Here is a 68788-nt window from a genome sequence, read left to right as displayed (position 1 = left end):
GTGGGCAGTGGGCTTCTTTTTAGTGACCGGATCATTACTGAAGCATTGAATAGTTACAAAAACACGATGGATAATCACAAAAACCAATACAAATACAATAGCTAAATCAAAGGTTCAAATCTAAACATGGAATGGTCCAGACTCCACAGTTCACTTTCTTTTTTTTTTTTGGTAAACAACAGAAGGGAAATAGCATTACACAACCAGTCTATTACAAAATAGCTCAGCTTTATCAAAAGCTAGCGCATTTTTCACCACAGGCGGTGGTTCATACAAAATTTGGAAGTCAGAAACTAACTCAGCTCCCATTTTAGCCATAATATCTGCACACCTATTGGCTTCCTGGAAAATATGGGTCACAGTGCAGTTAGGCATCAAGTTGATCAGGGTCCTGCAGTCATTAAGGAGGGGTTCAAGCATCAGATTCACAATGTTTGGGTTAGAAAGTAAATGAACAATAAATACAGCATCCAGCTCAATGTTAATATTCCCTAGATTAAGATGTTTAGCTAGTAAAAGACCATCTTTAAGAGCCCAAAGCTCCGCCATAGTACTGGAAACTGCACCAAGCTTCCTAGAAAAACCAGCAATCCAATTCCCTCTATTGCAGCGAAGCACCCCACCCCCACCAGCCTTACCGAGGGTTCCTCCAGTAGCCCCATCAGTATTAAGTTTCACCCACCCCGGATTAGGCTTGGTCCATTTGACTTGAATTTGAGTTCTGGGCGGCTTGTTTGAATTATCGGGAACAATAGCATAAAACTCAACACAAAGGTATCTAAGTAGAGCTCTCTATACATTAAATTTAGCCGACACAAAATTGCTGGGTTAGGGTGCATTTAGGGTGTGCTTTTAATAGCGAGTTGTTGGATATTGAGTGTGTGGTTGTCCTCTTCAGTTCTTTGGATACCATATGTGTTGGCACTGCAGAACTTTTGTGGGTTAGAATAAGAACAATAGGCAAGAATAAAACCATGTAAGACATATATATATATATATATATATATATATAGAAAAATGCTAATGAGTGTCCTTAAGGTACTGATTAAGAATTCAGTTAAACAAAGTTTTTATGGAAAAAGTAAAAAAAAAAAAAAAAATGTTTTGATAGTTTTTTTCATTTTCCATAAATGTGAAGTCAAAACTTTTCTAAAATGCTAATGAGTGTCCTTAAGGTACTGATTAAGAATTCAGTTAAACAAAGTTTTTATGGAAAAAGTAAAAAAAAAAAAAAAAATTAATGTTTTGATAGTTTTTTTCATTTTCCATAAATGTGATGTCAAAACTTTTCTAAAATGGATTGTTAACAGTTGCTCTCATTAGCATGACCCATATATATATATATGTGTGTGTGTGTGTGTGTGTGTGTGTGTGTGTGTTCTAATCCCTTCCACCGAATAGGTAACTTGTCATTCAATAGCGGCAACACTTATGAATCGGAGGTTGTTTTTTCTTGTTGGTATTTAGGATGTTTAAAAAAAAAAAATTATCTTAGATGTAGAGTACGTTAAGTTCTCTAATTAAATTCGAACATATAGACAGTTATAATGATAAATACAACATGTATAGTGTTAATTTTTTCAAGAACAATTAAATTCAATACAACTGTGTGTTTAAATTTAATTGAGAACTTAATCTATTGTATTTAAAGTACTATATGTTTATACCTAAGTTTTATTAGTATTATTATTATTATTATGATGATGATGATGATGGTGATTATTATTATTATTTTGTTTCATATATCCATATTTATTTATGACTCTTTTGGGTTCAAATTTTATTTTTTGGAGGAGGATCAGGTATTATAATATTATTCCTAAATTTTAAATTTTTTACATAGATCATGTGTACTGTAATAATTAATATATATATATATATATATCTCAATTATTTTTAAAATTTTCAAATTGGGGGATGGGACTATGGCCTCTCTTCCCCTGCTTGTTGAGAAAAGGGATTAGTCTAACTCCAAGTTAGGAACTCCAACATTAAGAAGAGTCTCTCCCAATTGCTTAGAAAAAATGAGAAAATATTTATATGTAGATATTAATATTATGGTTCTATTTATTAATTCATTAAAAATTTTGTTTTACTTTGATTGAGTTTTGTATGGAAATATTAATTTTTCAACGAATAATAGATATTATGTAATTTTATTGGATTGGAAAAGGCAATTATTAGGATTTTTTTTTCTATTAATGAGAAATAAACACACATAATGGGAAGGGAAAAAGACGTAAAGTTCTAACTCGAAAACAATGCGTGCACAGCACAATAATGTATCTGTATGTAGTATTGAACAAATTGTGAGGAATTTAGAACAACTGAATTTTCATTCTGTCTCATGACTAGACATACACTTGGATTATAAAAGAATTGTGTAGTATAGAACCGACAGAGTACTAAACGTGTTAAGATGTTGAGATGTGTCAAATGGATTCAATTCTTTTTCGTGTATAATATTACTTTTTGATTCAAATAAAAAGAAAAAAGAAAAAAATTCAATGGGAGTGGCACACCTGTATCTTTATCCTATTGATTACCCCCTCAGTTACGTCACAATGCACATGTTTTGTTATATGTATTGATATATTGATAATGCCCCCTTTGATATCTCCGTCTCTCATTTTCTTCTTCTTCTTTTTGGTTCGTTGGTTTGGAATATTGGGGTTGATTGATCTCTCTTTGTCATGTATGTGTCTTTTCATGAGGATCATGACATGGTTGATTTGTCCACTTTGTTTAAACCGATTGAATTAGTCTAATAATTAATATGCAACTTGTTTCTTAATTCTTATACCTGGAACTTTTGAACTCAAGAAAGGAACAAAAATATTTAGTCCCAATAAAACTAAAATTAAAGTGTGATGAAAATCGTACTAGCATTATAAATAATCATTCTATAAAGTTTTAGGCCATTCCCTATGGCTAGGACCCAAGAGTAACCTGAATTGATTCTCAACATTTTTTTTTGTTCAAACCAGAATCAATTCCAATTTGGCTGGTTCACACTCACTGGTTACGATATTATTATTATTATTTTTCAAATGCTAAGCCAACATCGTGGATAGAAAAACAAATTTCATTATAAATGCATATTCTACATACGATGTCCAAACCTAGGATGCACAAACATAGATATAGATACAAATAGACACACGTACAAGTACGATACAACGACATGATCAATTTTTTAAAAATTATAATATAATACAGGTATAACAAATAGGATATCGTTACGAAACGAATATGATACCCCAAATGAAGTGTTCGTATTCTAGGCCCAAACTTGCATATGCATCTAAACAATTGATTCTTTTCTCAACCATTTCATTTTAAAAGAAAGAACTTGCATGAATCTTGCAAAATATTGAATAAAAAATGTGTATAGTAATCTCATGCAATTATATACTTATTATCTATATTTAATAATTTATATTTCCTTTACTGTAATGAAATCCAAATTGTTTCAAAGGAGTATATATTAAAAGAATTAAAGTGGCGTCTATGTGATGCAAGTGTGTGTGAGAGCTGTGAAGAAAGAGAGAGATCAAACAAAGCCCATTTCTCCAGCTCAGGCAAATGGTTATAAAAAGATTTTTTAAGGTCATTGTGGATCGTTTGGACAGTCCAAAATCACATGCAGGGATGGCAGATCTGAAAATAATTGAGAAAAGCCATGCAAGGAAAACCGAAGCACGAGTGCACGACCAATATGATTTGTGACAGAGAGATTCAACGAGTCTATGTACGTATAGGGGTCTTATCCTAATACATTTTTAAACTTTATAATTTTAGATATGTTTTATAAACCTTAAACTTTCAAAAGATTCAATTAAATCTTAATAGTTTTAAAATATAATGATTTAAACCTCCTTTCACTATTCCTCTAACATTGTTTGAAGCACATGTGACAAAAAAAAAATTGTGCATTTTATTGAGCAGGTTTAAAAGATAATTATCTAAAACAATAAGGTTAATATAAAACTATTTGAGAACATGCAATTTAAATCAAACTTTTCATAAACTATATGAGGTTAACAATTTCACAATTTGTGATTATTTTAATTTTGTGATTCATGGGAAGTGTTCACTTAGGAGTTAGGACTTGTGTTTAGAGGGAATTAATTATTGTTTCACACTCCCTAATGCATACTTTGCACATACAATATACACACTTTTAGACAAAGACTGAAAGACCTACCAAAGTATTCATATTTTTTAACAAATGCTTACATTAAACACGTAATGTACACATGATTTATACAAAAAGCGTGTAAAAGAAGTGTGAACAATCAAAGTTTGAATTCAAATCTTTGGAAAGTCAAACTAATAGTAAACTATATATTAGAACTCTTATATTTATGCATGTCATATTATATTGTATGGAAAATTTTTAAGTATTCCTAGAGTAGAAATGTTACCCTATCCTCTTATATTCATGGTAGATCCCATCATGAATTTAATGAGTGGATCACACCATGAATGTGAAAAGAGAAAGTACCATTTTCTGTATTTTGGGAGTACTTAAGAATTATTCGTATTGTATTGCTGCAAAACAATTAGAATATATATATCTCAAATTGTTAAATTACTGATTGTACCAAAAGTTTAAGTTGTTAAAAAATTGTGAATTTAATCACTTAACCATAAGTTTAATACCCCTCTCACTTGTAGGCCTAAACTTCCCCTTAATAAGTGGGAGCCCAACAAGTGAGAATTTAACATTTTAAATGGGAGGTAGAGTAAAGTTAGGGATTGAATTCAGGATCTCCTACTTTGATACCATATTAAATTACCGATTATCCCAAAAGTTTAAGTTGTTAGAAAATGGTAAATTTAATCACTTATCCATAAGTCTAACATAGATATTTTTCTCATAACTCATAATCAATAATCAAGGTAGAAGTAGGTTGTTGTACTATATATTTTGACTTACCAAAGAGAAGTGTTGTCCAAGAGAAAAACAGAAAGAAAAAGAAAAAGTAACCTGTGTCAAATCTAAATTTAACTCCTTAGCTACTTAAGCCAGCAAAGCACAATGCCTTTAAAACGTAGTAAATTGTTCTGCAATTTGAAAGAATCATAACATTGACAAAAATCTAAATAATCCAACTACTTCAAACTTAAAATTGTCAGTCATCTTTATGGCCCCCTCCCCTAAAAAAGAAGAAGATAAATAGAGAAAGTCGCCAAGACCTAAACATTTATTTATTTCTAGGTAAGTAATAACATTAGGGAAAAATTTACGGATTTACTAAGAACATAAGTTTAGAAAATATTTTAAAAAAAAATTTATGAAGAAAGAAAAGAGTGAATGATTTTTTTGACTAACTTTTTATATTTCACATAAAAATAATATTAAAACTTTCTTTAAATAATTTAATAATAAATATCCTAAAGATATCAGTTAATTGGGCCCATAATATTATCTCCTTTAGGAAGGAAATGCCATTATCTATCTCCTTCAAAAAGTGCAAAATAAAGCATGGTATGGAAGAGACGAGATTCTTTGCTTTTGATTACAAGAAAATACCTAAATAATTAATAAGAGAATAGACAAAAGAGTTTGTGAGTCTCAAAATATGAGAAGCATTCTGGTAAGAAAAAGACCTTAGACATTTACTACTAAATATTAATTTTTGATAGTGGGACCAAATCATGAATAGGTATATTATAACTATACTACATTACTACAAGTTATTGCGGGGAGTAAAGAAAACAATCCATACTACTAAAGCCAACATGATTCTCTAGATCAACCACTAGGGGTGTCAAAGTTCAACCCAGCCCGCGAACACGACACGAACCCGACACGGGTTTTTTCGGGTTAGGGTTGTGCCTTAATGGGTTTGGGTCATAAACGGATCGACCCGAAAACGACACGATAAGAAACAGGTCATAAACGAGTCAACCCACGTAAGTCGCAATAGACACGTTTGACACGCCAATTTATTTGTGTCAACCCAAAATGACCCACTTAACACGACTCGTTTAACCCATATAACAAATAAATATTTATTTTATTTTAGATTTGTCAAATACCTTTTATATCCAACATATATTTTAAATTTAAAAAGAAAAGTGAGTAATTACAAAAATTTATAAGGGATATAATTGAAAATTGAAACTTTACAGACCCTAGAGCTATTAATACTTTTTTTTTTGGCATAGAACTTACACAAATAAAATTAGATGAGCTTGTGGAAGATGTTATGAATTTGGACATCAACAAAGAATCTATGGATAATAATCGTGGTCATAGTCAGGATTAGTTTACTGTTTGCTCAAATTATTTCAATATTGATACTTAGCATTTGACAAATTCCAAGAATATTATATTTTTGTTGAATTATGTTATTTTATTTTTGTGAAACTTTGTTATTTTAAATTTGAATTGAAGTGTATACACTTCTTTTGGGGTGTAAAGAACTTATTTCTAGATGAATGTTATATTTTTGTTGAACTATATTATTTTGAATGTGGGTTGAAGACTTGAAGTATATGCACTGCTTTTTGGGATGTAAAAAAAATTATTTCTAGATGGATGTTATATTTAATATTATGCAGGTTGAAATAGGTTGTGTTACATTTGTGTCAACCCAATACGACTCATTTATTAAGCATGTCAAATGAGTTGGGTTAGGTCAACCCGCTTTTTTGACAGGCCGGGTTAGGGTTAAAGGATCATGACACGATTATTAAATGGGTCGGGTTAAGATTGAGCCATTTAGTCAAATACCCCTACCTCAACACGACACGAACCCGACACGCTACCCGAATTGACACCCCTATCAACCACACCATAATCTTCTTTGCCTTATATATATTAATTTACTCCTACATTGTTTTCTACAATAATATTTATATTCTTTGCCGATCAAAAAAATATTTATCTTCTTTTTTAAATATATATATATATATATATATATATACTTCGTGTACTACTTTTCTTTTTATTGGGGCAAGCACATTTCTAAAAGCTTTTGTTCCTTAATCATCTAATGATGGTGTACTACTATATTTTAATGAAAAAAATAAATAATGAATTATGATATGAATTTCCTCCAAAGACCTGTATGACAATTTAATATGTATCCACTTTTTATCAATTTTTTTTTTATAAAATATATATTCACTTTTTATGGGCAAGACAGTCATGTCGCCACATTTGTTTTTGTCCAAAATATATTTGTTCCAAATTTATTGTTTTCATAATAAAATTATTATGCCTATTAGTATTACTGTATTAGGGTTGTCATTCACAAAGTCTGTACTCTCTGAAAGAAAACCGACATTTATACCCTTCACTGAGATACTTTTCTTCTACACAGAAAAGGGTTTAGTACAGGCCAGTATGGGCCTTTGATGTGGGCCCCTAATCCATATATATATATATATATATTTTATCTTAACTTTATTTTTTGTTTTAAATTTATTTATTTTGCTAAAGGTTTATTCTTTTTGATGAGAGCTAAAGGTTTATTCTTTTTGTAAACTAATGAAGTGATTTAATAGAATTATCCCCAGAGCCCTTAGCTCCTGACGATGTAAAAGCATAAAAGAATATTCTCAATCATACACAACTTACATGTATAACATGTCTCTCTAAAAATTTCCCACAAGTTAAATATTACTATTACTTTCCTTTTTGTTTTTACTTACCATTATTATTATTATTTTTACTATTACAGGAAAGCTGGCTTAAGGCAAATCTAAGCATAGCACCAAAAAAAGGTTCTTATTATGAGTTACCAACTTACCATGTCTAGCTCTGCTTTTTATTCCATGTTCTTTCATTCCAAGCGAGCTTGCTTACACTTGGAGTCAAGTCAACACACTCAAAACACCTGAAAAAAAAAAAAAAAAAAAAAACCCATATCTTGATTTTTCACAACATAATGAAAGTGTGTTTACTTATAGTCAACTCCTGTATACTCTCTCTACCAACGTGCTTGCTCAGCTTCAAGTAGCATATGTTCGTTTTACACTTTCTTTTTTAAAGAGAAATTTTTTTTTTTTTTTTTTAAGGAAAATAAACCTTAATGCCATTTTAAAGTACTAAAGTTAGATTCTATAAGCTGGAAATTATACACCAAAAATTAAGAGTAGTAAAAAATTTGGAGGGAGTTACTTGGGTGGCTGTGCTTTTGTTGTCTGGATTGCTTGACAAATACCCCACATGGTTTCGAAGGACTCTTACAGCTGCAGAAGATACCTTCCCTCATAATGTGGCTTTTCCCATGTTTAAGAGTGAGCGAGACTGGCTTTTGTGTTTGTGAGAGTACAATTACAATTACATAGAACTGAACAAAGCACTAACCTCCCAGGGCCCCTTCTCTTTCTTGGTTTTTTTCTTCTTTTTACTTTCTCACATTATGTGTGTGTGGAATTAATGCATGGTCTTTAAAGTGAGTTCCTTTTAGCCTTTCTTTGATATTCTTAGCTGTTTTCTCAAAATGGGTTTTGCTCATTTCTCAATTTTGAGATCTGGGTTCTGAAATTTTTTTTTCTTTGAAAGGTTCTTCATCTTTGTGTTACTTTTTCAGTTTGAGGTTCCAAATTCCAAACTTTAATGGCTCCAAGATTGGACTTTTCTAACTGGTGGGCAAAAGATACCCGCAAAGGAAACCCAGTGGTAGTCACAATGGAGAACCCAAATTTCTCAGTTGTGGAGATTGATGGTCCAGACTCTGCCTTCAGGCCTGTAGAGAAAAGTAGAGGCAAGAATGCAAAGCAAGTGACATGGGTTTTGCTTCTCAAGGCTAACCGTGCTGTCGGTTGTGTTGCTTGGCTAGCCACTGTGCTTTGGGCATTGCTTGGAGCTATCAAGAAGAGGCTGATCCATAGGCAAGGAGTAACCTTGGCAAGTGAGAAGTTGGGAAAGGGGAAATTGCTTTTTAGAGTGATTAGAGTGTTCCTAGTGACAGCCTTGGCAATGTTGGCCTTTGAGGTTGTTGCTTATTTGCAAGGCTGGCATTACTTCAACAATCCCAGTTTGCACATTCCCAAGACCTCTGATTTGGAAGGCGTGCTCCACATGGTCTATGTTGCTTGGTTGACATTCAGGGCTGATTACATTGCACCTCTAATTCAAGCACTCTCTAAATTCTGTGTTCTTCTATTCCTTATCCAATCAGCAGACCGTATGGTGCTTTGCCTAGGATGCTTGTGGATAAAATACAAGAAGATTAAGCCCAGGATTGTGGGGGATCCCTTCAAGTCTGATGATTTGGAAGGGTCAGGCTATGAATTTCCTATGGTTCTTGTTCAAATTCCAATGTGTAATGAGAAGGAGGTAAATAAAAAACTCAACTTTTTATCTCTCTCTTGCTTTCTTCTTACTTTTTTGTACAATATCTTTAGATTACTTAGCTTCTATCTAGTGGAAAATTCTGGATTTGGGAGTTTTTCTGCACTAGGCTCTAAGAGTTATATTGTTCTTCTTTTCTTTTCTTTTTTCTTTTCTTTTTTTGAAGAGGAGTTATGTTGTTTTGGGGAATGGAATAATGTGAAATTTAATAAATTGTTGAGGGGTTTGTAATAGTCCGGAGTATTTTGCATGGTTCAGGTATGATGAAAGTCAGAAAGTGTTAAAGATAAAAATAGAAATATGTGCCTTTGCCCAATAAAAAAAAAAAAATAAAACTATTGAGATATAATTCAGCAGTACTTAAAAAGGATTTGAGAATTGTGTCACGGTGCTCAGATCTGTTTTTTTAGTTAGTGGAATTGAGGAAGTTACCCTTATAGTTGATATGTCTGATGAGGACATCAAAAATTAGTTCAAATATGTATAAATAATTATTGGCTTTATTTTGGTAGATTTTTCTTGATGTTGATAACGTTTTTGATATTGACCTCAAGCAGGTTTATGAGCAGTCTATCTCTGCGGTATGCCAACTTGATTGGCCAAAGGACCGTATACTCATTCAAGTGCTTGACGATTCTGATGATGAGAGTATTCAATGGTTAATTAAGGCAGAGGTTACCAAATGGAGCCAAAGGGGCATCAACATAATCTATCGACATCGCTTGGTTAGAACCGGTTATAAAGCTGGGAATCTCAAGTCAGCGATGGGCTGTGATTATGTTAAGGGTTATGAGTTTGTTGCAATCTTTGATGCAGATTTCCAACCTAATCCTGATTTTCTTAAGCAAACTGTACCACATTTCAAGGTGGAAAAAGAATTATACACTTTTTAGTGAAATTCTTTGGTCAAAGTACTGCTCAGGAATTAATCTGTTTGTCTCTCTTACCTTGTATTGCAGGACAATCCTGAACTAGGTTTGGTTCAGGCTAGATGGTCTTTCGTGAACAAGGATGAGAACTTGTTGACTCGTCTCCAAAACATTAATTTGTGTTTCCACTTTGAGGTGGAACAGCAGGTTAATGGGGTGTTCCTTAATTTCTTTGGTTTCAATGGAACTGCTGGTGTTTGGAGAATTAAAGCCCTGGAGGAATCTGGAGGCTGGCTTGAAAGGACCACTGTTGAGGATATGGACATAGCTGTCCGAGCTCATCTCAATGGTTGGAAGTTTATCTTCCTGAATGATGTAAAGGTAATGTAACATATGAATACAGATGTAAGTGAAGAAGCACATGAATTGGACCTAATTTTTTTAAGCCTTTCCTTATAACCTGAAAATTTGTAGAACTGTTTCACTTTCAAGCCTTAATGTATGTACATTTTCAGGTCCTTTGTGAAGTTCCTGAGTCATATGAAGCTTACAGGAAGCAGCAACATCGCTGGCATTCTGGTCCAATGCAACTTTTTAGATTGTGTCTTCCAGCAATTATAACTTCTAAGGTACCTCAGATAGTCAACCTTGATCATTCCCACATACTGATTACTTATAACTGTAGTATACGGTCTTCATTTGCAACTATTGATTACTTAAATAAGAACTAAAAAGGCTTAACTCTTTGATATTGCAGATATCAGTATGTAAGAAAGCCAACATGATACTGCTATTCTTTCTTTTGAGGAAACTTATCCTTCCCTTTTATTCCTTCACATTGTTCTGCATAATTCTTCCTCTAACCATGTTTGTCCCAGAGGCTGAGCTTCCTGTGTGGGTTATTTGTTATGTGCCTGTTTTTATGTCCTTCCTCAACATTCTTCCAGCCCCAAAATCCTTCCCCTTCATTGTTCCTTATCTCCTATTTGAGAATACCATGTCTGTTACAAAATTCAATGCAATGATATCTGGATTGTTCCAGTTGGGTAGCTCTTATGAGTGGGTTGTCACCAAGAAAGCTGGCAGGTCATCAGAATCTGATTTACTGGCTGTTGCTGAAAAGGATTCAAAAACAATGAACCAACCACAGATCTACAGAGGAGCTTCTGAGAGTGACCTTTCTGAACTGAACCAAATTAAGGAACAGAAAGAAGCAGCTCAAGTTCCCGTTAAGAAAGTTAACAAGATATATAGGAAGGAGCTTGCGCTGGCATTCCTTTTGCTCACGGCTTCTGTCAGGAGCCTGTTATCTGCACAAGGAGTCCACTTCTACTTCCTGCTTTTCCAAGGGGTGACATTCCTTCTTGTGGGTCTTGATCTAATTGGAGAGCAGATGAGCTAATAATGAAGGGAAGCAATACAAAGGAGTAGAAAGACAAACCACCCTTCTGCTTAGATTCAGTCTGTGTGCATTTTAGCAGCAATGATGATCTGTGTGGGCAGTGCAAGCGAGGAAATCGGATCCTTTTTGCATGGGAAGATTGCAGTGAAGGGCTAGCCCTCCAATTCAATAAAAATAAATTTCTTGCATTCCTTATTTGATTTTAAGTGTCCCATAGGATTAATTCTGTGTTTACCTATCATCCTCCACACCATATTTACAATTTTTATTTTTAGTCATTTATTTCCCACATAGGGCATTGGTCATTGTAATCTTCGATAGGGATTGAATTATCTTTTGTTATAGGTAGGAATAGAATACTCTATTTTCTTTAGTATATTACAGTTGACATCAACTCTTGCTTGTGTGTAATCTGGCATCTCCTATTCAAGCCATACTGTGTATTTATATATTGTAGAATGCAAAGAGTAGAGTCTAAGAATGGGATTGCATAATGCTTTCTGGTTTATAGATTCTTTCTTTTTTAGTGAGTGGGACATGTAAGACATCTTTCTGTACATTTTTTTTTCTGGCTACTTCAAATAACAAACAATTATTCTACCTACCTCTCTCTCAAACATACATGAATGATGATACATGCACTACACACACATGTAGCTGAAACTCACCTCCCTTTTTTGCCATTCTATTACTATTTTGTTTCTTCTGCAGTGCACGTGTGCAAGTTTTGAGTTGAAATCTAGATGAATAGAAAGTGTCGGCAGGAGAAATGGGTGAAACCAAGCTTAGCTTTATATACTATAGGGGTGGCCGGCTGAGGATTTAGGTTCATAAACACACTTTATACTTTTGAATTATAGGGTTGGTTATACATACATAATTGAGAGGACCAATATCTTTTGTAGGGCAAAAGCTGATTCTGGCTTTTGTAGATATGGTGGTTTCTGGTTAGCAATAGGGCCAAGTACAAATTAACCCCATGTCCTTGACCATCCATCTATGGTCCACTCCATTAAAGGTTTGTCATGGACTGCCAATTAACAAAATCTTTGATTTGACAAGCCAATTGTTATGCCCCTAGTATCTCATTTTATTCACTTTGGAATATACCTAAAGCAGCTAAGCTGGCAAGTCGGTTAGGGAAGCTGGCAAGTCGGTTAGGGTAGGGTGACATTAATGCTAGGGGTATAAACTTTTTTGACAAAGGTGGTGTTGTAATAAATTGGAATTGAAATAACATCCGTTGACCATTAATATTGGTGATGCTCAAAAGTTATATTACTATTTTTAGAACCATCAAATACAAATTTATGATTATATTAGTGGAACCAAAATCAAATAATTTGGTTCTACAACCAAAAGTGACTATGCACGGTAGCTCATAGGTAAAAAAAAAGTATTATTAAATTGTATGTTTATACTACTTTATATTAAATATCTTATTTTATTTATGTGTTCACACTGTTTTGTAGTGAATATACTATTTTATTATAGTGAATGTATTATTTTATTGTGTTGAAAACTAAAATAAAACCACTGATATTGGGTGTTTTGTAAAGTGAGAAATTAAGATAGATAAAATAACTTTTTTTAGAGTCATATTGCTAAATTTATGGCTCCACCAATGTGGATGCTCTTATAAGTATATTATTTACATTATTTTTATTATTAACAACAATTACAACATATCACATGAACTATTGTAAAAAAAGATTATAAAAAATTTTGTTCACCTATAAGGTGATTTATTATTGCTGTAGTTGTGATTCAGTTTGACGGTCTTTGTTTATGGTATAGAGTCCTAACGGCTACATTATTATTATATGATGAAGTATGTTTACAAAGAACCCTAGTAGGGTATATATAGGAGTTACAATGTCTAAGATTAGCCCTAGACTGGCTTTACACTAGGGTGAACCTCTTGGGTCATTACACAACAACTACAATAATATTATCTCTAACATATTTCAAGTAGCACCTCTTGATATTTTTAAAAAAGGTGACTGTTCAAATTCTCCTATTCTCATTATAACTATTGAAATATATACATGTTATTTGTAACATGTTGCATACAATCTCTTCTTCTCACAACTGACTCTTCGTAACCTACTCTTAAAATGGATGGTCGAAATTAAATTTTTTTTTTTAAAAAAAATTTATTTTTTATAATCTGGTCGAAATTAAAGTTACCTTATAGTTGTACATATCCTTACATGTAAAAGAGTATGTAAGAAAATTTTCAATGATTTGACATATCCAGGGTCATTTTGTAATGCACTTGTTTTTTTGTTGGTAATTCACCCTTCAAACAATCATTTGTTATAATAGCATGTCTTTCATGGCATGCATGATGTTTAGGTTGGCTATATGTATTTTCAAGACATGATGTAAAAAACTAAAAAACTTTAAGAGGTATACAACATTTTACTTCTACCCACAAAAAAAAGAAAAAAAAGAAAAAAGAAAAAAGAAAAAAAAAAAAAGGCATTTACGTTATAAAAATGGACAATGAAATTGTGATAGAATCATAGAAGAGAGATTAGGTTTTTAACTTTCTATTTTCGTAAAAGGGATCATTTAATTTTCTTTTTGCATTTATTTTATATATTTTAAGTGAAGAGAAATATTCGAAATATGGATGTTTCTATTAAAAACATGACAATACTATTAAGTTAATAAGTTTCTTGATCACTAAATTTAAATAAAAAAAATGAAAGGATTATTATTATCGTAGGGACAAAGACTCAAAATCATGTAGTGGGCTTTGGGCTTCACCCGGGACAATTGGCGAATCCGAGGAGAGCCAAATGGTCACAAAAGGGACTCAAGGTTAAAGTCCCATAAACAGGAAATGCATGAGAGATGATCTGAGGAGGAATACCTCTTCGGATGTGATCGATGTAGCTTAAATGCGTAACTCTAGAAATTAGAGGGCCCCTCCGAAAGGCCCTGGTGATGGGAGTGCGCCATATAAACATACGGGGAAGAAGGAAACGCAAAATATTTAAAGAAAAGCTGCTACCACCGCATTAAATGCAATGCAGCTACTTTTCTGGCCACATTTATGTGGAGATGACCTCTAAACAGTGTTGCCTTGGCTACCACAACTCACAGAAAGTTGAAGGGAGGAGTTTGATAGGACAGGCACTCAAGTGAGAATTTGGATGATCAACAAGTGTAGGATCAAGATGGCTCTAAGAAGGTTATATAATGTGAGAAATCCCCATGGGGGAAGGGGAGAGAAAAGAGAGAGAGAACACTGTAGCAATCTAAACTGTCTTAGTATCCAACGGTGATCAATATACTATAATTTAGCCTCCTTGGACTGAAAGTCCATTGACATCAACATCTTTTATTTGTGCTTAATCATCGTTTAACTCAATACTAGCCGTTGTCCAATTCACTAGAACTTAGTTCTTTGACCCATTCTCTACAAATTCATTGTTTTGGGCATATTGGACCAAGACTCCATACATTTTGGGCTTGGGCCTCAAATCGTGACCCTACAATTATTATTATTATTAATTTTTTTTTTATGAAAATGAAAACCATTCAAAAAATTTGATGGGTGCCATCTTATCTTATGATTCTTATCTATGAAATTCGCGTTTTGGGTCTAAAAATCCTAAGATTTGCAACATTAAATAATTATTTCCACACACATAATAATCAAAACCGTATCCTCTTTCTTATCATAAATAAAATTTATTTTTTATTTTCTTAATTTTTTTTTTAGTTTGACAATAATTTAGTGTTAAATGTCGCTTTTATCATGTACGTTATTGGGATAGTTACATGTTTTTCACCACATAACTTATAATGGTTTTTATTATTATCAATTTTCTTGTAAGTTATGTGTATTTGTTTTTATTACTTTACATTCTTTTATTTATTGACTCATGCATCATATGAGCGGGTGGACATATACTCCTAATTTAATTCTCTCATTTTCCTCTACTTAGTATCCGTTTGGATATGGATGAAAACTCACGTGTCTGCGTTTTTGCCTTTTTTTTTTTTTTTTTTTTTACCAGTGCCTCTTGCACTGTTCATGGGACATGAATATGAACAGTGCATTAAGGCAAATGTACAGTGTTTAGGGGAGTGAACAGTAACTCAAAAATTATTTTTTTATTTTTTTCAGCAATAAGTTTTTAGTTTTCAGCAAAATAAACAGTATCAAAACATACCCTTAGTGTGTGTTTGGGACAAGCTGAAAATTTCAACTTATTAGCAATTTCAGCTTATTTTTGCTACTATTCATGGGTCCTATTGTACTATTCAGCTAACTTTTTACTTTTATTTACAGTATTTTTCAGCTAAATAAGCTGTTCCAAACGGACACTTAATATTTTAATATAAATTAATTAATACATACAATCATAATTTTATAATTGTGTTGATAAAGTAAGGGTTTAGTGCTGCTTAATTATATTTGGGAATCACCTCCAACTAGTTTGGATGCTTTCTCAAAAAAAAAAAAAAAAAAAAAAACTAGTTTGGATGGATAGATCATTTTTAGCTTAATTTTGGTTGTATTATTTGTCTATTTAGCTTAAACGTATGATTTATTTATTTATTTATGTATTAATGATTATTGATATTATTTTCGCTTCGGTGTTTAAAGCAAAGAAATTTAATTTTAATATCTACATGGACTGTAATCTTGTTAAAGTGGTGATTTCTATACGATGATTAAGGGATGTGAGGAGCTATTATTTTCTTACCAGCGTACAAGCTAACCCGAATCAAGCCCAAAATATGTAATTACAAGATGGGATCACCCCCAAATATTGGGTTGGACTTGGTCTCGAGAATAAAATGCTTGGGTTGGGCCTGGGTCGGACTCTAACCTGCTCCGGCCCATCTTAGTTAAGGTCTTATTCATTTCAATTTAAATTGCAATAATTGTTTATTCATTTTTAATTAATATCTTGAATGCCTTCCTGCCCTAACAAAATTGGAATCATTTACTGGTGGATAAAATAATCAGAAGTTCAGAACTAGAGTAATTAACAAAAAATGTAGACTTTCAGTTGACCTCATAGTTTTTTTTTTTTTTTTTTTTAAAATTTTAATTTAGATAATTTGATAATTACATTAATAAGGGAAATGGTGATTGTAACTTTGATTCTTTTAATTTAAGAGAGCAGACTATGCCACTGAGTTATAAGAGTGTTGACTAAATCATTGAGAATTTAATTCAATGCTTCACTTGTAAGCTCGCTTTTTTTTTTTTTTTTTTCTTTTTTTTAAGAATCAATAAAATAATAATCCCTGAATGAATAAAGCCTATTCCTCAACCTGAGAGAGAGAGAGAGAGAGAGAGAGAGAGAGAGAGAGAGAGTTTTGGAGAAGGCAAACATAAGATAACAAAGAAACTCAGTCTTGTTAAGTCTAGGAGAGAAGATGGAGTCAGGAGGAAAACTACTTGAAAACTTTTTTGTATTCAAGATAAACCAATTTATACTGAACCCTGTTGTCAAACAGTCCTTGTTCTATAGTTTGTGCAACAATGGTGATGGTTTTTCTCTTTTGAGCAATAAAAAATTTGTGTTGTCACTGTCAACTGGAATGTGCAAGTCATTTTCTTTGTAGTTCACAGTTGGGCTTATATGTTAGGAGTTTCAGTGTCCAAGATTGTAGAAATGCAAAGATTAGAAATGAACAACTCAATAAGTTGCAAGTTTTATGGCACACATTGAATCCTTCAGCTGTAAAATATGCTTAAACTATGGTAAGATATACTTTTAACAAGACATGCTAAATATAAGTACATGCTAAAGTATATATCATACATGTTTGATACAGCTTTTGGAAGGGCAATACCAATTTAGTATACAGTTTATGCAATCACACCTGAGTGTTAAACCTATCCTACCATATGAAGAATTTAATTTCCTTTTGATGATTTTTTGAAGCTTTGTTATCTTCTTCACCCTTGGCAATGATAACCATTGGCCCTCATATAATTTAATTTAACACAATTGAACTAGTCATCCTCTGGTTCCATTGAGAAGTCTGGCTCTTCAGGCTTTTGCAACTTAGGCAATCCAACATCCTTGATTTTCTGAGCTCCTCTCCTTGTGTTTGCAGCAAACCTTGAAGCCAATATTGTGACACCTAGGTTCTGCTTTGCTTGCAAACTAGTTGAAGATGATGTAGAATGCTCTTCCTTACCTTGTTCTGTTTCATTAGCTACTTGCTCATCAAGACTATATGAGAATGACTCTTTCATGCTAAGGCTCTTTGCAGTCATCCTCTTCTTGTGTCGACGCCAAGCAACCTGAATGAAGCAGGCAGCCCATGTCCTCCAGTGGTGAGAATAAAATCGGAAAGTATGCTGTAACTTCTTACTATGGAGACGTCTAAACTGATTGGCAACAAATTTGAGATCTTCTGCTCGCAGTGCAAAGGCTTCCACTTCAACAATGGCTCTAACTGTTCTTGTAGAAGAAGGCAAGTTGACAGTAGATTTTGGAAGCAACGCCCATGCAAGCAGCTCTTCCCCACAAAAATCACCTTGTCTCAAAGTAATTGAGTTGAAGAAACCTGTCCGGCCTCCATTTGTAGTGGAGCTCTCTAGCCTCCCTCGGATTATAAAAAGCATCTCTGTCACAGGGTCACCTTCACGAACAATGCAGGTGCCCTGAGTACTTAAGGATGACACCAACCGCTCACAAATAGCATCAAGTAGTTGATCATCCATCTGTGAGAAAAAGGGTACCTGCAATTGGAAAAACAGACAAGCTCAACTACACTATTGATGTAAGAAAAAAAAAAAAAAAGAAGATTACTGCTTCAATTTGTTGGATGGTTTTCAATGTTGGGAATAATAAGAATTTCTCTTTAAATCTGAATGAACTGGAAGTGGAAGAGTTTCTCTTTGAATTTCTCAAAGCATTGATAGGGTTTATAGGAATCAGGAACCAACATTGAACTGTTCAATCCAGTACCTACTTCGTAAGGAAAATAGAATTCTTAGTTTGTATTCTATAAAAGCTGATTTACATGGTGTATCTACAAGAGTACTACCAAAATACCGGGTTCTGTTCAAACGCAATGCACACTCGGGCACATTAATTATAGCAGCTTCTAGTATTCCCTCCTGAAGAAGTGGCCTTAATTAACAAATGGGATAGGCAATGAAGTTATAAGCTACATGATACCAGTGTTTACATTTATATCTACCAGCAGGATCATAAGGTTTGGGCATTGGCACAAAATTTTTACTAAGAAATAATCCTCACACAGTCACACCCAACACGCAAATGCTTGATTTTGGAGGGGAAAGATACACCAATAATTCAAGAGAATTATCAACATATCCAGCAGGAAAGAAGGTATGCATAACTAGACCAACTACTCATTTCTTTACTGCAGAGAATTGTAGAAAAGTCCACAGTATAAGGTAGTTTGTATTGCTTGTTTTGAATAATCAATCTTCTTAAAGATCTCAAAGTACACCCATCCATAGGATAAGAGCACATAATTAGTCGCAGCTACTGGGTTTAACAGCATAAATATGTGACATACATTATCAGAGGATGGAATCTGCCTTGACAAATCATGGACTGCTTGCAGATTTTAGCGTAAGTAAAATAATCTAGTACAAGGACTTACACGTAGAACAAGGTCCAAGCATAGGTGGCGTTGGATATCTCGACGGAGATCTGGAGGTAAGGCACATAAGATTGACTCTTCATCAACTCCTCGAGTTGCAAGCCACTTGTACTGCACAAATCGCCTGACACGTTCTTGCAGATCCTGAGGAAGTTGGCGATGTCTCATCCACTCCTCAGTGTCTCGTCGCTTGAGCCTCCACTCCTCAAGCCTCACAGTGATAGATTGCAGATAGGTCTACAACAAATTGAAATTCTGGAAAATGAGCTATAAAATATACTTTTCTCAGTGCTTGAGAAATAACATCTAAAGGGATTGATGTGAATCTATTGCAACACAAGAGACCTAAAACTAACTATAATTATAATAAGTGAGATGTTCAAGACTAGTAAGCAAATGGAATTCCAAGTTCCAAAACCATCACCCTAATGAATTCCAACATACCTCTATGAATATCCAGGACATCTCCAAGAATTACTTTGCACAGAAGTGCTGAAAAAAGTTTACACTACAGTGTACTTGTCAAGGACCATAAAAGAGCCTATCAAGTATAGAGATTATAAAGATATCTTTCCTTCTACATAATATCAAAGATAGCAAATGATTGGCTTTCTACTCTTCGGCTACTGATGAATGCAGAAGACATAAGAAAGCAAAGGTTCTCAGAATTTAGGAGTCAATCAGAATGAAAATTGAGGCCTTGGAAGAATAAAAATCTTATTCTTAAAGGTCCAATGAATCATTTACAAATATCAACCCAATAGAAAAAGAGAAATTAATTTTGTTATGGAAAATAATTGAATTTTGATTATGAACATAATGGTTACAGAGGATAATTGCAGTAAATAACAGTGTAAGAATACCTGCATATTTCCAATCAAATGGGCAAACAACACCAGTCCCATTATTGCAATGAGTATGGCAAAAGAAGTTTCCCCTATAAATGTGCTTGTCGATAAATTCTGGCCATAAGAACTGAAAATTATAGGAAGCAAAAGAGAGACATCAAAATTCTGAATGAACAAGCCATTTAAGGCACCTGTTTCTGTAAGCCACTCGAATAAAGTAGCGATTTTTTTTTTTTCACTAAATAAGCATTATAAGCTGGTTGTAAGTATTAGTTTATATCATTAAGTACCATACTATGCTGCCAATGCAGACTTTTTAAGTAATAGACAATCTAAAGCACAGATGAGATCCAGAAACAAAGCAAAAACCTACTATTTGTTCAAGATACTTCACATTTTTAGCAAAAAGTCCACTAGTCGTTCAAAAAATCCATGAGTTAGAAGATTTGATACAGCAGTTTTTCAGTTTGCCTGAGACTTGTGACAATGAGGTAAAGTATTAGTTTTAACATGTCATTTATTTTTCTCTATGCATTGGCTGGCGACTCTTCCCCGTTGGTATCAGGTGGCAACTCAATAAAAAAAGAGAAAAAGAAGAAGAAGAAGAAGAAGGAGAAGAAACATGCAATTAAAAGAGGGAGGAAAAAATGAAGTTGAAATTTCACGAATAGTATATATAATAAGATCAAATTGATTAGGCCCTCCTCTTAAGTATAAGGAGTTATAAATATCAACTTCAACTGTCAACACAGATGATTACAGAGACACTCATGTATCATAACATCCTTTAAATTGGAAATAAAAGTGGTGAATATGATTAGAATAGTATGTTCTTGAATTATACCTCAAGTTCTGTAAGCCCCACCACAGACAATAGAAATACTTCTCAACAAACACTGAGGAGACAACATTATTTGTCATGGCATTTGCAAATAGGCCATAATTGAAACTGGTAGAATTATTTGGATTGCAGTTATTAAACACAGCAGTGCTGTTTTCCCATTTGATGCGATCATTGTCATCCAAAGTATCACATGACAAGTAACGAGGGACACATTTTATAGGGCTATCTTCCATTCTGCGTTCAGATTTCCAGCAAGTTGCATACCGTTCAATGGACAGCAAATACCATGATGCCCCTAAGACCTACAAGAACAGAAGTCAAATCTTTGCAGAATACTTGAGAAGATATAGGATGTTGGGTTATCAAATATAAGCAGGGAAAAGTTACATACATGACTAGCTAACATGTAGAGTAGGAGATTATATGCAGCCCCAGCCCAAGCAGTTTTTGTGACGACACCAGTGGCTTTGATAATCTGAGAACTTAATGGGAAAATGAGATATAGTCTGGGAATATATTGGAGCAGAACAATCAGTACAAGGGTATTGTCAGTACTATGAGCTTGTGAGGATTTAATTGCCGGTAGAATGAACCATATCACAATCTGCAAAGCAAAAAGAAAGTTTCCAAGAATTAAGAATATACATGATTTCACATGGTTATTGTGTAAACTATAGTCCATTATAGGATTGCCATAGCAATCCAATTTATAATTTTTTTCGCAATGCATCTAACATATTCTACAGCAAACCTGAGCAGCGAACAAAATCGCTAGCAACAACCCCCCCCCTTTTTTCTTTCCTATCCAAAAGTTCTTTTATCCTAAAATAGGCTCCAATCAATTGTTGAGAAATAGTAGGAAAAGAAGAAAATTTGGAATGTTAAAAAGCCACTTCAATCCAAATTAGTTACATAATGTTTGAAATTTTGCATTCTGTTAGTAGAATCACTTGGCAATTACATAAAGAGATAAACATAATTTTCTTTTACAATCTGCTTAACTATAATTCAGTAACCAAATTCTAAATAAACCTCAATAAACGATAGATTTGTTTTGGTTTTTCTTTTTCCCTGTTTTGAACCCCTACAAAACCATAGAATCAGTTGCACATGAATCACAGTGAAACCAAATTGCAGTACCTGGGGAAGAGGCAGTGCAGCTATGAGATCTACCAAGAAATCCGATCTTAAATACCGCCTCAAAATCATCTTTGGATCCATGACAAGCTCACCCCTCCCAAACACTCTTGAACTTGGTGATACAAAAGCTGTCCGGGACTTTATGACTATATGTAACATGTAAAATATATCAGCAATTGTCCTAAAACACGTTATCACAATCCCCAGTCTCAAATCAGTTGTCATACACAAAGTACTGGCATTGTTCACTACCATTGGAACGTAGAAAAAAAGTGGATCAACAAAGAGTGCTACCAAACAAAAAAAGAGGAAAATCCTGTTCCATTGCAGGACAACGTCACTTCCAGGATCAAGAATTCGCCTATGCCATTGCTTATGATTCTCTGGGGAAACCTTAAGCTTTCCAAACGTGGAAGTTGTATTAATACTTTGGTTTTTAAAATCGCGAACACCAACACCACCACCTTCTGGTTTTAACAAAGCTGCAGAGACATTGTACACTGGCAAAGGCTTTTCTAACTGTTTCTGGGTGTCATTTTTTTCCCATGGAGATCGTAGATTTTGTTTTTCATCGTTGTAAAACCTGTGGAATTGAAAACCCATTAAGCAAATTACATTAAGAATGAAATGGGAATAAGAGAAACAGTCAAACAGAGGACATAGCAGAGAATTACCTCACTTTCTTTAGCTCCATGCTTGTATTTTGTTCGGTCACATACATGAACTAAAATACAATGAAGAGAAAAAAAACAAGGAGTGCATGAGTTCTACCAAAACAACATTTTTCTAAGTATCCCATTTTTTTCCTGGAACAAACTTTATGATGCTTCTCAATTCTCTTTCTATTATAAAAATATGGATCTTGATTAAAACTTCCAAGAAAAAGGCTCAACTGCACCCAAAATTTGAAAACTTTTGTATTGTACAAACTAAATTTAGAGTAGAATTTCAGACAGATAGAGAGAGAGAGAGAGAGAGAGAAGAGAAAAGAAGAGGAAGAGGCCTGATTGAAGGCTCAAACTTAGGTGAAACACTCTATGTATGGGTTTAAAATTTTAATGTCGTTGACTTTCGTTGAAGCCCAAGAAGAAAACCAACAGTAATAGCTAGGAAACACAGCTCAAATAGATTTTAGTCTTTTTTTTTCTTTCTTGATAGCTCAGATAGTTTTAGTCACCGTTTTTTTTTAGGTATATTCAATTAAAAAACGCATTGGACTAAGAGAGAGAGAGACGTGCGCGCCATGAATTTTTATGAAAGACTGGCAGTGTCCCTAGTGAAAGAGAAGAAGAAAAGGAACAGAAACCCATGTAATAAGAGACATTTTTTTATGGCAGATTTTTCTCTTTGATTTAGGATTTCATATTAGAAATTTAGAATCTCTTTCATAAAATATATTTCTTTTTTCGTTTTGGAGATTGGTTAAGGAGGCAAGCAAGATCTCATTTTGGCGCAGACTCCGGGTCAAACTTATGTAGGATCCACACCACAGCTGAGCAGACATGGTTCACAGCTTATAGTAGATCCAGAAATAAATTTAGGCTCACTGTCATGTCCAAAACAGTATGTTGCAACAATTTTGAGTATATATGATTCGTGTGTCAATGTTTTTCGACAAATTGACTTGCTACTTGCTAGATAATTGCTTCTTTTTTATTTTTATTTTTTGGTCACAAGCTTAGTCCCCTTGATTGGTTTATCTCTAATCTTTTCTTTTTTTTATAGGTAAGATGATATTTTATTAAAAATGCTCAAAGGAGGGCACAAACAACAAATGGGAACCTGTCTATCAACATCTTGACCAAAATGTCCAAAAAGAGATAGATGAAATGGGTTGAGGTCCCCAAATTGAACAAAAGGAAGCCCTATAGGTAAGAAAATGAGTCAAACCATTCGAAGATTTTGGTCAAAAATTAAATTTAAAACCAAAGAAACGGGAGAGCAAGAGCTGTATATTGGCAATGATGGCCCTGAGACCCTATAGAGGAGTAGAGCTGTATATCTCTAATTTCTATAGATAAATGATAGTTCCTCATTGATCAAAGTCTAAACCTTGGTCCTTGCCTTATTCATTTCCATGTAGGGCCAAAGCATTAATGCATATTATTGACAAATAGGTGTCACTAAATGATGATAATAATTGAAATAGATCGATTAACCAGTGTACACACAAAAATGACGTTTTGCATATGTTAGGAACTTAAGCTTACCTTCTATTTTAATATACATGAGAGAGAGAGAGGGAGATTTGTGTATGAATGCAAAGGGAAGAATAAAAAAAAAGAAAAAAAGAAAAAAAAGAAAAAGGAAAGAGAAGTATCTTAGGGCCAAGGATTCTCAATGGCATTACACAGGAAACAGTCACCTGCTTAAAGGGTTCTGAACACTATATTTAGATGAAGAAAAATGTTAACCAATGCCCTTAAAGAATTATTTTTAGAAATATTTTATTGGGAGAATGATAAAACAATAAATGTGTTATTGACAGCTTTTTATATTTCTCATGAAAGTGGTGTCAAAACTTTCCTCTTATAATTTATTAACAATTACTCTAAAGACATCTGTTAATATGATCCTTAAATAAAAAGCATGAGAAATTACAAATGAAATGACAGTCTCAGTTTTATTTTATTTTAAAATAATTATTATATTCTAAACCATAAATATAAAGTTAATTAACTAATAGAAGTTTGCCGACCGGTGAATTAAAAGCTTTAATAATAACTGACAAGTAACCAACAATCAACTATCAATGTGAAATAGAGAATCGGCAATGCCGTGCCCAGCTGATACCTTAATGGCCAAGGATTGCAGTATGACAAACTAATAATAACACATTGGCCAAGTTAAATCTTAAATGAAGTAAGAACTAATTAGTAAGACTATAATTTACGTTTCTAATAATGAGAGAAATACCATTTATTCCATAATAGTAATATATTCTACAGTTGTAGTAGGTTAAACCTTTAAACCTAGGACTGAGCCGGTGTAGTTTTAACACGTTTATTATTACACGGAAAAGAATATAGAGAATAGCATGCATTATTAAGGTTGTTTAGTTGTTTTGATGTCTCAAACGACAGCATTTATATGTTTTTTGCTGGAATCAAACGGCAGCATTTATTTCAATCAGAAAAAGGGTGTACATTTGGATATGTTTGGTGACACAGAGAGGAATTTCTTCCAATCATAATCCTGCTGATCCTACCCTTTCTATGGCTTCCAAAGTAAGCGTATGGGGCATCTTGGAAACACTTTATCTTGGAGTGTGAATATTTTCTTTTTCTACCTAATTCAGAATATGTAGTTACATTATAGGAGGAGATCTTAAGCATTATAATTTTATTAAGGACAGTTAAATGAGAGCGTTGCTAAAAACCTATGCTTTTGTTTTTGGTGTGTTGAGGTGTCATCTGGTTCTGCTTCATTGTTGATGTGCTTCTGCACTCCCCTGGATTTCGTTCTTCATTGCCCAGATCTGGGATCTTCAATTTTGAATGGTTGTTGGTCCCAGCCTGCTACTTCTGTAGACTGCTTCTTCTGTAGATGCTTCTATTTGATTGAATCTCTCCAGTTGTGATGCGCCTCCCTCTCTTGTGGCATTTCTTTTATTTAACTTGAAAGGATTGAGGAGCTGCGTCAAACACTTCTGGCAGGTATTTATATCTGTTCTACAGAAGTTGGGTCTTTGGGGTTCTTCTTTAACAAATGGGTTTATTTTCGTTCATGGTTTAATTTGGATTTTACTTAAAAAGATTTAGGTGTAAGGTCAATAGGAAGGCTTTTTATTTTTATTTTTGTTATTTGTTTAAAAAAGGTCTTGGACTTAAAATAAAATTTTAAATTTGCAAGGGATAATCTTGAATCTCGGACTTGTATTGGGTTGCGAATGGTTCTAAAAGTTCCATCTTAGTCTTGGCATTTAAATGAATCTTACTTTGCCTTTATGGGGTGGGAATGGATTTGACATTAGCCTTTTAAGTTTCTTAATATTACTCCATATGTGCATTCTTTAATTTCCTTCTCGTCTTTTACTTTTCTTTCTCCTTCATATCTTTTGGGTCATGGGTTTCTCGTGCTGTGGTTTTGTGACCTTGGCTAAAGTATGTGGTGACCTCAGCTATTTATATGGTGTTGGTAGAAGATCAGGAGCTCCTCCAATTGAAGAGGATCTGTGGCAGTTGGTGTTAGTGCTAAGCTCCCTAATTTTGCTTGGCCTTTAGTGCTAAAGCAGCTTCCTCTTTAGTGCTAAAGTGGCTCCCTTAGTTGGCTTTGTTTTTGCTGGACGATTATTCTTCCAAAATGCTCGGCAATCGAATGACTTGTGTAGTTTACTGCGTCATTAACAAGTTCTGGTCTAATGGGATAATTGGTCTACATACATGCATTACACCAATAAGCAGTGCAGCACCCATGATTTGGTTTGCCCTTTAGTGCTAAACTGGCTCCCTTAGTTGGTGTGGTTTTTGCTGGATGAATAATCTTCCAATATGTGCGGCACTTGAATGATTTTTGTAGTTCACTGCAATGTTATAACTAGTTGTGCTCAAATGGGATATAATTGCTCTACGTGCATTACATCAATAAACAGTGCAGAACTCATCCGTAGGAAAGGTATTGTTAAGCCCCCGATTGAAAGGAAAAATGATTTTCTTTTTCTTTTGACCTCGACAATGGAGATTTTTTTGGTTGTGGGATGTCACCTGCTGCAAGTAGGCTTCATTGTGGAGACTTCTTTGACGTCAACACTGGGTTACTTGGTTTGCATGAATCTGTTGATAGTGTTTTTTATTTCAATATTCTGCCATACGTTCATCTAGAGAAGGATTGGGGACTTTTCAACAATTCACTGCCTGTGCCAAATGTTACAGAGATATCATCTTAATTTGGTGAGGTAGTGATCTGAATCAAAGTCTTTTGTGATGTATATCTTAGTGTCATAAGACATGGATACAACACAAGCAGTCATGTTGAAAATGTATCTTGTGTGATCTTTTTATATAAATTCTAATATTGGCACGATAAAGGATGCCTAGCCTTTATAAAATTCCTGCTATTACCAAGTGTTCTGCGTATATCATTTTAATTTGTTAATGCATTCATTTGAATTCATGCAAATCTTTGATGATAAGTCAGTATTCCTTCCTAATAAGTTGTTGATTTGAGGACCCCCCCGTTGTTAGACCAAAAGTAAGTATAGCAATCTCATCATCAAACCAAATTTGTGTTGCTACAGTATCTAGCTTACCTTTGGCCAGAGAGATTTGCTTTTATATTTTTAAGGTAAACGGAATATGATCATTTATTGTTTCCAATGGCTGTAACGTGCAGTGTTTATGATAGTCAATAAATATATATATATATATATATATATATATTTATTTATTTATTTATTTATACTAAATAGAAATTCTACCTTAGGTTAATTTAGGTGTATATGTGTGTCTCCCTTCTAGAAACTTGAATTCCGGTTCTTACCCTTCACATCTCACAAATGTTTGTATTTATAAAGTGATTATCACACTAAGGGTGTGTGGTGGTTAGTCAATAATTAACGAGGAGGAAATCTTCCTCAGATTTTACCTAGATCAATTACATTCCAGATTACCTTTAATTTTGATCTGTGTTGTGGTTCATTAAAATCATTAAACTCTCTTGGTTTTTTCAATGAAGACTTTCAAAAGAATCTTATTAAATGAGTAATGTTCTTGTGTTGTCGAAGTAACCAGGGTACGTTGGGAAAAAACTTTTAAATATTTTTAGAGAAAAAGGGGGTGGGGGAGACGTAAAAGGAAGGCATGTTGAGGAAAGGTATGACATGCATTCAATATATGTTTCTTCCCTCTTCTTTTTACATGAGTTTCACACAGTCTACATGTATACATATAATATTGCGTGTTGGGCTGCTCATTGTAAGTGAGACGGGCCTTAGACGTCTTTTCTCTGCCTAATCGGGTATTCTCCACAGGTCCTAGAGATGGTTCCGGGCCTTTTTCCCCCTTCTTCCTAATTTATATTATCTTTAGTTACCCAAAAAATAAAAAAAGGATTTATACCTTGTGTGAGAGAGTGTACTATTTCAAGCTCTAGGATGGTATATGTACCTAAACAAGTCAATTCTGTGAGCATTTTTCAGTATATCGACTTTATGAACTTGGCTATTGCTGAGATCCTTCTGTAGGAAGGTATTGTCAGTTAAGTGAGTTTTCAAACTTCAATTTTCAATTTTTGGTAGAGTTGTTAAACAATTCATTTTCAATTTTTAAATAACATTATACACATTTTTACATACTTTTTCACCCACACGTATTTCAAAAAATTACAAATAACATTACTCAAACTTTAGTACCAAACGGACCCGATGTTTTAAACAAATCTTTTTATGCTTTGGTGGACAATGGGGGACGCTATTACAGCACCAAAAAATATCGGTTTGAAATAATGTTTGCCTATGAAATGTGGTGCAAAGAAAATGCGAGTAGCTATCTGGGCTCAGCGTCAGCACCCACTTTTTGTGGTAACAATAGAATTAACTCATCGCATCCTATGGCACTATGTAGAAATTGACATTAAGAGTATTTTCCATTCATATAAAAAGGTCACTTGTATAGGTGTACTAGTCTTATCATTATTTTCCACCATATTTCCTCCGTCGTAAATTGAACTCATTTGATTAGAATGTTTCATTCTATTTCCTTTTCTTCCCGGTGTTTCTGCATGTTTGTTTTGATTACAACATAATGTTTTTATTATCATTTTTTAACAATTTGTGGTGGTTCATGGTCGACCCAGTCAACAGTGGTGGGAATCAAGTGAAAATCCGATCTATTTTATTTTATTTTTTTGTCTTATTTCTTGGACCATGTTCTGTAGTTTCACTTTCACCGCATTTTCTGTGAGATCAACACTTAGGTTCAAATTCTATTCCCCCACCTATTATAATAATAAATAACAAAACTTTTTTTTAAGTTAAATTTTGTTTTTATTTTTGCATTTGGGTAAATATAAAAATAAAATTAGTGATGGCCAACATACCCTTAATTCGATCTTCTAAGGTGATGGCAAAGAACTTCCATAAAAGTATAAATTAGTGTAAATAGTGTGCATCAAATCCGACTAAACAAACCCAACCAATCCAATTTAGCATGATGTCTTGATTTGGTTATTTGTGTGTTGGACTTGTTTTTTTGAACCTTGTGTTAAATTTGGTTAGGATTTATAGTTTTTTTCTACATATTTAGCTCAATTAGACCTAACATATATATAAGTATATTATACCATTCGGATAAAGTTTTTTTCCCAAACTAGTTTTAAAGAATCCCCTTTAACCCAATACATGGTAATTTATAAGATAATTTATGTGTACCAATTAAACAAGTCACATCACTCTTTTAAAAAAGTTATTTGACTAAAACTAAGTGGACAATTCTTTCAAGTGCAGAATAATGAGTTAAAGGAAAATTCCACTAAGCATGTTTGAAGGTAAACTTTTTCCTTATTATCCTTATTTTAACTTTTTTTAGTTTGATTTACTTTGATATTTTCAGAATTAGTTTCAATAAACTTGAAAATTTGTTAGGATTATAGTAATAATTAAAAAGAAATGGGGCTTAAATAGTATATGAAAACTCAACTTTTTACAAAATATCCTTCTTAAAAAAAAAAAAAACAACTTTTTACAAGACATGAAACATTTAAGTACGATCATCAGCCAGACCTAATGGTTGAGTTAGATTTTATAGACGATGGATTGAATTGAAAATTTCTCAATACGACAAAGCTTCATTCAATTCAACCCAATATTCACACTCCAAGATAAAGTGTTTCCAAGATGCCCCATACGCTTACTTTGGAAGCCATAGAAAGGGTAGGATCAGCAGGATTATGATTGGAGTGTGAATATTGGGTTGAATTGAATGAAGCTTTGTCGTATTGAGAAATTTTCAATTCAATCCATCGTCTATAAAATCTAACTCAACCATTAGGTCTGGCTGATGATCGTACTTAAATGTTTCATGTCTTGTAAAAAGTTGTTTTTTTTTTTTTTAAGAAGGATATTTTGTAAAAAGTTGAGTTTTCATATACTATTTAAGCCCCATTTCTTTTTAATTATTACTATAATCCTAACAAATTTTCAAGTTTATTGAAACTAATTCTGAAAATATCAAAGTAAATCAAACTAAAAAAAGTTAAAATAAGGATAATAAGGAAAAAGTTTACCTTCAAACATGCTTAGTGGAATTTTCCTTTAACTCGTTATTCTGCACTTGAAAGAATTGTCCACTTACTTTTAGTCAAATAACTTTTTTAAAAGAGTGATGTGACTTGTTTAATTGGTACACATAAATTATCTTATAAATTACCATGTATTGGGTTAAAGGGGATTCTTTAAAACTAGTTTGGGAAAAAAACTTTATCCGAATGGTATAATATACTTATATATATGTTAGGTCTAATTGAGCTAAATATGTAGAAAAAAACTATAAATCCTAACCAAATTTAACACAAGGTTCAAAAAAACAAGTCCAACACACAAATAACCAAATCAAGACATCATGCTAAATTGGATTGGTTGGGTTTGTTTAGTCGGATTTGATGCACACTATTTACACTAATTTATACTTTTATGGAAGTTCTTTGCCATCACCTTAGAAGATCGAATTAAGGGTATGTTGGCCATCACTAATTTTATTTTTATATTTACCCAAATGCAAAAATAAAAACAAAATTTAACTTAAAAAAAAAGTTTTGTTATTTATTATTATTATTATTATTATAATAGGTGGGGGAATAGAATTTGAACCTAAGTGTTGATCTCACAGAAAATGCGGTGAAAGTGAAACTACAGAACATGGTCCAAGAAATAAGACAAAAAAATAAAATAAAATAGATCGGATTTTCACTTGATTCCCACCACTGTTGACTGGGTCGACCATGAACCACCACAAATTGTTAAAAAATGATAATAAAAACATTATGTTGTAATCAAAACAAACATGCAGAAACACCGGGAAGAAAAGGAAATAGAATGAAACATTCTAATCAAATGAGTTCAATTTACGACGGAGGAAATATGGTGGAAAATAATGATAAGACTAGTACACCTATACAAGTGACCTTTTTATATGAATGGAAAATACTCTTAATGTCAATTTCTACATAGTGCCATAGGATGCGATGAGTTAATTCTATTGTTACCACAAAAAGTGGGTGCTGACGCTGAGCCCAGATAGCTACTCGCATTTTCTTTGCACCACATTTCATAGGCAAACATTATTTCAAACCGATATTTTTTGGTGCTGTAATAGCGTCCCCCATTGTCCACCAAAGCATAAAAAGATTTGTTTAAAACATCGGGTCTGTTTGGTACTAAAGTTTGAGTAATGTTATTTGTAATTTTTTGAAATACGTGTGGGTGAAAAAGTATGTAAAAATGTGTATAATGTTGTTTAAAAATTGAAAATGAATTGTTTAACAACTCTACCAAAAATTGAAAATTGAAGTTTGAAAACTCACTTAACTGACAATACCTTCCTACAGAAGGATCTCAGCAATAGCCAAGTTCATAAAGTCGATATACTGAAAAATGCTCACAGAATTGACTTGTTTAGGTACATATACCATCCTAGAGCTTGAAATAGTACACTCTCTCACACAAGGTATAAATCCTTTTTTTATTTTTTGGGTAACTAAAGATAATATAAATTAGGAAGAAGGGGGAAAAAGGCCCGGAACCATCTCTAGGACCTGTGGAGAATACCCGATTAGGCAGAGAAAAGACGTCTAAGGCCCGTCTCACTTACAATGAGCAGCCCAACACGCAATATTATATGTATACATGTAGACTGTGTGAAACTCATGTAAAAAGAAGAGGGAAGAAACATATATTGAATGCATGTCATACCTTTCCTCAACATGCCTTCCTTTTACGTCTCCCCCACCCCCTTTTTCTCTAAAAATATTTAAAAGTTTTTTCCCAACGTACCCTGGTTACTTCGACAACACAAGAACATTACTCATTTAATAAGATTCTTTTGAAAGTCTTCATTGAAAAAACCAAGAGAGTTTAATGATTTTAATGAACCACAACACAGATCAAAATTAAAGGTAATCTGGAATGTAATTGATCTAGGTAAAATCTGAGGAAGATTTCCTCCTCGTTAATTATTGACTAACCACCACACACCCTTAGTGTGATAATCACTTTATAAATACAAACATTTGTGAGATGTGAAGGGTAAGAACCGGAATTCAAGTTTCTAGAAGGGAGACACACATATACACCTAAATTAACCTAAGGTAGAATTTCTATTTAGTATAAATAAATAAATAAATAAATATATATATATATATATATATATATATTTATTGACTATCATAAACACTGCACGTTACAGCCATTGGAAACAATAAATGATCATATTCCGTTTACCTTAAAAATATAAAAGCAAATCTCTCTGGCCAAAGGTAAGCTAGATACTGTAGCAACACAAATTTGGTTTGATGATGAGATTGCTATACTTACTTTTGGTCTAACAACGGGGGGGTCCTCAAATCAACAACTTATTAGGAAGGAATACTGACTTATCATCAAAGATTTGCATGAATTCAAATGAATGCATTAACAAATTAAAATGATATACGCAGAACACTTGGTAATAGCAGGAATTTTATAAAGGCTAGGCATCCTTTATCGTGCCAATATTAGAATTTATATAAAAAGATCACACAAGATACATTTTCAACATGACTGCTTGTGTTGTATCCATGTCTTATGACACTAAGATATACATCACAAAAGACTTTGATTCAGATCACTACCTCACCAAATTAAGATGATATCTCTGTAACATTTGGCACAGGCAGTGAATTGTTGAAAAGTCCCCAATCCTTCTCTAGATGAACGTATGGCAGAATATTGAAATAAAAAACACTATCAACAGATTCATGCAAACCAAGTAACCCAGTGTTGACGTCAAAGAAGTCTCCACAATGAAGCCTACTTGCAGCAGGTGACATCCCACAACCAAAAAAATCTCCATTGTCGAGGTCAAAAGAAAAAGAAAATCATTTTTCCTTTCAATCGGGGGCTTAACAATACCTTTCCTACGGATGAGTTCTGCACTGTTTATTGATGTAATGCACGTAGAGCAATTATATCCCATTTGAGCACAACTAGTTATAACATTGCAGTGAACTACAAAAATCATTCAAGTGCCGCACATATTGGAAGATTATTCATCCAGCAAAAACCACACCAACTAAGGGAGCCAGTTTAGCACTAAAGGGCAAACCAAATCATGGGTGCTGCACTGCTTATTGGTGTAATGCATGTATGTAGACCAATTATCCCATTAGACCAGAACTTGTTAATGACGCAGTAAACTACACAAGTCATTCGATTGCCGAGCATTTTGGAAGAATAATCGTCCAGCAAAAACAAAGCCAACTAAGGGAGCCACTTTAGCACTAAAGAGGAAGCTGCTTTAGCACTAAAGGCCAAGCAAAATTAGGGAGCTTAGCACTAACACCAACTGCCACAGATCCTCTTCAATTGGAGGAGCTCCTGATCTTCTACCAACACCATATAAATAGCTGAGGTCACCACATACTTTAGCCAAGGTCACAAAACCACAGCACGAGAAACCCATGACCCAAAAGATATGAAGGAGAAAGAAAAGTAAAAGACGAGAAGGAAATTAAAGAATGCACATATGGAGTAATATTAAGAAACTTAAAAGGCTAATGTCAAATCCATTCCCACCCCATAAAGGCAAAGTAAGATTCATTTAAATGCCAAGACTAAGATGGAACTTTTAGAACCATTCGCAACCCAATACAAGTCCGAGATTCAAGATTATCCCTTGCAAATTTAAAATTTTATTTTAAGTCCAAGACCTTTTTTAAACAAATAACAAAAATAAAAATAAAAAGCCTTCCTATTGACCTTACACCTAAATCTTTTTAAGTAAAATCCAAATTAAACCATGAACGAAAATAAACCCATTTGTTAAAGAAGAACCCCAAAGACCCAACTTCTGTAGAACAGATATAAATACCTGCCAGAAGTGTTTGACGCAGCTCCTCAATCCTTTCAAGTTAAATAAAAGAAATGCCACAAGAGAGGGAGGCGCATCACAACTGGAGAGATTCAATCAAATAGAAGCATCTACAGAAGAAGCAGTCTACAGAAGTAGCAGGCTGGGACCAACAACCATTCAAAATTGAAGATCCCAGATCTGGGCAATGAAGAACGAAATCCAGGGGAGTGCAGAAGCACATCAACAATGAAGCAGAACCAGATGACACCTCAACACACCAAAAACAAAAGCATAGGTTTTTAGCAACGCTCTCATTTAACTGTCCTTAATAAAATTATAATGCTTAAGATCTCCTCCTATAATGTAACTACATATTCTGAATTAGGTAGAAAAAGAAAATCCAACTCAATTAAAGAAAGAAAGGAACTTATCCAATTCAAGAGTAGAAGCTGAGGGCGTCGCCCGATTTAAACAGTACTGAAGTCCAAGCACACTAAACAATATTCAATCCCACAGTCCTCTTACAAAGCAAGTGACCAAGCCTGAAATGCTCAGCTTCGGCTTCGGCGTCGATCCCTCAGGCCATTTCTGCATAAAGTTACAGCAGATATGAAGATTAGTAAATTAATCACAAGTGAACTCTAAACTGACGTCTCATCAAAATGTGTCCGCATATGTGCACTTGTGTGTCCATGTGAAAGTAACCTCACCCATTAGCATATGGCAATTCCTCACGTGCACGGTATGGTGGTGGTGACCTGCTGTAACTACTACGCCCACGAGGTGTCAAACTGCGGCGTCTTGGGGAGGCCCGTCCGCGGGGACTGTAGCTCCTGGTACATAGTAAGTGTCAAAAGGCAGTAGACAATAGAGTACATTCAATTAAACATATATTTCAAAAGATCTTCATATCTACCATCTTGTAGTCCCACACAAGATGTCAACATCAATTTATTGAAACTGAATGAGGAAAATTAAATGACACTAGTTTAAAAAAGAATATTAGACACTATCTTACCTTCGACCATAACTTGGGCTCCTCCGGTACCGAGGGGGGCTGCGGCTACGACGTCTTCCTGAACCACCACGCAGACGGCATTCACGAGCAAAGTGACCAGCCTCACCACACTCATAGCACTTCAAATCAGAACCTCCAGATCGACCACGACCCCCTCCACGACCACCACCCCCACCTCTAGAGTTGTGAGAAAGCTCCACTCTCCAGCCATTCTTGCCTGTTCCAGAAACAGGAATAACTAGTTATGACAGAAGTTCTATAAATTAGGCATGGTGCTAGAGAAAAGATGCATCTCTGAAGAGTTAAAAAATTCTCTAAACAAACTACAGACAGTATCAACTACCTGAAGAGAAGGTGGCACCAAAAGCAAGTAGAAAAGCAAACTAAATTGAAGCACACTCAAGATCGAGTAGAGAAAAACATTGTTCAGAAGGGCATAGAACATTCCCTGCTGGTAAACACTTGCAGACTCTTGAACAATTCTTAGTTTACTGAACCAGAGAAGCTACCCAGAAATACATTATATATATAGAGAGAGAGAGAGTAAAAAGCAACAAAATACAGCCACTCCAAGAGGCATTGTAGAGAGAAAAGGTATTAGCATTGGAAAGCACTTCTAAAAATGCATCAATATATATATCTATATATATATATATGGCATGTTCATTCATGAAAATTAGCCATACAATGGTTAAAATGAATTGGTTTACAATTTTTCATTTCAGGTAAGTAAGATAATTTGGTTATAACACTCATATTTCTAAGGTTGCTGGATCATATTTCAGTCTACTAAGGCACAGATTAGTCCAAATGCTCCCACGTTGAACATAATTGCAAACATCTCGAAAGAGAAGACCCGGCATGCAAAAGATGTTCATCTCATCACCAACACCCTCTGATGCCATTGAATTCCACTGGTAAATACTTACTCTCTTTACCACCAAATTTTAATTGTCCAATAATTTAAGGAACAGTTAAAAGGCCCAGTGAAGCATGCCAGCTCAAACATAAAATTGATGCAGTAGAAGAAGAAAAGGACTATTGTCACACCCAGAGGCCTCCCATCACAGAGCTGAGGCAAACTAAAGACCAAAAAAGTCACTAACCAAAAAGGAATTGCTTGCAAACAAAAATTGTCCAAGAGGGACAATCTGTTAAGAAGAATAAAAACAGGCATAAAATACAAGAAAGATAATGTAAAAACTTGAGAACCCTTCACACATACCATCTATTTCACGGATTGCATCCTCTGCATCCCTACGATCCTCAAAGTCAATAAAAGCATAACCTGGTGGTCTGCGTGCAACCCAAACACTGCACAGAAAATTGATAATTTGAGAGTAAAATAGAAGAAACAATTAATTGCTATCATAGCAACTTCAAAACAACAATATACATAGAATGTATTCCTTTATTAGAACAGCTATCTTCTTTATTGATTCACTGTCACATGCTTTATCAAAGCAACAAGAAGAAACTAAAAATTTTAAAGATTGATAATCAGTGTTCTCATATGGAAGAAGTAATTTCATTATTAAAAGATAAAAAAAAGAGTTAATTTAACTTAAGAAGCAAAAGCATGGCTAACTACTGAACTGGGCCCAAACAAAGCACAGCTAAAGTAATCTAATAGAATGAGTTGCTTGAATCTATCTTACCAAATGATGTTGATTTATATGATATTCTATAGTCGAATACCATTTTAAACTCAAGGTAAAAAGCATGATGAAAGAAGGAATTAAAGAAGTATTCAATAAAACAAAGCTGCAGAGAAACTGCATTATTAACAAACAAACCTTCAGAGTAAACAGGAGTAAGTAGTAATTAGTAACATTACCAAAAATTTTGAGAGCAAATTATATAAAAGGTGAATGTTCGAAACCGTGATACCTTTCTATAACTCCAAAATCACGAAATGCATCTTCAAGATCCCTCTCGTTAACTCGTGGGTCCAAGTTTCCCACATATATGCGAGTCATTTTTCCAAAGAGAACTGTCAGTCACAAAGAAAGGGAGTTAATCAAATTAATTTACAGCTCACAAGTGCATTGTAATCCAAAACTAGATGTGTCAACAATTTCCGCCAGCTATAACCAAAAAAACCAGCACACTTTTTCCTTGTAAAAAGTATATTACCAACGTAGCAGTAAAATTTGACCGCATCAAACAAACTAGAAACTTAAAATGCAACCATATACACTACTCCACTGAAGAACAATAGCGCAAAAACCACAACCAACGTCAAGACTACAGTAAAATTAACACAAAAAAGCGAAGCCTAAAATGACAAAACAAATTTAATTCAAAGAAGATGGTTAAAATAACTTGGAAGGCCACATTCAAGTAACAACCAAATATTAAAATAGAGAACTAGAACACACACCCATCAATATAATATGGTTCATGATCAAACAGTTAGAACTCCATTCCCAACCAAAATTGTTCATACCCAGTATGATATAATACTCAATTTACAAGAAATTAAAGAAAACCCAATAACAGAAATCTGTTAACCTACCAGTTTATTCAGGTTACGTACAACTTTTCAGAGCTTTACTTTTTCTAGATACAGTTATACTTTTCCCCAACTTGATTTTTAAGACTCTCCAAAACCAACCCTAAAAGTTAATTTCATTAAGGTTCAGCAATAAAAAATTAGGGCTTATTTCCCTCAAATCGACGAGAGTACGATGCGAAAATCAAAAATAAATACTACACTGTTTGTCAAATGCAAAAATTTCCCAAAAAGCCCCTAGGTTTTGACGAAGAAAATTGTTTTTCCCCCAAAATATTGTTCTTGAAAAAATTTAGGTCTAAAAGAACGGAAAAGAAGAAGAAAAGAAGCAAGATGCATAAACAGAAACACAAACAGAGAGGGAGAGAGATTGGAACCTGAGGAAAATACGAAGGAGAAAGAGAAACCCTAGCAGCGAAAGTGATATTTCAGTTTTCTCGTCCCGTCTGCGCTTGGAATCGAGAGCTGTGATAGTATTTAGTAAAAAGAAACACCATCGCTAGGTTTTTTTGGATCTTTATAGATGGCGTAATTAGTAACCGGGTCCCCGTAAAGTTTTCAATTTACTGTTTGGTCCCCTCGGTACTTTCACTAATTTCGTTTATTAATTTGGTTAAAGTTATTACTTTGCTGCTCAATCCTTTTAAATGGAATACAATTTCTCTCCTAACCAGTACTATTCAAACTTTATATATATATAATTTTTTTTTTTTAATTTTGAAAATCTAACCGTTGCATTTCATATTCTTTATGTTTTTATCGTGCATATCAAATTTCATTCAAATCAGATATTATTTATTATTCGATTAATAAACTTATTTTTTATATATAATTTTAGATCACAAAAACTTGAAATTTTAACATTTGTTTGATGACATAGCAATTGATATTTGATTTTTTTAAAATTTTGCAAGCATGAAAAATAAAATAAGAATATGCAATCCAACGGTTAGATTTTCAAAATTCAACTCTCAATATAAAGATATATGAGTAGTTTGTAAAGTTTCACTTTATTCTTTTAAATGTGTCATTTTTATTATTATTTTAAATGTCATTTTAATCCTTAATATTGTGTTCTTAGGTGGTTAAAATGACACATATGAAAGGCTATGGAATATTTTGAAACATGAGGTAGAGGTTGAGAACCAGAGTGATAATTAAACCAAATGAATAATGAACAAGTGATAGTACTACGAAGAAAAATAGGAAATTGGAAGCTTTACGAGGTCTGGTTACTAATTAAGCCATCTATAAGATATTTTTTAACAAAAAATAAAATACAAAAGTAACAAAACCCTAGTGGTATCTTGTTAATATCTATAATATGTTTTTATGCCTAGCAATGAAAATTCTACCTTCCACAATATTTTGGAGCTAGTATTTCATGAATTTGTTAAACATGAAGGGCATTTAAAAGTTAAATTACTAACAAAAATGTATAATAGTGTTAATATGAAAAAAAAAAAAATATATATATATATAAGGTCAAAATACAAATTTTAAATCATAAGACCAAAATGATAACAAGTCTTAAACTTTAAGAGTCAAAAATGTATTTTAGTAATAAATAAATTGAAAAAAAAAGTCACATTCCCATGTGGTGTGGTGATAATATTTGATTACCATCATTCCATGGGGTAATCGTATTGTACTAAATCATGGTAATATGATAAACCAGCGAAGAAACTATGTTGAAACTAAAGGGCCATGGTCCCCTGATCTCTCATTTTTTTTAAGTAGTGTATATAATTATTTTATAGTAGAGAGTATATGTAAACATTCTATGCATATTATCACTTCCCAAAAAAAATTTGTTTACAACTAAGATCCCTACCCAAATCATAAATTTTGAGAATAGATAATATGGATTCCTAAAACAACTAGTCGTTAATCTGTGCAATGCACCAGATAGTTAACAAATTTTAAATATCGTCACCTTATTCAATGCTACAATGAGTTAAAAAACAAATAAAAATAAATTATTCTAGTTCAAAATAAAGGATTTTTTATTAGGTGAAACAAAGACACTACTTATGTTTCTATCATGCTATTTATTTCCATAAAAACGATTGACAAACATCCACAACATGTGGAAAGACATGACAAACAGACATGTTAGACATCAAATTTTAGAAGGAAACATGCATGATACACATCTACATACATTGGTGGCTCTAGAAATTTTTTTTAGGGTGGTCACTAAGAAATTTAAATTATACAAAATTTAATAGAGAGATAACTTGAATATATCAACATCACCAAAAAAAAAAAAAATATATACAAATACAAATACATGAAATATTACAATTTTTTGTACTAGTAAAGAAAAAAAAAGATTAATAAGAGATAAAGTGGAAATTGAAAATGCTAATATGAGAATAATAAAGTGACCACAACAATTTCATAACAAATCTTATGCAATAAGTTGTCATTGGTGGATAAAACATGTTAATATTGAGCCCAAATTAGAATTAGTAATAGCTTACCACATAAGATTTATTATGAAAATATTGTTGATGTAGCAATATTATTTTTTTGTTGAATTCAAATTCTTGTGATTATCAGGTCATGTTGTTTAACATTTTTATTAGGGTGGTCAAAATTAGTTAATATAGTATATAATATATATATATATATATATATATATATATATTTGTAAGTATATTGTAGGGTCGCGTTTTTCAGCCCAGGCCCAAGATGCATGGGACCTTAGACCAGTGAGCTCGGTACAATGAATTTGTAGAGAGTGAGTCAAAGAGCTAGGTTTTAGTGTATGGATAACGGTTAACACGGTGTTCTTCACGATCAAGCTGAGATGGACTGGGTTTACCAGAGAGGATTGGTCCTCGGCACAGTCGGAGGAGCTTTTTCTGGTGCCTCTAGTGTGTTGGGGGGGGGGGGGTTTAGCCCCCCTTTCCGTCTCCCTCCACTCATTTTTTATAGTAGTTTCCTTCCTCCTAAATGAGGTTCCTAGGGTAGTACTTGTTCCATCAGCCTTTCCCTCCAGTTGTTGGGAGTGGTTGTAAAAGCAGAAAAGTATGGTTATGTCAGGCACAAGGCACTGAATGCAATAATGACAGCTTTTCCCTCTGACATTTTCATTTTCTCCATTGTCCTTTTCTACTTTAGTACTTTTTTTGTTCCGTGAAATGATTTGAAGTGTCACTACCAGTAGTAGGTTGCCCCCTTAGTCCTTGGCTACATCCATGCCGAGGAGGGTTCTTACCATGGCCGAGGAGGGGTTTTTCCTTGGACTGAGTCCTTGGCCCAATGTAGACATTGACATGGACTTCTTGGTCTTTTACCTCCCACATTAGCCCCTTAAAATCTTGCTGTCTGGCTCCTCGGACGGAGAGGAGGGTTTTGGTGACATCAGGCCCTTGTCATGGCTTGCCAAATCTTATCCTCCATCAATGCCAGAGCCTCCTCGCTTGCTTGGGGCACGTTCCTGGTTATGAGACATTCTTTTAGTTTATCCAAGCCGCGTTCCTGCTGGTTCAGTACACGAGGCGCGCTTTCATTAAGGTCTCTTCACGAGGTGGCGCAAATCCAACGGCTGAAGACTACTTTGGAAATTGAGCGAGATTTATCTCACTTGTAATTCCTTCTTGGAGATTTGGGCGAATTGATTGCCACCAAGTTTTCCCCCTATATAAGACACATGGAGGGAGATCATTCTCCTTTATTCGCAGACCCTTGAGTTTTTTAGGCTTTTAACTCTCCAAATGTTCCCACAGTCCCCACTATGATAATGATTGAGATTTAGGGAGTGAAATGGTCAAGGATAAGGGTGAGGGTGAAGGAACCAAACCCTCTTCAGAAGCCATGGGTGTCTCCAAGATTTAGAATGACACAGTCAGGGCAATGGAGACAGAGGCCAAAGATATTCCTCCCCCTCGACTGGACAAGAAGGAAGTCTCTCTTCCTTCAGCCAAAATCCGAAGTAGGCGTAGGTCGCATCAAATTTTTGGTGCAACAAAACCTGGATTTTCATCGAGTGCCATATGTCACGCGTGTGCGGGTTTGGATTTCTCATTGCCGGTACCATCCATATTTGCTCGATTGCTGCTAGAGCAAGTATATGGATTTGGTGTTCCTGTTTCTTCTTCTCTTCCACCACCGACGCCATCCATACTTGCTCGATTGCTGCTGGAGCAAGATTGTGGGTCGGGCGTCTCTGCTGCTTCTTCTCTTCCACCGCCGATGCCATCCATACTTGCTCGATTGCTGCTGGAGCAAGATTGAGGATTTACCGTTCCCGTGTACTGCTTTTTGTAGTTAACTTCTAATATAGGCTTGTCTAAGCCCTTTTATGTACATTGTACTTCTTCTTTATCTAATAAAAAGACGGTTTTATTTCATTTTGCGTACTTTTTCTTTTCCGCAATAATTATTTTATGAATAGGTGTGTTGGTGTCTTTTCTTTTGAATAGTACTTAGAACTGATGTCATTGATGGTAAAGAGTTGTCACCCTGAACTTATCAAAACTGACGGGCAGAACAATGCCGACTTTATGTAAGTTAACTATATAAGACTAACTAGGAAAACAACCGCATGTTCTGCATTGCAAATAGGGTGACCGCCCAAGGACGTGTAACCTAAAGTAAACTGTTCGAGGGGATCGCCAGGTACTAGGGTTCTTTTCCACGTCTCCGATGATATTTATAGCTTTAACTTGCTTTAGGCGTCTGGTCTGAGGACTGAGGCATGATTGAACTTAGCTTAAATGCTTAGAAAGGTACCAACGCGTGTTAGTTTCAACAAAGGTGGAGGTCCGAGGACCATGCAAGACCTTTGTTCCGTCTAGGACTTAGGTTTTTCTTGAAATAGCTAGTTTCCCCATAGGTTTGAGTCCGAGTACCATGCAAGACTTAAGTTCTGTCTAGCACTAAGGTTCTTTTTTGAAGTAACTAGTTTCCCCATAGGTTTGAGTCTGAGGACCATGCAAGACTTTGGTTCTGTCTAGTACTTATATTTTTCTTGGAGTAGCTAGTTTCCCCATAGGTTTGAGTCCGAGAACCATGCAAGACCTTGGTTTTGTTTAGTACTTAGATTTTCTTAGAGTAGCTAGTTTTCCCATAGGTTTGAGTCCAAGGACCATGCAAGACCTTGGTTCTGTCTAGTACTTAGATTTTCTTAAAGTAGATAGTTTCGCCATAGGTTTGAGTCCGAGAACCATGCAAGACCTTGGTTCTGTCTACTACTTAGATTTTCTTGGAGTAGCTAGTTTCTCCATAAGTTTGAGTCTGAGGACCATGCAAGATTTTAGTTCTGTCTAGCACTTAGATTCTTCTTGGAGTAGTTAGTTTCCCCATAGGTTTGAGTCCGAGGACCATGCAAGACCTTGGTTCTGTCTAGTGCTTAGATTTTCTTGGAGTAGCTAGTTTCCCCATAGGTTTGAGTCTGATGACCATGCAAGACCTTGGTTCTGTCTAGCACTTAGATTCTTTTGGAGTAGCTAGTTTCCCCACAGGTTTGAGTCCGAGGACCATGCAAGACCTTGGTTCTGTCTAGCACTTAGATTCTTCTTGGAATAGCTAGTTTCCCCATAGGTTTGAGTCCGAGGACCATGCAAGACCTTGGTTCTGTCTAGTACTTGGGTCTTCTCGAAGTAGCTAGTTTCCGCATAGGTTTGAGTCCGAGGACCATGTAAGACCTTGGTTCTGTCTAGTACTTAGATTTTCTTGAAGTAGCTAGTTTCCCCATAGTTTTGAGTCCGAAAACCATGCAAGACCTTGATTCCGTCTAGTACTTAGATTTTCTTGGAGTAGCTAGTTTCCCCATAGGTTTGAGTCCGAGGACCATGTAAGACCTTGGTTTTGTCTAGTACTTAGATTTTCTTGAAGTAGCAAGTTTCCTCATAGGTTTGAGTTTGAGGACCATGCAAGACCTTGGTTTTGTCTAGTACTTAAATTCTTCTTGGAGTAGCTAGTTTCCCCATAGGTTTGAGTCAGAGGACTATGCAAGACCTTGGTTCTGTCTAGTACTTGGGTCTTCTCGAAGTAGCTAGTTTCTTCATAGGTTTGAGTCCAAGGACCATGCAAGACCTTGGTTCTGTCTAGTACTTAGATTCTTCTTGGAGTAGCTAGTTTCCCCATAGGTTTGAATCCGAGGACTATGCAAGACCTTGGTTTTATCTAGTACTTGGGTCTTTTCGAAGTAGCTAGTTTCCTCATAGGTTTGAGTCCGAGGACCATGCAAGACCTTGGTTTTGTCTAGTACTTAGATTTTCTTGGAGTAGTTAGTTTCTCCATAAATTTGAGTCCAAGGATCATGCAAGACCTTGGTTCTGTCTAGTACTTAGATTTTCTCGAAGTAGCTAGTTTCCCCATAGGTTTGAGTCCGAGGATCATGCAAGACCTTGGTTCTGTCTAGCACTTAGGTTCTTCTTGGAGTAGCTAGTTTCTCTATAGGTTTGAGTCCGAGGACTATGCAAGACCTTGGTTCTGTCTAGCACTTAAATTCTTCTTAGAGTAGCTAGTTTCCCCATAAGTTTAAGTCCGAGGACCATGCAAGACCTTGGTTCTGTCTAGCACTTAGGTTCTTCTTGGAGTAGCTAGTTTCTCTATAGGTTTGAGTCCGAGGACTATGCAAGACCTTGGTTCTGTCTAGCACTTAAATTCTTCTTAGAGTAGCTAGTTTCCCCATAAGTTTAAGTCCGAGGACCATGCAAGACCTTGGTTCTGTCTAGCACTTAGATTCTTCTTGGAGTAGCTAGTTTTCCCAGAGGTTTGAGTCCGAGGACCATGCAAGACCTTGGTTCTGTCTAGTACTTAGATTCTTCTTGGAGTAGCTAGTTTCCCCATAGGTTTGAGTCCGAGGACCATGTAAGATCTTGGTTCTGTTTAGTACTTGGTCATTTAGAAAGTTGTTAGTGCGCGTTAATTTCCTCAAAGCTGGAGGTCCGGGGACCCGACATAGCTAAGGTTTTGTTTAATCGCTTCAAAAGATTCTGGTTTGGCCCTCGGTTTCTTTCTCCGAAGGGAATTCAGCGAACTGGACTACCAGACCCGTGAGAATTAGCCCCTTGACAAATGCGCAGGGCACACATCTGACATCAGAAGCCCCTAGAACCACGCTTCATTTAGTAATCCTTCCTGTATAATCAATGCTTCGAAGTGTGGACCTGAGTTACGACAATGACGGTGTGTTATTGGAAATAATGGGGAGGCTTTCGTGTAGCTTGTACCACCGCCAAAATTGTCTTCTTGAGGGACTCCTGCTGATAGGAGCTTGATCCCACCGTGATTAACCGTTGCGTTCGCTAACGCACAAGCTCTTTCCACGGACGGCACCAATTGTAGGGTCACGTTTTTCAACCCAGGCTCAAGATGCATGAGACCTTAGACCAGTGAGTCTGGTACAATGAATTTATAGAGAGTGGATCAAAGAGCTAGGTTTTAGTGTATGGATAACGGTTAAAACGGTGTTCTTCACGATCAAGCTGAGATAGACTGGGTTTACCAGAGAGGATCCCATCAACCTTTCCCTCTAGTTGTTGGGAGTGGTTGTAAAGGCAAAAAAGCATGGCTATGTCAGGCACAAGGCACTGAATGCAATAATGGCAACTTTTCCCTCTGGCATTTCCATTTTCTCCGTTGTCCTTTTCTGCTTTAGTACTTTTTCTGTTCCGTGGAATGATCTGGAGTGTCATTACCAGTAGCAAGTTGCCTCCTTAGTCCTCGGCTACATTCATGCCGAGGAGGGTTCTTACCATGGCCGAGGAGGGGTTTTTCCTTAGACTGGGCCCTTGGCCCAATGTAGACATTGACATGGACCTCTTGGTCTTTTACCCCCCCCCCATATATATATAGACATTTTTTTTCAAGTTAGGGTGGTCGTTGAATAGATTAATTTAAACTAATTATTTTATATATATATATATATATATATATATATTTTGCTTAGTATAAAAAAAAAATGGCAAGTGAGGGTGGTCCTATGACCTCCCTCACATACAAGTGGAGCCACCACTGTCTACATATGCATATTTTCTACTAAACTTGAGCGAAATTAGTATAGTTGTCCTTGAAGCACTTCCTCCATTTTATATCAAGATACTTTGGTGTTAAATATGAAAATAAAAATATCAACATACTTTGGTGGTATCCATTACCTATAGCTTTCTTTTAGCATTTAGTCCATTTGTAGTTTGCAAATAAATCTCTACCATGTTGCCATAATTCATTAAGAAAAAGTATTATTATTCATGTAAAATTTCAATTAAGTCCATATATTACCTTGTATAGAGGTGCATAATAGTTGCATTTCTTACTTCATAGGACTTATATATAGCATATATTTTTCATTCTTTGGCACAATTTATATCAATAAGAAATTGCTTTGATTTGTAGACAATTTCTTACGACTGAATAGTTTGGAAGGTTATTTGATGTTGTTTTAATTTCTTTGCATTTAATTTATATAATATATTATATTAGTTAGTATTGAACTTAAACTATTTATTTTTTTTAACATAAACCTGTCTTTTCCCATTATGTAAGTGCACAGAAATTGACTGAATGGACCAAAGTGAACCAAAATGAACTGAATGAATCAAATTTGACTGAAGTGGACAAAATTAGGGATGACAATTTTTCCCCACTCTGCACCACGGGGCGGGGTGGGGATAGGTTTAGACTTTTTAGACCCACCCCACCCCGCCCCGCATTGCTAAGGGTTATAATTGTAAATTTTTTTCCCTTAAAACCCTACTATTTAAACAAACATATCAATATTAGCTTATTTTATTCTACCTGATGTGGTTCTCTGCCTTTATTTTGTTATGTGTTATACTATGGGATTTTTTTTTCATGATTGTCTTGTTAAAACATTTGGATATATTATTCAATTTTTTCTAAAAATTGATTTGATTTGATGGGATAAATTTAGTTGTAATTTCAAGTATATTTTTATCAATGAAATATATTTTATTAAAAAAAATTGTATTAGTTGTAGGGCAAATTAACAAAAAAGTAGAGTTTTACGAGGCGGGGTGGGGGGTGGGGCGGGGCTTCGCGAGGCCCTAAGGGGTGGGGATGGGGTGAGAAAGTTTTCCCCATCACGCAGGGTAGGCCGAGATGGGGGCAAGACAAATCCATGTGGGGTAGGGATGAAAACCCCATCCTTCAGTCCTGCCCCACTGCCATCCCTAGACAAAATATGACGAAAGGGGAATGAATAGATCAAAGTGGACCGAATAGGACCAAGTAGATCAAATAAGACCGAATTGGACCAGTGTGGGCCGAATATGAAAAAATTAGGACAAAAGGAGACCGAATAGATTAAAGTGGACAGAATGGACCGAATGGGCCAAAGTGGACTAAATTGAACCGAATAAGACTAAATTGAACCAACATGGACCAAATATGACCAAATTGGACTGAATAAATCTGAAGTGGATGAAGTGGACCGAATAGAACCAAAGTGGACTGAATAGAACCAAAATCGAATAAGATTGAATGAACCAAATAAAACCAAAGTAGAAAGAATGGACCAAATAGGACCGAATAGACATGATAGAACCAAATTGGACCGAAGTGGACAGAATATGACCAAATAAGACCAATGGGGACCGAATAGGACTAAAATGGAGAGCATGGACCGACTAGGACCGAAATAGACCAAACTGGACCAAATAGAATCAAAGTTGACTGTATAGGACCGAATGGGCTGAATTGAACCAAAGTGGACAGAATTGAGCAAATAGGACCAAAGTAGATAGAATGGACCAAATAGGACGAAAGTGGACCGAATAGAACCAAAGTGGAGGGCCTTTGTTCTACCAATATATAGACTATAGAGGGAGCAAAAAAGGGCTTTGGAACTGGAATAGAATTGAAATAGTACAATTTGTAAAGAATGTAAATTCTAGAGTGAAGAATAGTTCAAATGTATTAAAAAAGAAAATTTAAAGCTTGGGCCTGCCATTTTTGCCTCACAAAAACAAAAACTCAAGTACGTACAAATCAGAGGAAACTTTAAAGGACTAGGACTCCAAAAAATTCACAGTACATGGGTACGTGGTGTGCGACCAGCAAGCAGTAACTACCTCCTCATTTTCAAAGAATTCATGGGTGAGACTGTAAAGGGTGTTTCTCCATAGACTCAGGGACAAGGTAGTGTATACATCTGTGGTTATTGATCACATATGTTGTTGATTCAAATGGCAATGGATGCTTTATCTATATATACCCTCTCAATTAGATGTGAGTGACTCCTAGAGCAAGTAGGGATTCAATCAAGGGTAACATCTTCCAATCCCCGATCATCTGATTCCATATCTTCCAGTAGATCTTCCATGCTGGCATAAATAGGTAACACACACAGATAGATGCAAAGGAACAACTTAGTATTGCTAAAGCTAGATAATACCTATCAAGATGACTCGTGTTTATGGTTTCCTTGAACCAGCTTTTGAATAGTAAAACGAAGGGGATGCTGAAGAAATTTCCCAAATTTACCTGTTACAAAGTTACTGAATATCGGCCCGTAGCTCCTTATTGATTTACTGACGTGGTTAGAGATGAATTTCTCAAGCCCTTTACTAGCAAGTCCTTCCATTAATCCTAACAAAAAAAATTGTGGAAGTAACCAGAAGATACTCATGGAGATCATCTTATTTGGGTTACTAGGACCAATTCCCTCTTTCTCAATTAAATTCAGTCTGCGGATCTCCACTTGTCAAGCTGTAATACAGCATAATATAGAGCAAACCATTCCCAGCACCAATTGCCACCAGTTCAAAATGTCTTTGTTTTGCTAATTTGAACATCATCTGAAGCAGCCTTTTCGTTATGGAGCTTATAAGGGACTTGACTACAATGAAAGTCATCAGGGGAACCTTGACCTTACCAATTAGAACATCCATGTTGCCCACATAGGTATTAATGTCAAAAGGTACTTGACATCCTTCACTTGTTTAATTGTGCAGAGCCTCCCAAGATTCTCTTGTTCTTCCTGACTGATTGACGATGTTTCTTCAATTATAGCAGCTTTATCTAACCACCTGTATTCAACATATTTACCAGCTAAGGCTTACACACAGAGAGAGAGGGGCACATGATCTAGTGTGTGGGAAAATGGAAATAGTAGGAACTCAAAGAGCTCTAAACACCCTCGATAGTAAAGAGAGAGAGAGAGAGAGAGCAGTATACCTGAAAAATTGACATTTTGGCAACAAAAGTATTTGACGAGTATGGTTCGTGTAGAGCTGATTTGGTGCAAGATTTTTCCAATTATACTGAGTTGGTATATTTGGGTAGCTTAGATGCCTTTTGGATATAGCTGCCCTGAAGACTCGAAAAGAAATACCAAGTGGGCTCCCAGTCCCAGTTGGTCTTTCGTGGTGGTAAAAGGCGAAGCCAGACAAGAAACAACAAAAGATTTGCACCCATAACCAGAGTGGAAATAAGGAATCGTGTTGCTCATGGGAAATTCGAAATAGCAAAAGATCGATTATGCTTGCAAAAAACGCAGCGGTGCTCCACCAAGCGTTTGTAAGATAGCCAATTCCTCCTTCGTCGACTACGTTGGGATTTTCTCTACGGAACTGAACCGCAAGAAAGGCTTTTAAAACTGGAACTCGCCTAGCAGTGCAGTAGCATCTGCCCAATGCTACTGCCAGTGCTGTAGCATAGAAAAGTCCGATGTTTGTGTTTGGACTTAGAAACCTGGTTGAAATCCAATACAATGCTAATCCCTGCAACCAGAAAGGCAATATGTTGTTCAGATTTCAGTGAAAGCTCAATAGCTATCAGTAATATTTTTCGGACTAATATTTTTACATTTTTTTTCATTTTTTTTTTTTTTGGAGAAATACATAAACATTTCATTCATCTGGAAAATAGATACAATAGAGAAAGTAGACAACAACTGGGAGAAAAACAACAAACAACTACACACCCCTCTTCTCAATGAACCCGAAAGCCCAGCAATTAACCTGTGTTTACATATTAAAATTTTGGGGTTTCTTTTTTTGGGCTGTAGCAACCCCATTTAAATGCGCACTCTTTGGGCATAAAGGGGTATTGATGGGCTCATTAAAAGGAGAGGGAATACTTGTGGGTTCCGGGCTGGGTGATATTTAGGCCTCAAAGAAAGACATTGGAAAGCCCAAATCTGGGGCTTTGTCAACCACTTCCTTACCCTTCAGTGAGGACCATTAGGAAACACGTGATAACACAACAGAAGAGGGCACTGGGCTCAAGGGGCATACCTGAGCATCATTGCTCTGGCTCTCTGATAACACAACATTGGAGCTAGTGTGATTTGACAACGCCATAGAGTGCCTTGCTTGCTCCATACCCAGCCACGCTTGACTAGCAGCTACCGAAGTGTGCTGAAAACCTGTGATCTCCACCATTCTTTCCTCCTCCGACCCTTCTCTGCTAGCAGCACAATGTTTCTCAAAGACCCCCTTAAATCCATTGCTTTTTCTGGTCCAGCCCCTAAAATGCCAGACACATTCGGCCTCACCAAGACCCAAAACACCACAAATAAAGCAAAAGAAAGGAAGCCACTCCATATGAAACCAAGAACTGAACATTAATTGGAAGACCTTTATTTCCATATCTACAAACCTTAGATCCGAACCCACCTTCCAGGTAGTTCTTTGAGTGGACTTGAAGGCTCGCGCGCACACCTCTAAGAGATCCGATCTCGTGGTTGAGATGGAGATTTCATTTTCCTCTTCTATAGTGAGTTGAGAATGCTGAAATCCCCCAGTGATTATTAGATCCATGTTGCTGAGTGGGTTTTCTCAAACCTTGTAGGCGACTAAACTTAGAGAAACCCGTATAGGAAGAGCGAGGGAGGGCTTGTACTAAGGCAAGAGAAAACAAAAACTCCTATTGAGGGAGAGAGAAGAAAACTTTCTCTCTTTTACATTTATTTTCATGTATTAAGATATAGACATTTTCACATGGATTATAAATATTGACATGAAACAGTGAAAGTAAACAAGTATAAGCTGATAGTTTCCCATATTTTCCAAATGCAAAACAAAAAGAATTTGTTTACACTAAAAAAATATATATTAAAAAGGACATGATGTAACATTTGGCTATATTGTGTAATAGGGTCTGGCTAATAGGTATATATTAACAATTCATTTTAGGTAACTTTTTATTGGGACATTAAAAAAGCTATCAAATCAATTAGTTATTTTTTCATTTTTCCATAAAAAGTTTTTTTTTTTAAAATATTTTACTAATGAATGCTCTAAGGGCACACATTAGTAAACCCCTATGTGATATATGTCATATTTGGCTGGAAAATAAAAACAGTTATTGAAGTTAGGAGTGTGCATGGGTAGGGTTGAGGGGATTTTTTGACCCAACCTACCATGGTTGGTTAAAAAAAATCCAACCCAATCCAACCCATCATAGAGGTTCAACTCAACCCAACCTAACCCACATGGATTGGGTTGGGTCGAGTTGAATCCATGGGTTGGACGATTTTTTTTATTATTACTATTATTATTAAATTTAATAAAAACATATATCTCACTTGTTACCTGAGTTGATAAACAAAATATACATAAACTAGTATTTCAACTCAGTTATAAACAAAATATATTCAACTGAGTTGATAAACAAAATATGCATGAAATAGTATCCCAACTCAGTTATAAACAAATAAGAATGGGATGAAAGTGTGGGAGTGGGAGGTGGTAGAGAGAGAAATAATTGGATTTGCGAGATAATTAGGTTTTATATAGGAAGAGTTGAATAGGGGGAAAAAAATTAAATAAAAAAATTAATTATATAATATAGTTTTAAATATATATTAAATATACATAACTTAAAATTTAAATATATAGGTGGGTTAGATCAGGTCGGGTTAGGCGGGTTGTGATTGTTATGACCCAATCGCAACCCAACCTACTCTTAAAAACTGACCTAACCCAGCAGGTTGGGTTGGGTCGGGTCGGTTTTGGTGGATTGGTGGGTTGGTTACACACCCTTAATTGTTCTCTCTCTCTCTCTCTCTATATATATATATATGTGTGTGTGTGTGTGTGTGTGTGTGTGTGTGTGTGTGTGTTTGTGTGTAGCCTTGTGCATATACACGAATACAATTAAAAATAATCACAATTATACGGTTCAAATTATATATGGTATTGGCTTACACTTTTTTTTAAACCATCCATTTCTAAAATATGTAATGGTTTCTCATTAATTTTATATATATATATATATATATATGATTTAGTATTTAATTGGTTTTAGACTCTTCTGTTTATGCATCCAATAATTCATTTGCCACAAAAATTAAAAACTTAGATGGACATGTGATAGAAAATTAGATTCCAATTGAAATCCAAATTAGAATCTGATTGGATTTAGACTTTTCAATTTTTACACTCAATAATTCACTTGACACAAAATCAAAAATGAAATAGAATACGTGACGCAAAATTGAGAGTCCAATTAAAATTTAATTGAATTAATGTATTCAGAATGGTCAAACTTATCACAAACTCGAAGGCTAAAGGATCAACTTTGCCTTTTACTGTACAAAATATTTTACAGCACCTCAACATGGACTTGTATAGGAAAACTAAACCTTTTTTTTTTTTTTTGTTTAAGTATGTATGAGATGTTTTTAAAAAAGAAAATGTATGAGATTTTAAAAACTCTTACATTATGTTTGGAACTATGGAGGGAGAGGGAGAAGAGAGGAGAAGGAGAGGAGAGTATAACTTGTTTGGATTGAGTGGGGAGGGAGGGAAAGTGGAGTAGAGTTGACCGGAAATTACGTTAATTTCTGACTAACTTTACTCTACTTTCCCCCATTTCCTCTCAATCCAAACAAATCATAAATGAGAGTGGAGTGAAAAGTTTACCCTTTCACCTTGTTTGAATGTTTTAAAAATTAAAGTGGGAAAAGAGAATTGATTTCTCTCCCTTTCTTTGTAAGGGAAAATTATTAGGTACTCCCGGAACACCATAAATACGTATTCTCTCCTTTTACATGAATGATGGGTCCCATCATGAATTTAATTAGTGAGACCCACCATTCATATGAGAAGAGTGAGTATGTATTTATGATATTTTGGAAATACACAATAATTTCTCCTTTAATTCATGGTGAGACCCATCATTCATGTAAGAGGAGAAAATACGTATTTATGATATTTCGGGAGTACAAAATAATTTCTCCTTTGTAAGAACCAAAGTCAAAATTATCACAAACTTAAAAGGTCCTCCTTTGACTTTTACCTTACAAAATATTAATTAGTATAAGACTTCAAGAAGGACTCACCATAACGTAGGAAACAGTGGAGAAGATAATCATGTTGAATAGTCCTGTACAGGTATCTGCAACATAAGCAGCAATAATAGCTAATACGGACGTTAAGCCATTCTGGATATATATAACTGCTGCAGCTTTTGGTAGATGTTGGTTCTCCCAAATATGCATGAGGTAAGAAAACAGGGTCGTCACCGCTGAAATATCAGCCATGATATGGCTTAAGACTAAACCTGAATTTCATTAAAGAAGTATTTATAAGGAAAAAGAAGTAAAAAATATTTTCTGTAAGCTCCAACGTACGAACTTTTTCCTTTTTCTTTCTGCCCGTGAAAAGTTAACTTGCAAGAGCTAGCGCTGGCCAAGTTTATTTGAGTAGTTATTACCAAACATGAATAAGGTAGCCTTTGAGAAGAAATCCTGACACAATTTCCGGCATTTTTTTTTACAACAATTCACCACACTTTGCCATTATGGGTGGGAATCACGACCGATATTTGTCCCTATTAAGAAAGTGATGGACATTATTAGTAAAAGAGAAATGCTAACGAGTGCCGGACACTGGTTAAGAATCCAATTAAATAAAGTTTTTATGAGAAAAAAAAAAATTAATGTTTTGATAGTTTTTTTCATTTTCCATAAAAGTGATGTCAAAATTTTCTTTAACTGGATTCTTAACAAGTGCCCTAAGAGCACTCGTTAGCATGACCTTTTTTTTTTTTTTTTTTTTTTTTTTCTCTCTCTCTCTCTCTCAAGGAAAATGTATTTTTTTGGTGGACAAATTAACTTCAAATAAATACATTGAATTAGTTGGTTTAGGGACCAAGTTGATCAGTTTTAAAATGTCTTGGATATGATTGATATTAGCTCAAATCTTAGGACATGTGAATGAAATTTACCCAAAAAAAGAGACCCAAAAAAAAAAAAAAAATCTTAATTCCTTAATTTTAGAGATAATTAATTAAAAAAAAAAGTTGAATATGCAATTTCTTTTCTCACTTTTTTGGCAATCAAACACATAACACACCCAATTCTGCTTTAATTCTTTATCACATTGTCTCACAAAACAAAATTAAAGAACCAAACCTAAAAATTATTTAAGAACATTCAACAAATTCCAATTATCCGACCAAACTAAGGCACATGACCACTGCTATGGTAGTTGTTATTGTAAACAATTTTAGCTATTGATAGATTGTAAGATTATTTTGCAATGACTTCACAAGTGAAAACTTAGGAGAAGCTCTGGCATCGAGTATTAGATTTTGGTGACATGGTTCGGCAAGGAGTTTTGTTCAATTATGAAGGTGCCTAATTGACTGTGAATTGGTGTGAACGAACAAAGAGATATCTGTTGGATAAAAAAACTATGTTTGGTGGTTGGGAAAGTGAAAGAATTATTTTTAGTTGGTGAGAAACTAATTTAAATATTATATTTATATTTGAAGTTTTGGTATTGATACAACATTATTTCAATTTTTTTGTAAAAAAATATTAATTTTGTATATGTATCTATTAAGTTTTATGTTTAAAATGATTTTATTGTTTTAAAATAATGCTATTTGAAAATGACTTTTTATAATATATAGAAAATAATTTCATGAATATAAAAGCTTTAGGGAGTTTTAGGAAAGAATTGAAATATCAATGAGTATTTTCGAATATTGAATTTTATAAACTCTCAAAACACTAAAAATATTACATAATATTTGTAATTCTATTTTCATTCAATTATTCTATTCTAATTTTTTAAGCTCACAGTCATAGTCAATAAAATATTCTTAAAACACTCTGTCAAATACATTCTTTTTCCCCACGAACGGATAGTTCTCCCATTAGATTCCCATTGCTATACTTTATTTTTTTTCTCCCATCTTCATTCTTCAACCATCGAAATTTCCTTCTTCTTTCTTTTATTATTATTATTATTATTATCATCTATATATATATATATATATAAAACCGAAACCTTTGAAGCTCCCACAATTTCCACGTCATCATTATTTTCTTTTTCTTTTTCTTTTAGGTTTTATATATTATATATTTATTATTTTTCTTCAACGTGTAATTATCCTATCAAGTGTTACAATAGTTTAGTTTAAGTAAAACTCTACTTCAACTAAAATTCTATAACAAAAATTCTATAAAGACTCACGTTTACAATTTTTCACACCTATAATTACACGGCTTCTGCAAAAAGTAAAATCCTTAAACAAAGTTTGTTAGAGAAAATTTCTCAAAAACCAAATGGCTCTCGCTGTTACTTCTTCTTCATCTACTGTAATTTCTAAAGGTAGTTTTCTTTTCATAGTTTGAATGGAATTGTTGTTTTTTTTAAGGATGTTTGGTTGTTCTAATGATGATTGTTTGGCTTTTTAGATAAACTCAATAAATTTATTTATAGTCTTTTATATTGTCGATGCATTTATTCTTTATTTAGTATGTTTTCACGTTTAAATATTTGATGAATTTTCTATGTTTGTGTTTTGCAATTCGTATTGTTCTACAATGTTTTGTTATGTGGTAATCAACATGGTTGTATGTTTGACTTCTAGCCAATTACAATAACACACTCCCACCATCCACTACTTCTTTTCTTAGTCTCTTCATATGCCGCATATCCTCTTCCTCTTTGCTCACATTGGTAAGGTATTGCATTGATTTGGTTCTTGGAGTGCCTTCAAAACTTGGGTTTTGGACTTATTTTGTCAAAAAGGTATGTAAGTTTTTTATCAGGTTTAATGTTAATAGAATTAAAGAACTCACAATCTAGAAAAAAATAAAAAAATAGAAAAGTGATTGTATTAGGTATGAAAGAAAAAGAATTTTCTAAACCTTTATTTTGAATAAAATTACTTATTTTCATTCAATTTCAATCGTTTTCAAGTCATACCTCTTTTAAGCCAAGACATAAACCTTTAAGCAAAATAAATATTTTTTATTTTTGCTCCAAAAAAATAATAACTATTTTTAATTTTTATTTACTTACCCCGAGCATCGCATAGGTTAGCGACTAGTTATTATTATTATTATTATTACTACTTAATTTTCTCTCTGATTATCTAAAAGTCTCCCCAAGAGGGGGCCCAACATAATTTGGGCCTAAGGTGAAAATTTTATGCGGGCTTTTAATATGTAAATATTAATTAAACAAAATTATTTAATACTAATCAAATCAAGGTTAATTTGATACATTAAATATATAATTTGATGAATAATGCCAACTAAACTAATGTTAATTTCATATGGAGAATTGAATATCATAGTTGAACCATAAATTTTAATAAAAATAAATAAAAATGTATTGCAATTGTGGGGGCCAGTTAGCTAGAAGGTACTATTAAAACTATACGAATTGGACCTGTAGGGGTAAAATTCCTAAGTCAACAATGGGCCTTGGGCCCCGCATGGAGTCCAGCCATGACCAAAGGGGAAAAGGGGGACCAAAGGACTTCCAGCCCAACCCTGTTGAGCCCAACTTATTTAAAAGACGTCCGTGGAGGAATGTCTCCTAGGTCATACTGAATACGGGTCTAATGTGCGCCCTATTCACAGTAAAGAATCATCCTGAACAAATGTGGGTAGTAGGATGAGCCTCACAAAACAGGAAGAAGGAAGAAAATGTAAGACGTCTAGGGGGAAACCACAACTGCCGCATTAAATGCAAGGAAACTACTTTTCCAGCTGCATTAATGTGGAGAAAACAGGCGAACAGTGTTACATTGGCCAATGCAACTCACAGAAAGATGAGGTAAATGTCCGATGGGACAGACACTCAAGTGAAGGTCCAGATGGTTAACAAGTATAATGTAAGGCTCTTATCAATTTAAGGAGGCTATATAAGAGAAGGAAATCCCCATGAAGAAGGGATCGGAAAATTGAGAAGAGAAAGGAGAGAGAGAGAGAGGAATGCTATAGTCTTTAATCATAACAAGAGGTGCACCCATACGTCTCCTCGGACCCAGTATCCCGTGGACATAAATGAGATATTCTTACGTTCAAACTGCTGCATGGCATACAATTAACTAACGTTCGCTTCGTCAAGCCCTAATTCTGTAACCCGCTCTCTACAAATTCATTGTCTAGGGTCCTTTGGGCCAGAATCACTCACTTGCTGGGCTTGGGCCCCAAACACAGACCCTACAATTGGTGCCGTCTGTGGGAAGAACTTGTGTCTCGACAAGTGAAACTGTAAGAAATGGAAGGATCAGGTCCGCGCCAAACCGGATGTGCAGATTCCCAACGGCAGGACAATTTTTTGAATCTCGAACGGGAGAAAGACCAAGACAAGCAACGAGAGGGCAGTGTAAACACCTCTCACACGAGCAGGAGCCGCTCAAAAGGGAAAGGTCATGCATCCCATAAGCAAAACGATCGAAAGGCTTTACAGTAAGAAATTGATGATTTGAAGAAGAAGTTGCGCCAAGCGCAGCGAAAACATCCTTCACCTGGCTCGGACACTAGCAGTGATAAGGATAATGAATACAAGCGGAGATCAAGAACCTCTCAAAGCGAGACTTTTTCCTACGAGGAAGAGCGACCTCGCAAACGTGGCCACAAAAGCCCATCTTACCAAGGCCTGGCCAATGATGCCATGAGCAAGGCCCTAGATCGCATCTCCCAGTCGCCTTTCACGCGTAGAATAGAGGGGGCAGAGCTTCCTCGGTGGTTCCATCAACCAACATTTGCCATATACAATGGTCGGACTAACCCAGTAGAGCATGTCAGCCAATTTAACCAGAGGATGGCTGTCCATTCCAGAGACGAGGCGTTAATGTGTAAGGTGTTTCCATCTAGCCTGGGACCTATGGCGATGAGATGGTTTGATGGCCTTAAGCCAAATTCCATAAATTCCTTTAAGCAGCTGACGCAGGCTTTTGGTTCCCGCTTCATCACCAGCAGCAGAGTCCTTCGGCCCCTAGATTCCCTCCTATCCTTGTCCATGCGAGAAGGAGAAACATTGAAGGCCTATTCAGGCAGGTATTGGGAAATGTATAATGAGATTGAGGGAAACTACGATGATGTTGCCATTAGTACATTCAAGAGGGGCTTGCCGACAGAGCATGGCTTAAGGAAATCCTTGACTGGGAAACCGGTCACTAGCGTGCGCCAACTCATGGACAGAATTGACAAGTACAAAAGGGTCGAGGAGGACCAATAGATGGGGAAGGGTAAAGCGAAGGTTGTCCCTCAGGAGAGGAGGGATTTCAGGTCGGACCGCTTTAACAGCAGTAACAGGCCGAGAAGAGACTACGCAGAACAGTCTGGATCCACTGGGGCACAGGCAGTCCATGCTGTGTACTGAGAACCATTACACAAGATCCTAGAGAAGGTGAAGTGCGAACCATTCTTTCAATGGCCGAGCAGGATGGCAGGTGACCCCTCGAAACGTAACCAGAATCTATATTGCGCGTACCACCAAGAGCTGGGTCACCTCACCGATGATTGTAGGAATCTGAAAAACCACTTGGACCGGCTAGTCCGAGAGAGGAAGTTGAGACATCTATTACATCACCCTGTGGGATGGCAGGAACAATCAAACATCGAAACCAGGCAAAGCGCATTAAGGCCACCCATTGGCACAATAAATGTCATCCTTGTTGCACCTGGAAGGACCGGATCCAATCCTCTCAGAGTAATGTCAGTGGGCAGGCTCCCGTCTGAAGCCGATGACAGGGAATCTAAAAGGGCCAGTGCGAGTCCCACGCCCTTAATTGGATTCTCGGATGAGGACAAACTGGGAACCTTTCAACCCCACGATGATGCCCTAGTCGTCACGCTCAGAATTGGGGGTTATGACGTCAAGAGGGTGCTAGTTGACCAAGGCAGCGCCGTGGAAGTAATGTATCCCAACTTGTATAAAGGATTGAACCTGAAGCCAGAGGACCTGTCGGCATACGACTCCTCTTTGGTCAGTTTTGAAGGAAAAACAGTCACCCCAAAAGGATTGAACCTGAAGCCCAACTTGTATAAAGGATTGAACCTAAAGCCAGAGGACCTGTCTGCATACGACTCCCCTTTGGTCAATTTTGAAGGAAAAACAGTCACCCCGAAAGGCATGATCAAGCTGCCTGTACAAACAGACTCAGACGTGGTGGAAGTGAACTTCATTGTGGTAGATGCATACTCCCCTTACACAGCTATCGTGGCCCGACCATGGCTTCATGCACTAAGAGCTATGCCATTAACCCTACACCAAAAAGTGAAGTATCCGTCAAGAGGTCAAGTCAAAGAAATAATAGGGAACCAAGCGATGACCAGGCGATGCATGGTGTCCGCAATCTCACGACGACCAAATAGTGAACCTTCCACCTCAGCTGAGAACGGCTTATAGTAATTAATGACCCCGGTCCTAGCTTCGGGTGATGGAGGACCAGCCATGGAGGTAAGCTGTGAGGATCTGGAGAAAACACTCGTCGGATCAGACCCTGAGAGGTTTTTTCAGGTCGGCTTAGAATTACTGCCCTAAGAGAAGTCAACACTAATTAATTTTCTCCGACAGAATGTGGACGTATTCGCTTGGGACCCCTACGAGGTCCCTGGGGTCGACCTAGATTTCATTTGCCATCACCTTAATGTTAACCCGGCTATAACGCCTAAGAAGCAGCCTCCTCGGAGACCGTCGAAAGAACATGCAAACGCTGTGAGAGAGGAGGTCACAAAATTGAAGAAAGCAAGGGCTATCAAGGAGGTATTCTACCCCGAATGGTTAGCCAACACAGTCGTGGTAAAAAAGAAGAACGGGAAATGGCAGGTCTGCGTAGACTTCACGGACCTAAATAAGGCTTGCCCAAAGGATCCCTTCCCCATGCCACGGATAGACCGATTAGTAGATTCGACCGTCGGACACCCCCGAATGAGTTTTTTGGACGCCTTCCAAGGCTACCATCAGATACCCCTGGCCGCTGAGGACCAAGAAAAAACTGCTTTTGTCACCCCCGTTGGAAATTATCATTATAAGGTAATGCCCTTTGGCTTAAAGAATGCCGAGTCGACCTATCAAAGGATGATGACCAGGATGTTTGAACAGCAGATGGGAAAGAGCATTGAAGTTTATATAGATGACATGGTGGTAAAAAGCAAATTGGTGGCTGACCACGTCAGAAACCTCAGTGACATCTTTTGAATTCTGAGAAAGTACAAGCTACGACTTAACGCGTCCAAGTGTTCATTTGGGGTGGGATCAGGGAAGTTCTTAGGTTACATGGTGACCCACGGAGGCATCGAAATTAACCCTGACCAAATTAGAGCTATACATAGCCTACAGCCACCTCGGAATCCCAAAGAGGTCCAAAAGCTCACCGGCATGGTCGCCGCTTTAAACCGTTTCATTTCCCGCTCGGCGGACAGATGCAGACCTTTTTTCCTCCTATTAAACAAGTGGAAGGGTTTCGAGTGGACCGAGGAGTGTGCTTTAGCTTTCCAACAGCTTAAGGATTACCTCGCCCGACCACCAATTATGTCCAGTCCTGAGGCCGACGAGGTGCTATTCGCCTACATTGCTGTGGCCTCTCATGCAGTGAGCTTAGTGCTAATCCGAGAAGACAATGGCACGCAACGGCCCATCTACTACGTAAACAAATCGCTGCATGAAGCAGAAACACGTTACCTCCCTCTCGCAAAGGCCGTCTTGGCAATTGTACAAGCCACGCGAAAGCTCCCCCACTATTTCCAGGCACACACTGTGGTTGTGCTAACTCAACTTCCGTTGAGATCCATTCTCCGCAGCGTCGACTACACAGGCAGAATTGCAAAATAGGGAACGATTCTGGGCGCCTTTGACATTAGGTACATGCCTCGCACCGCTGTGAAAGGTCAGGTCCTAGCCGATCTGGTAGCTGAATTTGCGGAGCCCACACTAGAAGGAAAGGAAGGGTCAGGATCACTAAGTCCTGATGGGAAACTGATCAGCACAATCTCTCAGCAAGAACACAATTGGTGGAAAGCACACATCAAGGTGCAGCCAATCAAAGGGGCTCAGGAGTGGGGCTCGTTCTGGTCTCTCCTGAAGGGATAACCATCGAAAAATCGTTGAGACTTGGATTCTCCGCCACGAATAACGAAGCCGAGTATGAGGCACTATTGGAAAGAATGTCAATGATCCGGAAACTAGGTGGAAAATTCGTGAACATGTTTTCGGATTCGAGACTCATCGTGGGACAAGTAAACGGGGAGCTGGAGGCAAAGGATGAAAGAATGCAAGAGTACTTAGTCCAAGTTAAATGCCTGCAGACCCATTTTTGTCACTTCAATCTGTCGCATGTGTCAAGAAGCGGGAACACCCATGCTGATTCTCTTACAACGCTAGCCACCTCCTCGGCTCAGCCACTTCCCCGGGTTATTCTCGTAGAAGATCTCTACCGCCCAACGACGACGAGGGCCAACGAAATACGGGTCCACAACGTCAGGGCTGGGCCTAGTTGGATGGACTAGTGCTATTCTTAAAGCATGATACTTTACTGGATGATAAAAACGAGGCCGACAAGATTAGAAGGAAGGCCTCTCGATTCTGGTTATCCGAGGACTCCAAACTATACAGGCGCTCATTCTTAGGGCCGTACTTGCTGTGTGTGCACCCAGAGACCACTGAACTCATCCTGGAGGAATTACACGAAGGAATTTATGGAAGTCATACGGGGAGTAGGTCCCTGTCCTATAGGGCCATAACGCAGGGTTACTGGTGGCCGAGCGTGCAGAAAGAAGCGCAGGAATATGTGAAGAAGTGCGACCAGTGTCAAAGGTTCGCTCCGAATATACACCAGCCTGGCGGAAACCTTAACCACTATCCAGCCCTTGGCCATTCGCAAAATGGGGCCTAGACATCCTAAGACCATTTCCCAGCTTATTTAAAAGACGTCCGAGAAGGAATGTCTCCTCGGACATACCAAATACGGGTCCAATGTGTGCCCTATCCACAGTGAAGAATCATCCCGAACAAATGTGGGTAGTAGGATGAGCCTCACAAAGCAGGAAGTAGGAAGAAAATGTAAGACGTCCAGGGGAAAACCACAACTGCCGCATTAAATGCAAGGAAGCTACTTTTCCAGCCGCATTAATGTGGAGAAGACAGGCGAACAGTGTTACATTGGCCAATGCAACTCACAGAAAGATAAGGTGGATGTCCGATGGGACATGCACTTAAGTGAAGGTCCAGGTGGTTAACAAGTGTAAGACTCTTATCAATTTAAGGAGGCTATATAAGAGAAGGAAATTCCCATGAAGAAGGGATCGGAAAATTGAAAAGAGAAAGGAGAGAGAGAGAGAGGAATGCTATAGTCTTTAATCATAACAAGAGGTGCACCCATATGTCTCCTCGGACCGAGTATCCCATGGACATAAAGGAGATATTCTTACGTTCAAACTACTGCATGGCATACAATTAACTAACGTTCGCTTCGTCAAGCCCTAGTTCTGTAACCCGCTCTCTACAAATTCATTTTCTAGGGTCCTTTAGGCCAGAATCACTCACTTGCTGGGCCTGGGCCCCAAACACAGACCGTACAGGACCTATGGCCCAATCTGAGAATATTTACTAGTTCGAGGATGGCCAAATAAGGTTATTATGGGAATGGTAGAAGAAGAAGAAATAATGATTGTATACGATAGTCCAAAATATGTCCGAGGAGAAAAGTCATCTCGAAAATAGAGATCCGAGGTCAATAGGAATGCCCTATAATCATGAACATCCTTCAAGGTTGCATGACGGTTAGAAGTCAAACATTGGAGAAGGGAGGAGTAGAGGGAAGTAACAAATATCTACAAAAGCTGTTACCTCAACATTAAGGAACAAAGTTTCTCTCCAAACTAGTTTGGAGAGAAACTCTACAAACTCATCATATATATTTATATTGAGTGTGAATTTTGAAAATCTAACCGTTAGATTGCATATTCTTATTAAATCCTTAATGCTTACAAAATTTCAGGAAAATTAAAGATCAATTGCTATGTCATCAAATAAATGTTATAATTTCAAGTTTTTATAATCTAAAGTTGTATATAAAAAATAAGTTAATTGATCAAATAGTAAATAATATTCGATTTGAATGAAATTTGATATGCATGTTAAGAACATAAAGAACATGAAATTTAACGGTTAGATTTTCAAAATTCAAACCCAAAAAAGAAATATATGAGAAGTTTGAAGAGTTTCTCTCCAAACTAATTTGGAGGGAAACTTTGTTCCACATTAAATGGATCCCAGCTAACTCTCTAGCTGCATTAATGTGGAGATGATACTTGAATAGTGGCGAAACAACCTTACAGCTGCTAGTTGAAGGTTCTGGGAGGTGTTGGATGGAATAAGAAGGAGTTTTTAGAACCTAACTTACACGTGTATGGTAGGGATGATACCAAAATTATAGTATATAGCATGGAAATGTGGCCTAAAGAAAGGGAATCAGAAAAACCAAGAAATCTTTGTAATAATCCTTTAAACTCTTGTAACCTTGTTAATCAACTTGACATTATAACATAGCTCCTCAGACTATGCTGATGATAGATTTTATTATCTTACTTGTGTTTGATACTCTTAAATCAACAACTGTTATTGTCTTTCTTATTGAATAGAACTAGTTTTTTCACCCACGCTCTACAAATTCATTGTTTGGGCTCGTTAGGCTAAAACCCAATCCTATATTGGGTCCAATCCAAATTTAATCCTTACAATTGGTGTGGTCTATGGGGAGAACTTGATCTATTCTGAAATAATTTTGAGTGCAACATTTAAGATGGAAGAAGCAGGTCCACACTAGGCAGTGACAGGTCCACACTAGGTGGATACGAATCTACACCAAGCAGAATCAAGGGGGTCTCAACATAGTAATCTGTGTAGGAGCCTCGAACGGAGAGAAAATCGTAAGGGAAGTGTGCACGCAACGCATACTAGTAAAAGCCAGTCTCGAGGGAAGAGTCGTGTTTCCCATGCAAAGAACGGTAGAGACATGCAATGTGAAATCGATGAGTTGAAAAGGGAATTGCGCCACGTACGGTGAAGACATTCATCGCCCAACTCCAAGCTGTCCTCCGAGGAGATAAATGGTGCTTGTTATAGACAGAGATCTAGAACTCTGCCCAGCGAGTCTTTCTCCTACAATGAGGAGTACCACTATAGACATAGATATAAGAATCCGCCTTGTAAAGGCTTGGGGGACGATGCCATGAACAAGACATTGAGTCAAATCTCTAAATCACCCTTCACACGAAACATAGAAGGTGCGAGTCTTTTTCGGCGATTCCATTAACCCATGTTCACCATTTATAATGGTCGAACAGTTTCGGTGGAACATGTCAGTCACTTCAATCAAAGGATGGCCGTTCATTCCAAAGATGAGGCTTTGATGTGTAAGGTCTTTCCATCTAGTTTGGGCCTTGTGGCGATGAGGTGGTTCAATGGTTTAAGGGTGAATTCCATTGACTCCTTTAAGAAGGTCACCCAGGCCTTTGGCGCTCGCTTTATTACTTGTAGCAGGGTTCCTCAGCCTTTGGGTTCCTTATTATTTACTCAGATAGATATTAGGAGATGTTTAATGAAATAGACGGAGACTATGACGATGTAGCTATTAGTACTTTTAAGGCTGGCCTCCCAGCCGAGCATGATTTTAGGAAATCTCTAACTGGTAAACCTGTTACCAATGTGCGTCAACTTATAGATCGGATTGACAAGTACAAAAGGGTAGAAGAAGACCAATTGCAGGGAAAAGGAAAGGCTAAGGTGATCCCTCAGGAGAGGAAGGATTTCAGGTTGGACCGGTATAATAATAACCGACCTCAGAAAGACTTCGTTGGGTAGCCAGGATCTGCTAACACCCAGGTGGTTTATGCTGTATTCCGAGAACCAGTACAACAAGTTTTGAAGAAGATTAAAAATAAACCGTTCTTCAAATGACCTAACAAGATGGCAGGAGATCCTATGAGGCGTAATCAAAACCTTTATCGCCAATATCATCAGGACCATGGACACACTACCGAGGATTGCAGAAACTTGTGGGACCATGTAGACCAACTGGTCCAGGAAGGGAAGTTAAAGTAACTCTTGCATCATTCTAGCGGACGGGAAGCCAAACGAGTTCAGAGCTTCGGGGAGATGCTTCTTCAAGACTCTCTCTAGGCACGATAAACGTCATATTTGTTGCCTTAGGGAGGATCGAATCTTGCCCCTCTAGAGTAATGTCAATATCTTGTTGCCCAGTTGAGGAATTCGGTTCAATGTCGAAGAGAGTCAAGATGGGCATCCCACTAGTGTTAGGTTTTTCAGATGAGGATAAACTTGGAACCATACAACCTCACGGTGATGCTTTAGTGGTTACACTTAGAATTGGTGGGTATGTGTGGAAAGGGTGATGATCGACTAGGGCAGTGGAGCTGAGATAATGTATCCTGACTTATATAAGGGGCTAAATTTGAAATTGAGAATTTGATAGCCTATAGTTCTCCTCTGGTGAGTTTTGAAGGTAAGATGGTCATTCCGAAAGGCCAGATCAGATTACCTGTGCAGACTGGCTCGGATGTGGTGGAGGTGGACTTCATCGTTGTAGATAATCTCTCCATATATGGCAATTATGGGTAGACCCTGGTTTCATACCCTAGGAGTTGTCTCCTCCACTCTTCACCAAAAGGTGAAATATCCCTCTGGAGGCCAGGTTTTGGAAATATTAGGAAGTTAGTCTACGGCCAGATAATGCCTAGTAGCGACCATCCAACATCGGCCTGAGGTTGAAAACTCAGCCATTGATGAGAATGGTTTATAGCAATTAGAAACTCCGGCATTGCTTTTCAATAGACCAGCTGACGAAGCGAAATGTGAAGACCTAGAAAAGGTAATTGTTGGTAATGATCCGGAGAAGTTCTTTCAGGTTGGGGCTTAATTGCCTCTATGAGAGAGGGAGCAGTTAGTTGAATTTCTTAGAAAAAATGTTGATGTGTTTGCGTGAAGCGTGTACGAAGCCCCGGGTGTAGATCCAAGTTTTATTTGTCATCATTTAAATGTTAACCCTTTCATCACTCTGAAGAGATAGCCACCTCAGCATCCGTTTAAAGAGCATGCCGAGGCTGTCAGAAATGAGGTAACAAAGTTCAAACAGGCAAGGGCTGTCAAGGAAGTTTTTTATCTTTAGTGGCTAGCTAACACGGTGGTGGTGAAAAAGAAAAATGGGACATGGCGTGTGTGTGTGGACTTTACAGATCTCAATAAGGCTTGTCCAAAAGACCATTTTCCTATGCCTCAGATAGATCAGTTGGTGGATGTGACGGTAGGCTATCCTCGGATGAGTTTCTTGGATGCCTTTCAAGGATATCACCAGATACCACTAGCACTGGACGATTAGGAAAAGACAGCTTTTGTCACTCCCACTTGAAACTATTATTACGAAGTGATGCCCTTTGGTTTGAAAAATGCAGGGTCTACTTATCAATGGATGATGACTAAAATGTTCAAACCACAGTTGGGCAGGAGCATTGAAGTCTATATTGATGATATGGTTGTAAAGAGTAAGGTAGTGTTTAAGCATGTGGGAGACCTCATGAACATTTTTGAAATTCTGAGGAAGCATAAGTTGCGTCTGAATACTTCCAAGTGTTCGTTTAGTGTAGGGTCGGGAAAGTTTTTGGGCTACATGGTGACTCACTGGGGAATTGAGGTGAACCCTGATCAGATTAAGGCCATTAATAGCTTGCAACCACCTCGGAATCCAAAGGAGGTCCAGAAACTGACTGGGATGACTGCTGCATTGAATTGATTTATATCCAGGTCAGCAGATAGGTGCAGACCCTTCCTTTTGTTACATAAATGGAAAGGATTTGAATGGACTGAGGAGTGTGCTGTAGCATTTCAACAGCTTAAAGAGTACCTATTTCGGTTGCCCATCATGTCCAGTCCTAAGGTGGATGAGGTTTTGTTGCCTACTTGGCGGTAGCCTCTCATGCAGTAAGTTTTGTTTTGATACGAGTAGGCAGTGGCATACAACAGCCAGTTTATTACGTGAGCAAGTCACTTCATGAAGCCGAGGTGCGGTATTTACCACTGGAGAAGGCCATCCTGGCAGTAGTGCATGTTACACGAAAACTTCCCTATTACTTCCAGGCATACACCGTGGTTATCGTAACTCAGTTTCCGCTTAAGTCAATACTTTGGAGCGCGAATTATACCGGGAGGATTGCCAAATGGAGCACGATTCTAAGAGTTTTTGATATCAAGTATATGCCTCATACCTCTGTAAAAAGCCAGATCCTTGCCAACCTAGTCCTTGCCAACCTAGTAGACGAGTTTGCTGAACTTCCTGAAGAAGTAGATGTAAAGCAGCATTGCATAGATGAAAAATTGGTTGGCCTGATCTCCACGCAAGACCCTTCATCCTGGAAAGTATATGTAGATTGAGCAACAAACCAGCGGGGAATAGGAGTGGGGCTGGTTCTGGTATCTCCTGAGAAGATCACCATTGAAAAATCATTGAGGTTGGGATTTTCAGCTACAAACAATAAAGCAGAATATGAAGCTTTGTTGATGGGAATGGCGATGGTCTAGAAAATGGGTGGAAAGGCAGTGGAAATGTTTTTAGATTCAAGATTAATCGTAGGCCAGGTAAAAGGGGAATTAGAAGCCTGGGATGCAAGAATGCAGGAATATTTGGGTTAAGTTAGGCATATACAAATAGAATTTGAACTTTTCAACTTATCGCATATCCCTAGAAGTGGAAATTCCCATGTAGATTCCCTGGCTATCCTTGCCACTTCCTCAGCGCAGGATTTGCCCCTAGTAATACTTGTCGAAGACCTATGCACCCCTATCCCAATAAAGAGAGACTTGCTCCAAGTCCATCAAATCAGGGTAGGGCCGAGCTGGATGGATCCTATACTGTTATTCCTTGAAAAGGACATATTGCCTAAGGAGAAGTCTGAAGCTGAGAAAGTATGAAAGAAAGCTCCTCGGTTTTGGTTGTCCAAGGATAAAAAGTTGTACAAACGCTATTTTTCCGGACCATATTTGCTTTGTGTACATCCCGAGGCATCAGAATTACTCCTAGAAGAACTACATGAAGGAATTTGTGAAAGTCACACAGGAGGAAGATCTTTATCTCACCGAGCCATTACTCAAGGATACTGATGGCCGGGTATGCAAAAGGAAGCACAAAAATATGTTAAAAAATGTGATCAGTGTCAGAGATTCGTGCCAAACATTCATTAACTCGGAGGAGTTCTTAATCCTCTTTCTAGCGCTTGGCCTTTTGCTCAGTGGGGTTGGATATTGTAGGTCCTTTCTCTAAGGCAGTAGGAAATAAAAAGTATCTGCTGGTCGGCACAGACTATTTCACCAAATGGGTCGAAGCTGAACCTTTGGCTAATATCAGAGATGTGGATATCAAGAGGTTTATCTGGAAGAATATCATTACTCGATTCGAGGTTCGCCATACTCTCATTTCAGACAATGGCCTTCAATTTGATAGCAAAGTTTTCAGGAAGTACTGTTGTGATCTGAGGATGAAGAATAGATATTCCACTCCAGCCTATCCACTAGGAAATGGGCAAGCTAAAACTGTCAATAAGGTTATAGTGAATGGACTTAAAAAGAGGTTGGACGATGCAAAGGGAAAATGGGTGGAGGAATTATCACATGTCCTTTGGACGTATCAAACAATACCTCGCCGGTCAACAGGAGAAACCCCATTTTCAATGACATATGGGGCTGAGGCTGTAATTCCTCTGGAAATTGGTTTCCCAACGCTGAGAACAAATGCATTCACTTCGAACGGCAATGATGGGCTGCTAGAAAAGAGTCTAGATTTGATAGAAGAACGAAGAGAGAATGCAATGGTCCAACTGGCCTACTACCAGCACAAGCTCAAGCAAGATTATGATACCAATGTAAAGCTAAGGCCATTAACCCCAGAAGATTTGGTATTAAGAAAAGTTTTAGGTACTACCA

General features: G+C 36.3%; 4 protein-coding genes and 2 long non-coding RNA genes across 10 annotated transcripts; 3 read left to right on the top strand and 3 right to left on the bottom strand.

Moving 5' to 3' along the window:
• Positions 1–50: 50 nt before the first annotated feature.
• On the bottom strand, positions 51–947 carry LOC115971934. Its single transcript, XR_004087368.1, has 2 exons — positions 522–947; positions 51–391 (listed from the first exon to the last, which is right to left on the bottom strand). It is a non-coding gene; the product is annotated as an uncharacterized LOC115971934 (long non-coding RNA).
• Positions 948–8078: 7131 nt separating this feature from the next.
• On the top strand, positions 8079–12117 carry LOC115971496 (probable xyloglucan glycosyltransferase 5). Its single transcript, XM_031091452.1, has 6 exons — positions 8079–8414; positions 8553–9301; positions 9874–10182; positions 10276–10566; positions 10701–10814; positions 10943–12117. Exons 2-6 carry the CDS (start codon positions 8579–8581, stop codon positions 11585–11587), a joined length of 2082 nt encoding a protein of 693 aa, XP_030947312.1. The 5' UTR covers positions 8079–8414; positions 8553–8578; the 3' UTR covers positions 11588–12117.
• Positions 12118–17288: 5171 nt separating this feature from the next.
• Positions 17289–23380, bottom strand: LOC115972567 (probable cyclic nucleotide-gated ion channel 14). Its single transcript, XM_031092892.1, has 7 exons — positions 22717–23380; positions 22043–22625; positions 21294–21506; positions 20903–21204; positions 20074–20185; positions 19211–19447; positions 17289–18314 (listed from the first exon to the last, which is right to left on the bottom strand). The coding sequence occupies exons 1-7, from the start codon at positions 22761–22763 to the stop codon at positions 17580–17582; spliced, it is 2229 nt and encodes a 742-aa protein (XP_030948752.1). The 5' UTR covers positions 22764–23380; the 3' UTR covers positions 17289–17579.
• A 1942-nt stretch (positions 23381–25322) lies between these two features.
• Positions 25323–27105, top strand: LOC115972058. The gene is made up of 2 exons (XR_004087399.1): positions 25323–25698; positions 26147–27105. It is a non-coding gene; the product is annotated as an uncharacterized LOC115972058 (long non-coding RNA).
• A 5596-nt stretch (positions 27106–32701) lies between these two features.
• LOC115971178 (serine/arginine-rich splicing factor RSZ22A) lies at positions 32702–38111 on the bottom strand. 5 transcript variants are annotated; one of them, XR_004087248.1, is made up of 7 exons: positions 37994–38111; positions 36992–37094; positions 36327–36415; positions 35102–35318; positions 34794–34916; positions 34102–34671; positions 32702–33653 (listed from the first exon to the last, which is right to left on the bottom strand). XR_004087248.1 is itself a non-coding variant. In XM_031090916.1 (6 exons), exons 2-6 carry the CDS (start codon positions 37078–37080, stop codon positions 34635–34637), a joined length of 555 nt encoding a protein of 184 aa, XP_030946776.1. In that variant the 5' UTR covers positions 37081–37094; positions 37994–38111; the 3' UTR covers positions 32702–34634. The 5 variants fall into 5 exon arrangements, 1 of the variants encoding a protein (XP_030946776.1); XR_004087250.1 differs by having other exon boundaries at positions 32702–33637; XR_004087251.1 differs by having other exon boundaries at positions 32702–33616.
• A 20129-nt stretch (positions 38112–58240) lies between these two features.
• On the top strand, positions 58241–59206 carry LOC115970444. Its single transcript, XM_031090079.1, has one exon. It carries the CDS (start codon positions 58241–58243, stop codon positions 59204–59206), a length of 966 nt encoding a protein of 321 aa, XP_030945939.1.
• Positions 59207–68788: the final 9582 nt, after the last annotated feature.

The sequence above is a fragment of the Quercus lobata genome, chromosome 12 (assembly GCF_001633185.2).
Source record: "Quercus lobata isolate SW786 chromosome 12, ValleyOak3.0 Primary Assembly, whole genome shotgun sequence".
Taxonomy (NCBI): Eukaryota; Viridiplantae; Streptophyta; class Magnoliopsida; order Fagales; family Fagaceae; genus Quercus; species Quercus lobata.
This window is presented reverse-complemented; position numbering and strand designations above follow the sequence as displayed.

What these genes read in the sequence shown, in the direction of transcription:
- LOC115971496 (XM_031091452.1), top strand. Translation starts at nt 8,579, where the DNA reads ATGGCTCCAAGATTGGACTTTTCTAACTGGTGGGCAAAAGATACCCGC. An exon ending in CAATGTGTAATGAGAAGGAG is followed by an intron (nt 9,302 to 9,873) that starts GTAAATAAAAAA and finishes GACCTCAAGCAG; the next exon opens with GTTTATGAGCAGTCTATCTC. An exon ending in CAGCAATTATAACTTCTAAG is followed by an intron (nt 10,815 to 10,942) that starts GTACCTCAGATA and finishes TTGATATTGCAG; the next exon opens with ATATCAGTATGTAAGAAAGC.
- LOC115972567 (XM_031092892.1), bottom strand. Translation starts at nt 22,763, where the DNA reads ATGTATGTGACCGAACAAAATACAAGCATGGAGCTAAAGAAAGTGAG. An exon ending in ATGGAGCTAAAGAAAGTGAG is followed by an intron (nt 22,626 to 22,716) that starts GTAATTCTCTGC and finishes TCAATTCCACAG; the next exon opens with GTTTTACAACGATGAAAAAC. An exon ending in TGGGGCTTACAGAACTTGAG is followed by an intron (nt 20,186 to 20,902) that starts GTATAATTCAAG and finishes TATAATTTTCAG; the next exon opens with TTCTTATGGCCAGAATTTAT.
- LOC115971178 (XM_031090916.1), bottom strand. Translation starts at nt 37,080, where the DNA reads ATGACTCGCATATATGTGGGAAACTTGGACCCACGAGTTAACGAGAGG. An exon ending in AGCCCAAGTTATGGTCGAAG is followed by an intron (nt 34,917 to 35,101) that starts GTAAGATAGTGT and finishes ACTATGTACCAG; the next exon opens with GAGCTACAGTCCCCGCGGAC. An exon ending in GAATTGCCATATGCTAATGG is followed by an intron (nt 34,672 to 34,793) that starts GTGAGGTTACTT and finishes AACTTTATGCAG; the next exon opens with AAATGGCCTGAGGGATCGAC.
- LOC115970444 (XM_031090079.1), top strand. Translation starts at nt 58,241, where the DNA reads ATGGCAGGTGACCCCTCGAAACGTAACCAGAATCTATATTGCGCGTAC.